This window comes from Brachyhypopomus gauderio, chromosome 9 (genome assembly GCF_052324685.1).
Source record: "Brachyhypopomus gauderio isolate BG-103 chromosome 9, BGAUD_0.2, whole genome shotgun sequence".
Lineage (NCBI taxonomy): Eukaryota > Metazoa > Chordata > Actinopteri > Gymnotiformes > Hypopomidae > Brachyhypopomus > Brachyhypopomus gauderio.
In genome coordinates, this window is record NC_135219.1 from 18061971 (window position 1) to 18134059 (window position 72089).

The window sequence follows — 72089 nt, forward strand, 5'->3', positions numbered from 1 at the left end:
GTCCGTGCTGCTACAGTGTTGATATCAGCGGTACATATTTTCAAAACAAGCATGGACCCTGTGTCCCAATTATCTCTCCCATTCCAGTTCTGATCAGAAGCAGAAAGAACAAGGAGTTTAGGTCAGATACTGTGAATACATCCAACCTACAGTATGTTGGAAGTATCTCAGTCTCTGAACCAAAATGTACAGGTTATTAAGTTAGCTCTACTAAATATCAGATCTATTACAAACAAGTCTTATCTAATTAATGATTTAACTACATCTTATGGGCTTGATTTCATGCTTTTAACAGAGACATAGTTAAATTCATATAGTGCTGATATTGTGCTAACTGAGTCGGCTCCACCAAACTTTAACTTTTTAAATGTTTCTCACAATGGCAAGAAAGGGGGAGGTGTAGCAATGCTGTTTAATGATACTTTCCAATGCAAGCAGTTACCACTTGGCGATTTCACATCTTTTGAATATTTGAGTGCAATTTTAAAAGGGGTACAAAGAATATTACTAGTAACTGTCTACAGGCCTCCTGGGTACAATGCTAATTTTATTGATGATTTCACAGATATGTTATCTTTTATTTCTACTGAATTTGATCATTTTGTTATTGCTGGTGATTTTAACATTCATATTGATAATCCCAATGATAGTTATGCCAAAGAATTCTATGATGTACTTGAATCTTTTGAACTTTCTCAGCATGTGTCTGGAAGCACGCAGTGCCATGGTCACACTTTGGATGTGGTTATCTCAAAGGGTCTTAAGATTTCAGCCTGTATTAAGGATGTTGCATTGTCTGATCACTACTGTGTATTTTTTGAAATGTGGATTTCAATCCATAGCAATGCCAGGCAGGTTAGGTTAAAGAAAAGACAGATAAATGAAAGGACAGCTGCACTTTATGTTACCCAAATGTGCTCTGCACCTTGCCAACTATCAGGCTCTGTTGATACTCTGCTGGATAGTTTCAACTCAAAAACTGCCAGTATTTTGGATCAGATTGCACCAGTTAGAGTTAAAACCATGCAATGTAAGCAGAAAGCTCCATGGAGAAATTATCCTGCAGTTCAGCACCAAAAAAAGAGAATGCAGAAAGGCTGAGCTCAGATGGCGTAAAACCAACCTTCACGTACAGAGATTTTCAAAGATAGGCTGCGTGATTACAATAAAATAATGTGCAAAGCTAGACAATCCTTCTTCTCTAGCATTATTAACAATAGCAAAGTGCTTTTCACTATGGTTGACAGACTAACAAACCCACCTACATATATGACCCCTGAGCTAGTTTCAATTGAGAGATGTAATGAGTTTGCAAAATTCTTTAATACTAAAATCCACAATATCAGACAAGCCATCTGTACGCCTACATCCACCAACGAGCCAATTTTCTCTCCAAAACCGGAGTTGTATAATCCAGGTTCAGAAAGTAAAAGTCCTCACCAGGATTTTGCTCAGGCTTCCTGGATTGTGTTGATTGTAATGATGTAAATGTAAATGTAAATGTAAATTCCACTAATTTTACATGGATTGCACTAATTAAAAAAATCTATCAAGCTTGAGCAAAATCCTGGTGAGGATTTTTACTTTCTGAACCTGGATTATACAACTCTGTCCAAAACCACGCAAAATGTTCAACATGTCCCAGTTTAGTACTATTAATGAAGAAGGTTTAATTGATACAGTGAGTCATCTCAAATCATCCACTTGCAGCCTTGATAATGGTAATGACCAACCAAGTTTTTAAAGAATGTCTTTTCCGCAATATCAATGAACATTCTTCAAATAGTGTGACAGAAATGATTGATTATTGACTAATCATCATTGATTAGATCATGTTTAGTTATTATAAGAGATCATTATGAACTTTATGATTTAGGACATGTCCATTCTGACTAAGCAGAAGGACTACAATAATGAAGTAGTGTGTTTCAGTGTAATCATGTACTTATGTTCAGTTCATATTATGCATGTGTGCTATACTGTGACCCAGGTCAGGGAGAGTGCTGAGGGTAAGAGCACTCTGTTAACTGGTAGTCACTAGGCTACTAGTCTTGGGTCATTTAGCTTTCTCTGTGTTCAACTGATACATCAGTTGCTTCCGCTAACTCTAGGGAAGTCCATATTAGGAGATACACACATGTGAGACAAAGTAGCCTGCTGGACGCTTATGTTTTGGAACATGCTGTGCTAAAGATAACCTGCTGTTAGAACTGCTGAATTGTGTTTAAGATTGTATATAAGCAGGGGGACTGCCCCCCTGCCTTCAGAGTTGTCATGCTTGAATGAGACTCTCGTGTCTGTGTCTGTCTTTGTCCTATTTATATATATTTATATTTTTGTAATAAATTAATCATTTAACCACGTCTGAGTCCTCATCCATTTCCAGAAAATTTCTACGACAATAGTAAATTCTTCACTCATGTCAGGTGTATTTCCGAGTGCATTAAAAACTGCAGTTGTGAAGCCTATCTTGAAAAAGAAAACTCTAGATGCAAACTTGTTGAATAATTATAGACCAATTTTTAATCTACCCTTCAAGCTAATTATGCACTTTCTGTCCACAAATAGCTGTCTAGACCAATTTCAGTCTGGCTTCCGACCTAATCATAGTACTGAGACTGCACTCATTAGGGTTATCAATGACATTCGGGTAAATACAGACTCAGGAAACATGTCTGTTCTACTACTGCTCGATCTCAGCGCTGCCTTTGACACCATTGACCACAAAATTCTCATAGATAGACTTGAGAACTGGGTTGGACTCTCAGGAACTGTCCTAAAATGGTTCATACCTTATGGGGTAGTCTGTGAGATTAAGCACTAGATCTGGAATTTTCTGTCTTGAGGCCTTAGGGCCCAGGAGGAGAACTTCTGTCTTGTTCTCATTAAGTTGGAGGAAGTTTAGAGACATCCAGCTTTTAATATCTCTTACACAGGCCTCAATTTTTCCTAAATTGAGCTTGTCGTCATGTGGGAGTAGCGTTTCAGGCAAGCCTGCTGGTTCTCGTTTCCGAGAGTAAATATGCACTATTTACTGAAATTCATACTATTTTATTATTTAGAACATTCCTTTATTGTTAGAATTAATATTAATTATACATTTTTATATATTAGATATTATATTTTTATATATTATATATAAATTAGACTTGCCTTTATTTATAAATTCTGTATATTTACATATTTCAGTATAAGAATGTCTAGAAATCCAGTTTGCAATCTGCAATCTTGAAATAAACTGTACCAAAATCATACCATTGCAAGCACTGTTTTTATTATACAATAAAAAAAGAACAATAATAAAAAGACAATTCTGGCGTCCACATCTGAAGCTGTGGAATTGATGTGGACGGTGCTCACGGCTTGAGAGCGGGCAGTTTGAGAGCGGCCAGTTTGAGGGCGGGCAGTTTGGTGCTAGGCGACAGGGCCGGGAGGGGCGGAGAAAGGCCTTGGCCACGAAGCTTCAGCCTCTCGATCTTGGGTCGCCGTAACTGGATCTTCTGCTCGGTCTTGTCCTCCGAGGTCAGCTGCGTAACTGCCCTCTCTGCCATTGCTGTGGTCACAGGGTGACAACAAATCAAAAAGTAAGATACTGGAAGGGGGGAGTTTTTATATAAGCAGCCTTTGACTGTTACGCTGCTAATAATACAGCCATATAAATAGCACCTTCCAGTGTTGAAAAGACATCCTTGAATTATGCTGCTAATACAAAGTATGAGAAAGTCTTAGTATGTGTAGGATGAGAGAAATGTTAGTTGTAAGAACTACATTGGTCATAACAAAGCAGCTGTCTGCCCCCATTTTTTTCCACTTACTCTTGCGTATAGAAGGTGAAGTCACTCCTGGAGTTACTGATTCCTGGTCTTTAGGCCCATGCGGTTCATGAAGCCCATTAAAGACCAGTCATCTCTGGTAGGGGAGGTGTTGTGCTGCAGGCTCTTAAGGGGGACCCCGTTGGCTTCATTCTGCTGCAATGTGGTCAACCTCGTGGTCTCTGTCTCCTCCACCTTCTGCTGCAGTGTGGTGGACTTTGTGGTCTCTTTCTCCTCCACCTTCTGCTGCAGTGTGGTGGACTTTGTGGTGTCTTTCTCTTCTCCCTGATTGGGAACAACAATGATGGAGCAGTCAGTGGCTGAAGTGGTCTTGCTGTGTGACTTTGGAAAGGGCCGCGTCCTGATGCGTCGGACCAACTGATTCTGGAGATTTTTTCTCAGTCTGTTCTTCAATTTTCTTGTGAAGGCCACGATCTTGGAAATATTTGGCCTACCCCGAACAGCTCGGTTTGAGAGATGCAGTTGCTTCGAGCATATTGGAAGCTCTCCTGCCGGAGAGGGTGTAGCTCTCTCCTGTGCTGTGTTTTTTTGAGTGCTCTCCTCATGCATGCCTCCCAGTCCAGGTGAGTCCTTTACCGCACAAGTTCTCCATGATGTTGGTGTCTGCAGGTTCTTGCCTTTTTTGTCACCTGAGTCACCTTTACTTGGTTTGGGTCCAAGCTCATGGAAAACCTGGATGGACTGCGCCAATTGTTGAACAAGTTTCTTTCTACTTGTCTGGCTCACCTCAGTGGGCCCAGCGTTTGTGGCAGCGGATGTTCCTGAGGTGACCTGTTTCCTGTTTTTTCCCTTTCCCTGGATGGTCCTGGCAACAGCCTGTTCAGCATCTGCCCTCTTTTTTTTACTCTCATTCTTATTATTGGCACCTTTCTCTTTCTTTCTCTTACTAATCTGCCTCTTCCCTGCATCTTTCCTCTCATGTTCTACTGGACTCTTACTCTCACATCTCAAATCTTCTCTGTTGTTCTCTTGGCTGCTGGCCTTCCTCTTCCTCTTGCTGTGTGCATGTGATGATTCAGGGTCTCCCACCATCACTGACGTCTTAGGGACTCCGAGTTCTGTGACGTCCTTTCCTGTGGTCCAGTCATTGTCTTTATGACCTAATCTCTTATGTTGAGGTGAATTGCAGGACCCTTCTTCCTCTATCATCTTTCTGAGTCTGGCTTCAAAGTTCCCAGGATCATACACATCAAAACTTATTTTACGCTTTGCCTGGTCTGTCCTGCTCTCCTCCTGTTTCCTGAGTGGGACAAAAGTGCTCTGTGGGCTGGGCATGGTCTGGAGCTGCTGACTCTGGCCAAAGGCTGAGTGGGGGAGTCCTCCTAGAACCATCAGGTTTGGTTGTGGGTAATTCCCATAATACGTCCACTGAGACACCAGTGGGGGAACCACACCTCCAAATGTTGGGATGTGTCCTATCCAACAGAAATACTGGCATTGTAATATTGTGTTTTCACAAATTTAAGGTGGATGCATTGTTGAATACAAACGTATATACTTTAAAACATTTACATTGAAAGTTAGCATCTTAGGATATGTGTTTCTTAGTCAGTTTTGATCTTTGTAATGCTATTATTAAGGCTTCGTAAGAAATGTTAACCTACCAGCAGCTCTGACAGGATGGACTGGAATGTTCTGGACAGGGTTACCCATGAATAGTCCATTTCCTGTTCACAAATTATATTGATTCTTAAATTATATCCAGTCATCTTACAACAGTTCTCAGGACACTTATTTTTTTTAATAGATAAGAATTACTATTTGCAGGGTTGCCAACTCTCACGCATTGAGCGTGAGACACACGCATTTAACCGTCTTCACACGCTCTCACGCCACACATCCGATTTCTCACGCTGAAAAAAAATCTAGTTTATTTACCTCTGAACAGTCCTGCACGGATCCGTTTTTTGAGACCCGCACCCACCCATATCCGCAGAGTACAGCACCCACCCACCCGCGAACCCGTGGTTCAAAGTTAAATCTGTACCCGCCCGGACCCGTTAATATTTTACCCATTACCCACCCGTACCCGTGAAAAATCACACAAATCGAAAGTATTGCTATAGAGCACTTTATTTTACAATGCGCCTCTGAAAAAACGTCAGTACAACACAAAATAAAATCTAATGTTGCGGTGCAGGAACAGTAGGCTATTCCTATCTAAAAGTAGCAACTGGTAAAACGCAAGAAAATGTATGTAGCCAACCGGTGCCATAACACAATGCAAAACGAGAGGGAACAAATGCCAGTATAACAACTAAATAAAATCGCATAGGTTCACAGTGGTAGTAGTTTCCTATCTGCTGTGGTGGGAGCAGCACGCTAAGTTCTCTCTCCTCATTTTTCTTTGTTCTAGCACGGCCACCCATTTAGCTTTGAAACCACCAAGCAAGCTACAATAAATGCCCGGTACTGCGTTATAACCAGCCTCTGCTCATGTTTCCGCTGGAAAAGAACCGAAGTTTGGGTATTACCCCAGAACGGGTGAAGAGTAAAGTTCAGCCCGCTCTGGCCAACGGAGCTACGGTATAAGTAAGCTCCCCTGAGCTTCGCCACCACCATCGGGAGGCGCTAATCAGGCAAAAGGTAACACTATGTTCATTACGTAGCAAATAAAAGCCTACTAAAAATGACCACATATTCATGTGCTACCCACCCGTATTTAACTTACCCGCCCGCATACCCACCCGTAAAATTGCGGTATGTGTAAAACCCACCCGTTTCAGCATATTACCCGACCCGGTGCAGGACTCTACCTCTGATCCATATGATTCAATGAGTTACTAGTTCGCTCTGGCGCCAACCACTGGCGATCGATCGATCGCGATATAATACTTAATTTGTATCCGTTTTACACCCCGCCCGGTGACAATTTAACCCGCCACCCGTCAACAACTTACGTTCGCAACCCCGTCAATAATTTACACTCGACCCCCCCTCCAAGTTCAAATCTCACTCCAAGTGAAGTTCAGAAGTTGGCAACCCTGTATTTGTCATTTTACAAAAGAAGAATACGTGAAATGGAGTCTCACTATACCTGTGTACAAAAGGTGGTTGTCATCAAAACTCATATCGAAAACACAATCTTAATCAAAAGTACAAACTTTTGAGGTGAGAAAGTTCTGTTTGTAGATATACACGTGTGAATAACATTTATATGGAGCGTTTTTGACGCAACAATTGATTTCGAACTAAATGTAGGCTTACTGTTGTCATAGTAATTTATCAACAGAACAGTGCTCAAGTGTTCTATTGATTAATTACCATGGCAACAGTAAGCCTACATTTAGTTCGAAATCATTTTTTGTTACAAAATAAATGAAGAAAATTCAAGACATTCATAATGAATATGCTTTAATACGGACTGTGTCTTCCGCCAAAAAGTAGTTCCACAACAAGTGAACTGAACAGTTCCCTGGCCTACCTAAAAAATAAAATAATGATTAACTACAAGACAGCTGCTGATACTGTAAAGCTCACCCTTTGTAGTGCAGATAGAGCCATATAACTGCCTAAGTATTAAGTTTAAGCTCAGCCTTTTCAAATGTTCCCAAATTGACCTTAAAGTCATTTTGTAAGAGCCAGTCCATGAAACACTTTGTAGCCCACTTTGTCAAATTCTATTTTGTTCATTTCGAGCCAGTTCCAGTGCGTTCAGTTGTTCTCACAAACGCTAGAACACTTAGAACACTTCTAAACCAATCAGATTGTGAGGTCGGAACTAATTTGTATAAAATCCCTATAGCGCACGGCCTCGAGTGGATTATTCTTTTTATAAAATACAAAATACAATATAACAAAATGCTCCAATGTTTAATGATATGAAGTTGATTTGTGTGTGCAGTAAATAATTCTTATAGTTCTTCTGTGAAGTAGTTAGGGTAGTTTGGTTATGGTTTCCATCTCACGACATTTAAAGAGTAAACAATTAACATTTCTACTGCGCGTGATTTAGAGACTCTGGTGCTCAACCGGTGTGACGCTCTTCTTTGCTGGTACGGCAGTGGTGCTTGACTCTGGGAACCTTATTCTGAGGGGGCGTTTCACTGGCCAATTCCCTATTAAACAAACTAAATAAATTATTCTATAAGAGGAACAGTGAGTAAGTGCACGAGTGAATTGTAAATAGTTTAATATTTGCCCATGTAGCTGGTGATTTTAGTAGACATGGCTGTGTCATTTCTGTTAGCTTGTAGCATCAATATTTTGATAGCTAGCTAACTAGCAAAAATAATTTCAAAGTTACCAACATTGTCAGCTCAAACTGAAAAATGTTTGTAAATTGTTCTTAGACAATATATTAAAACATTGCTTAGCATAATACAATTTTTTTAGCACCCCGTTTAACAAAAATATCCCCTCAATTGTATTTTCATGTTTCACTATGCTTTCGACAAGGACTTACAACCAGAAATTGCAATGCTTTGTTTCAGTGTGTTAGTGTATTAGACTGGAGAGACTACCATTAACTTCTGTTGTGACTTCATCATTCCATCTGTAACTAGGAGTTACGTTTATTCTGGCAGCACTTCACGCCACATGTCCCTGCTGTCCATGGTGCTGAAACCTCAATCTCCACAAACAATCTGGCTCTAGTCAGTCATCTTACATCTTACAGTCATCACCACACATTGCACTTCTCCCTGAGATTCTTCTCTCAATACAGCTTGCTTTTGTCCATATCACAGTATGACAATAACACAATCCCTCTCAGGACTTCTCACACCCTCAGGTGTTCTTGAGTCTTTGCATTCTGCCTTTAATGCCCAAGGCTCACAGACATTGGAAAACTACATTTTACATCACATCACAGATGTAATTAACAGCATTTACATGATCACCTTTAGGTTGACTCTCTGTTGAGGGCCTATATACCAACAAATTTTTATCTTCGAGAGGGACCTCAGCAGTTAGTCTTACTGATCAATGTTGTCAAAACATCACAAAATGTAGCAATTGCTGAATGTACAATGTGTAGAATCATTTTATTCTTGTTATATGAACACGTAGGCTAAACGATTGCATCAGATCAAAGACATACATACCCAGAGATCTTGTCATTATCAACCTCTTCTCCAAATTATGAATATAAAAACATTTATGTTTTAAGTTGAATCAGTCAGCTGATCTAAGGCTGGCTTAATTGGGTAGTGTATGGGGCCTAGGATGTGGTTGTTATGAAAATATTTTTTTCTTCATTATAGCTCTGAACTCTGGAATATTGGTGTGCTGCAGGAAGTAATTCAAGGCTGGTGTCCCTTGTTTTGGAATGTGGTTTTCCTTCTGCAAGTGGTTCGTCATCTGTTCAGGAATTCATGCAGCAAACTGTGGTTGTAGTGGACTGATGCATGTGTGCATTTTCCTGGTGCTTGAAAACAGAACAAATCACACCACCACCACTCCAGACCCAATCAGGGAGGGGTTCAACTCATATATGGGTTTAGCTCATTCAACACATAGATGTTAACATGACAACACTCTGACAACAATATTAGAGAATTAGAGACATACATAAAAGAAGAAGTGATGTGAATGATAAATAATTCTAATCTTATTCTTAAGAGCCCTACACTTCTTGATGGTCAATAATAGTAGTCCAGGACTGTGGAAATACAGCCATAGCAGGGGGGAATTCGGGGTGGTGAGAGGAGCCAGGGCAGTGGGTTGATCCTTCCTCATAACTGGGTAGGCAGGAGGTGGCTGGCTTAGGGGGGATAGCAGGAAAGGCTTGTCTCTCCGCGTCTCAATATTTCTCAAGGGCAGCCAATTGGAAAAGAAACAGGGGCGATTAGCTGTGCATGGGACTATATGTGGGACAGAGGACATTTAAACATTTCTAGAGTGTGACAGCAACTCCAGCATTAAATTATTACAGCCCAGCTAAAAGGGCAGAACCAGAAATTAACACAGACGTGGGAGCATCCTGAGACATTGGCATCCATCCACTACACTGTCAACCAACTGCTAAACTAAATAAGTAAATGTTAAACCTAGACTTAAAGATTGAGACTGTGTCACAGTCCAGTTAGTTGGGGGATCTTATTAGAAAAGGCTCTTCTACTTGCTGTTACCTTATTAATTATTGGAACTAATAAGAAGCCAGCATGTGATCATAGTAGATGTGGGGGTTCATAGTCCAGTAGGATGCCAAGATTTTGGGCTACTGAGCCAGGTGTAATGGGGTAGTCTGCCAGATTTAGCATTAGATCTGGTATTTTCTGTCTTGCGGCCTTTGGGCTCAGAAGGAGAACCTCAGTTTTGTCACTATTAAGTTGGAGGAAGTTTAGCGACATCCAGCAGTTAACATCTCTTACGCAGGCCTCAATTTTTCCTAATGTGGATTTGTCCTCATGTTTGGCTGAAATGCAAAGTTGGGTGTCATCTGCATAGCAGTGAAAATTGACACCATGTTTGCTTATAACTATGCCCAATGGTAGCATATATAACGTAAATAATAGTGGATAATAGAGATGTGAGTTGCCAGGTTATTTTTTTTACTTGAGTTGAAGGTTGCTTTTTTTCTAATTTTTTCAGAGTGAGGTTATGCTTTTGCAAATAATAAAATAATAATTTAAAGGCTTTTAACATATTTTACCCAGGGGTGCCAATATTTCTGGAGGGCGATGTATCAAATATGGGATATTGTCACAATTTGTGACAAAATCATCCTTCAAAAGTTATTCATGTAGATTATTTTCAAAAACCTTTGCTTATGCACATTACATGACTGACTGGTTGGCCCATGAATAATTGTTTACAAGGAAAATAGTGAATCCCTCAAATTATATACTGGATACATTCAACCTAAGACATGTTAACCTGTAACTCACTAATAATGGTTACATGAGTAACACTGAAAGTAAACCAGAAGACAATATGACTCCCTTGCAATTAAAAAACAAAACGATGTTCCTGATTCACTTCTTGTTAAGGCTCCTTATTCTGTCCAGCTGTCTGTGGTCTCTACTCCAGGGAGAAGCACTGGAGACCTACATGATGGAGAGTAAGAAAGAGGCAGAAAAGCAAAATAAAGACCAAACACGGTTCAGTGTTTTTCTGAGAAATGAGTGATGTGTTAGGGTTACACAAATCTCAAAAGATGAAACATCAGATGACCTGAAAACGCCATCCGTATTGATGGAAATACCCTTAAACTCTCTGCTTACCCCTGTTTGCTGCAAAACACACACAGAGTAAAAATAAGTAAAAATGCCTTTAGAATTAATTTTACAAAAAACTCACGAATAAGTCTAAATGCAATCAGGCAGGAGGAAGCACTAATATATAATAATAAGCACTAATATAATAATAAGAGGAAGCAAAAATATTCTGTACTGATGACGCTGTGCTGAATTACCAGAGGACATGATGATGAGTCTGATTAATGAGACAAGCTAGTTAAAACCATTTATAGTCCAGACTCTTAGTTACCTTAATGGCATTTGATATAGAAGAGATGATGTTGCACCACGTGACCAGCGTGAATGGTCCATGTAAGGTTCTCTTTATGTCAAGGAACTTGAAGGTGCAGATCTTCTCTACTGAGAACCCCACAGGTTCATCAGGTCCCTCGTCACACAGCAATATTTCCCTGAGGCATATTAAGTAGCAGTTCTTCATCTTACATCTCATGAGACCTGCCTCATCATTTTATGAAGTTTGTTGTCTAAAGAGGTACATTCACAAGCACTACACTGGCTAGTGGGGAGCAGTGGATGCACCATTTTTTTCTTGCGTGAGACACAGTAACATTTTGTCAAAGCTACGAGCTAAACAGAAGAACTGCTTTGCTGTTGGCTGGTCAGAGGTCCAACATGCTACTGCACTGGTGTCTTTATACTTTGTTTTCCAAATAGTTGTAAGTAAGTGTGTCATACAGTGGGGAAAATAAGTATTTAGTCAGTCACCAATTGTGCAAGTTCTCCCACTTAAAAAGATGAGAGAGGCCTGTAATTGACATCATAGGTAGACCTCAACTATGAGAGACAAAATGTGAAAAAAAATTGAGAAAATCATTTTGTCTGACTTTTAAAGAATTTATTTGCAAATATATTTGCAAACTGTATTTATTGTGTATGTAATGTGTAACAGTGTCCTGTGTCATAACCAGAGGTGGGACCAAGTCAGTGTTTTGCAAGTCTCAAGTAAGTCCAAGTCTTTATACCTCAAGTCCCGAGTCAAGTCTCAAGCAAAGACACTCAAGTCAAGTCAAGTCTCGAGTCAAGACAGACAACAGTCAAGTCAAGTCCCAAGTCTGAAACTTGGAATTTCAAGTCCTTTCGAGTCTTTTTTTTTTTTTTTTTACCAATGTTGCAGGTATATTTTAAATGTAAATAAATTTAAATTGTAAATTCTTTTTTAAATCTAAATTCTCCTCAAATCTTGATAAAACATGTGCAACTGAAAACACGAAGTATTAAAAAAATTAAAATTACACCTCTTTATTGCACAGTTCAATTTGTTAAACTTAGCTGCAAAAATATTCATACTTTAAACTACAATTTTCCAGAAATAAATATTCTGTGAAAAAGTCATAAGTAGAACTCCATGTTCAAATAAAAAGTGCTGATATTTTCACAGTACAATACAAAGAACCATAACAGCATTTTCCCTCTCTTCTCTTATCTGGTTTCTTGGAGAACATGTGTGTCCATGTGTGAGTGACACAAGACAAACAAATATAAGAACTGAACAATTAACAGGAATCTGCAACTTTAGACATTTCAGTAAACTATTCTGCATTGCATTTGCTGGCCAAAAGTCTGTATGTCATTTGTGCACGATGAATGATGTCCCCATAGCTGAAAACTCGCTCCACTTTTGTCAATATATTTTTTTCTCGATGTAGATGTCTTCAAATACACAATCCATGCTGAGATAGAACTGGATATTATGATGGTGACAGAGAGAGGCTCTCTTCCCCGAGTTCAGATACAGAACCCAGGGTTGCCAACCCTCACGCATTGAGCGTGAGACACACGCATTTGACCGACTTCACACGCTCTCACGCCACACATCCGATTTCTCACGCCGGAAAAAAATCTAGTTTATTTACCTCTGATCCACATCTATGATTCAATGAGTTACTAGTTCGCTCTGGCACCAACCACTGGCGATCGATCGATCGCGATATAATACTTAATTTGTGTCCATTTTACACCCCGCCCGGTAAAAATTTACGTTCGCCAATCCCCCATTTGATTGGTTGTGCTGCAGCTCATGCACACACACACGTACAGAGTGTGGAAAAGCAGAGGACCGGTCTGCGTCAGAAGGACGGAAATGAAATTAATGGGGCGCACTTTATAAATATTAATATGCGTTTTAAAATTTAGATTTGGGGTTAAAAAATCAAGTCTTTGCAAGTAAACAGGTTCAAGTCCAATTCAAGTCCCAAGTTATTGGTGTAAAAGTCCAAGTCAAGTCTAAGTCTCTGAATATTTTTTCAAGTCAAGTCAAAAGTCTTAATATTAATGACTCGAGTCTGACTCGAGTCCAAGTCATGTGACTCGAGTCCCCACCTCTGGTCATAACTACATCTCTGCTGTTTGTAACAAACCAAACTGTGAAAATCGGGTAAAGATTCGCAGAGTTGTGATTATTATAGTTATATTATACTCAGGGCTCTCAAGTTTTGAATTCTTTTCAGAGTGTGAGAGTGGGTGGCGAACGTAAGTTGTTGAGCGGGGCGGGGGGGGGGGGGGGGGGTGGTGAACATTGTTGTTGTATTTCGCGATCGATCGCCAGTGGAGGGCGACATATATATATGGATCAGAGGTAAATAAACTAGATTTTTTTTTTCGCCGTGTGAAATCTGAAGTGTGGCGTGAGAGCGTGTGAAGACGGTAAGATGCGTATGTCACACGCTCAATGCGTGAGACTTGAGAACACTGTTATACTCCTTTTTCAGTACAAATATATGTACTTGGAGCGCAAGGGAGACCCATCCAATATGGCGGCCACCTGTTACGTCAGCGCCAATAGGCGGTGTCAGTCCGTGAAGCGTCTATGTATATTATGTCTATGGCACCATCCACCACTGGACATACAAGCACACACACATTCATGCACACACACTCACACAACTCTTTTTTTGAACATCAAGAGACACACACAGTCACACATGTACAAATGTATTGGCCTTCAAATGTACTTAAGTACTGAAAGTAAAAGTAAAGGCTCTAATATTTAGCACTATGAACTGCATGAAAAACGATGGTAAAACTAATCAGCTCTTAGGGCGCACTCACACGGGTCATTCACAGTAAAAAAAAAAGTGTCTCTTGGTCTCTGATGGGTTGGCCACCCCTTTTCATCATTTACCTCTTGCCCCTTGGCAATATATTTGGCTCATATAATATTGATTTACACTGCTACGCAGATGATACCAGCTCTACTTATCTGGTAAACCAGGCACCTGTTCCCACGCTCATCCCTTTCAAACTGTCTATCTGAAATAAAAACCTGTTTTGCATCTAATTTCCTAAAACTTATATAGTGATAAAACTGAAATGTTGCTCTGTGGTTCAAAATCTACAATATCTAAAGTTCACAGTTTCTCCATGCCAATTGAGTCTGGGTGTCATCCTAGATAGCACTTTATACTTTCACTCGCACATCAGTAATATAACCCAGTCTGCATATTTTCATCTGTGTAACATCAACCGTCTATGCCCCTCCCTCACCCCCCATACTGCATCTATACTTGTTCATAACCTTGTTACCTCCCGTATTGACTACTGCAATTCTCTCCTGTTTGGCCTTCTGTATAAGTCCCTCCATAAGATTCAGCTGGTTCAGAATACAGCTGCTCGTATTATTTCTAAAACTCCTTCATTCCAACACATTACAACAACTCCACTTCAACAACTCCACTGGCTTCCTGTTAAATATAGAATACATTTCAAAATCTGTCTCTTTACATTCAAGGCCATCCATAATCTTGTCCCCCCATATCTGTCAAATCTTCTCAATATCGCATCTTCCTCCCTCTCGCTCAGATCCTCCTCTTCCACTCATCTCTCTGTGCCTCCTGCTCGTATGAGTACCATGGGAAGCAGCTTTCAGTCGCTCTGCTCCCAAACCCTGGAACTCCCTCCCACCTGACATCCATAAAAATTGATTCTCTTCCTCTTTTTAAATCTAGACTCAAAACTCACCTGTTCAAAATAGCCTATTCCCTGTGATTTACTTTATTGTCTATTGAGTGTTGTGAAAGGCGCTTTTAAATAAAATGTATTATTATTATTATGATGTATACAATGCTAATATCGGAATTATTTTAATATACACAAAGAAGCGGTTTGCTGCGAGATATTGTTAGGTTTCTCATTAAATGGCTTCAATAATATCTAAGTATAATCATGCTCTGGAGCTCTGTTCACTGAATTCCAAACACATGTTCCCATGAAGCTCAGCCAATCAGAATGAGCGCTCCAGGTCCTTCACTAACTCCGCCCCTCACTGTCTCTGCTCTTTGCAGGAGCTGGAGGAGAGCTTCCACATTAGCAGGATGGAGCAGATCGCCTTTGAATTCAATGTGCTGGTGTCTCTAGAGATGGTCCTCTACCTGCCCGAGAGCAGGTCACAACCCACTACCACCTGAGCCTTCCAGTCCCAGCCAGCCCAGCCAGAACTGACGCCCCCTTTGAGTGGGTGTGGTTTTGCAGACCGGCCTCAGGGAGGACTTCAGCACAACACTAAGTGCTTGTGGGTTAAATTGAACATTTGTTCTTGCTTTTTGTGTTTGTTTTTGGGTCTTATGCGAGGGTAATTAAATGACAGTAATATTAGCTAAAGCACTTAAATCAACTCCAAACACTCAAATAATAAGAGAGATTTCCTTAAACCTCTCTTTAAACATTATCTGTAGAACCAGCCTGCGCACCACGGACTTGTGCTAACGGGCCACCCAATGGAGGATGGGTTCCCTTTTGAGTCTTGGTCCTCCCAAGGTTTCTTCCTAATCCCCACCACCATAGGGAGTTTTTCCTTGCCACTGTCGCCTTGGCTTGCTCATTAGGGATCTGGACCCATACGATTGTAAAGCTGCTTTGTGACGTGTTGTGAAAGCTATATAAATAAATTTGACTTTGACTATACAACAAAAATAACTTCTATGTTTAATTTACAGTAGAACTATAATCCACACACTGAAACAGCATATATAATTTACTATAGCTATAAATTATTATACATCTAAGCATTCCTGCTTTTAACCTATTAATGGTGATTATGTGTATAATTTTATGCAATGTATGTTTTTTTTTTTAATAGTTTGTCACTTGTACTACATCACTGTCCCACTAGTGGGCAGTATTTGACAGGGAGCTGTGTTGAGACCAGAGACCGTATGTATATATATATATATATATATATACATATACTCTCAGAGGGCCTAAAAATATTCTTAAAACATAAATATATATAATATAATTTATCCAATTTTATTTAATCCACTTACAGTTTGACAATCGACATCTAAACAATTAGAAAAATATAAGCAAATACATTATTCACCCGTGTCAATCCAGAATTAGACAGATGATGTAATGTGAATTATGGTGATTTATTTATTTATTTTTTCTCTAACCTTAAAATGATCCCTTTAAGGTCACGGGTCGGCAACCCGCGGCTCCGGAGCCGCATGCAGCTCTTTATCCCTCTGATGCGGCTCAGCTTTTGAATAGAATTAATGAGTATTTAATTAACGTATATTATTTTTGAGACTTTAAAAAATGTTCGGGTGGAATTTCACAAATGTCCGGTATTTACTTTCGCTTTGCTTGAGTGACATGTCATCGTCACTGAAATAAATTTCCAATTATTTTGCTTTTGTGGCTCAGAGTCAAAAAGGTTGCCGACCCCTGCTTTAGGTCATGCTAGTCTGTAAATATTGGCTGCAATGTTAAGGTACAGTGCAATATGATTAATTGTATAAAATGCTTTCACTTTTATATGTAAAATTGACACAACACAATACAACATTATGTATTTCTTAACTTTTACTGTATTTGTAAAAAAAATTAATGAATACAATAGTAATACAATTGACAGAATAAATTGAAATTGTTTTAATTGTTCATGAGTTCATGTCTTCATTATGATTTTCTATTGCTTGGTCATAGAGAGGTATTTTGGCATGTAAGTGTTAAAGAAAAACATGTCACACCTCCTTTTCACCTCTTCTAATACACTGCTATCTCTCTAAACTCACTGCACAAAGATATCATCATGGGCACAGATAACTAAATCACACCACTGCATACCAGTAATCAATAACTGGAATTGGATTTGCCAATAATAACAATGGCTCTCCTTCAATTTGTGTAGGCCTTGTGCCACTTTGAGGAATTTGCAGTCTACATAGCTTTGTGCATTTGGGCACTTAATTTCAACAAGCCCAAATGATGGACGCTCAAGTGTGTCATATACAAGTCCATCAGGTGATGCACCCAGCCAAGATGCATCTGGATGAATCACTAGCCCACACTTGGTCAAGTTCAAGTTTTTCAGAACTGCATAGTCCTTTAAGGCCCGTTTCCATTTCAAGTCCTCTCTTCATGTGTGCTGTTTGTCGTGTCCCTCGGATTATCCTTTCTGCCAGGCTTTCTGCAGCACCTGGACCTCTAACGTGGCTCACCTCTCTGAAATGTGAGGCAGTCACTGTTTCTCTCCTAAGTGAATTCCACTCAGGTGTAGCACTTTGGGATCTTGTTGCCTCCTCAATAAGGTGTGACTGTGACAAGGTCACAGAAAGTGAGCTTAGGTGTAGCTGTTCTTGGTGTGTTGGCACAAATGAATATTCAGGTGGGCTTAGATGGTAACATTCTAGTGGCAGACTCGGGAATGGGGGTGCATCCTCATGTATGACAACACTGTCAGATGGAGGTGGTGGTTGTTGATAGGACAGTACACTGCCAACTTGTACCTTCCCAAAGATGGAGTCCACAAGTGGCTTGTCAGGCGAGATGTTCATTGTGCAGATGAGTGGAAGAGAATCTGCTTTCATTCCAGCGTAGACTGGTCCAGGATTGAGGGTGGCCGGGTGTGGGAGCTCACCGCTGTAGCCCTTGAAAAGTGTACTTCTGAAATAAAAGAAGAGTGAATAACATTTATTTTTACACATTGTAATCTGTTCACCAGCACAACTGATTGTGAATCACATATCACATGTCATCTGAAGTACAACGAGGCTAAATTAAATCTTGAAGAGAACAGGGTCTTATCAGATGATCAAAAGCATTCATTTTTTTTACCACACACTGTAATCTGCCTATTAAATTTGGTACTACATACCTAACTCCACTGGCTGTAGTAGCACCTGGTTTTGGCTTTAGGACAACCATGGCATCCACGGGTCCAGGCTTCACCCCCTATTAATTTAAAAGATGGTGTTAGTAAAGTGACTGTGATACATTAACTAACATTAAATAATGAAATAAGACAAACCATTGTTGGTGGTTTATGCCACTTCTGTTCTGTCTGTGTGCATGAAAGGACAGGAGGGATCGACAGACATGCCAGATTCAGAATAATGAGCAGTCTGGAAAAGCAATGCAACCAAGTGTTTGCAGATTCCGCAACTAGCAACACAAGAGCAGTTGCTCTTAATGAGCACAACTGGCATTGAATCACGTAATGTCATCTGAAATACACAAGAGGCAATATTTAATATCTTGAAAAGAAGACTTCAGCAATGTCAATAGGCGCAATATCTGTCCCATCATGTTGGTAGTGGTGAATGTCACTTGTCTATTGTCTCATGTAACATTTGTGCTGTTTTGCATCACTCTTAAAACACTTGGCTATACTGTCTTTCTATTCTACAGTGTTGTGCATGGTTCAATTTACTAGTTCACTGAGCAACTATAAACTAAATATATTTTAGATTTAAACTTCATTTTCACTCCAGATGAAATGCTTACACATAGGAGTGAAACAGGCCTACTTATATTTATATTATTTTGTTGTTTCCACCACCAACAACAGAACAGTGCAGGTTTTACTTCAACTGCTTCTTGAAGAGTGTTATCAGAATATGTTAATAGGTGTAAGTGTTGCAGCCATATGTTAATAAAGAAGTTAAGATGAAAGATTTGAAAGACAGATTGACAGATTTTAGAAAATGCAGTTTGAAGAATAGCTGAGGTGGACTATATTCTGCTTTTGAGTCATAGAGGTAGATAACAATAGCTCGAACTGTAAAATAAACTCCCATTTGTTTACTATAGGCAAAATAGACTGCTAATGATTCCCACTCAGCTACTCTGCATTTGGCTACCATTGTAAGCTTTGAAAACCAATGCCTATGGTTATCACAGCTTACGTGAAGTAAGAGCAAGGATAAAAGATTGAACTTGTGTTGAACTCACTTTTGAACTTGTTCAACAGAACTTTGAACGTGACACTGAACAGAACTCGTGTCATTTTAACCAGTCCTACTCTCAGCTGGTGTGGCGTATCTGTTTTCTTCATAGATCTGTAGCAGTGAGCCCTCACTGTTATCTCGTTAGCCTTACTTTTGCCTGATACTTCCATCAGAAATACAAACATGTTTTAAAAAGGCATTTCTAGTACTAGGACAGGTTGGTTCGTTACTAAAAACAACATCACTTCATTAGACTGCCACCTCAGGCTAGCTAGCTAACTAGCGTCGGCCACTTACCTTCAAAATTGCAGAGGTAGGATGAAACGTAGAACTTGAAACCCTTTTCAAGTTGACTCTGTGTCGTTGTACTTGATGCTCTGACAATACGACGCACATCGTTGACGGTAAATTTCGGGAACTCCAACAGGCACCTTGTGAATTTAGACTCGGCCATGACATCGACACTTCCGCATACCAACCGGAAATACGGTACCATCCTGACACCAACGAGGAAGTGGTGCGTGCACCTAGGCCAATCAGGGCAAAACCAGTTTCAAATGACAGCAAAATTGACCAATCATATCTTCCCTCTTAGTGGGCGGGCTTAACTGTATGATAATTTCTGCCCGCTGTGGCGACGCTAGCTGTCGTTAGCGTTATTATTTATTTATTATTTACTTTTTTGTACATATGCTACTCAACTTGTTTAACTCTGATTCCTTGTATTACCACTTGTGCCTTGTTTTTGTTTGTAAGCGATTATTGTAAATAAAGGTAAAAAAACAAAAAGGGTTATTGTAGCAGCCTGGCTGAGTTGGTGTTTTGGTTAGAATAACAGGAAATTGTGATATCACGTGATACTCAACTTTGGAACGTTTGGTTTAGAATGTTTGGTTGGGAAGGTGGAATGTTTGGATTCAGTTTTGATGCTGAAAAGCTCAAAACAAGTCGCACGACATTTTGCTGAGAATTACAAACCTAAATAATCTAACAAATCTTTCTATTTTTTCTAGATCTTTCTCTCTTTCTATTCTTTCTATTTTTCAGGTGGAGAATGAGTTTTTACCCCAGGACAACTGACCAGCCAAGGCCTGGACAGGAACAGAACCACTTCAAAGACACACCAGGTTTTACCACTCATGGTGAGAAAAATACATTTTCATATACTGTACATCATTTTATACTTCTATGTAAGACAGTATATTAATTCTTATGAGTATGGATTTCCATAGGCTTATTCATAATAATAAAAAGTTAAATATACCCATTTATATAGTAGGTTTCTAAGGTTCAGAAAAATAACATGTATATTTATTCTACTGATGACTGTCAAGCTCTTTATTTCATGTGTACAGGATAATATAATTAATGGAGCATGGGTTATTTCTTTGATTTCTTTGACTCAGCACAATTTTCATAAATCCCACCATGTTAAAATTGTCCATGTGGCTATGGAAAAAGCAAATAAAAATATTTTTTTTTAAAAAGAAACAGATTTCTAACATGACATCACATTCTTAAGCATTCTCCCCACATTCTAATGACATCACATGGCACCATAGCCCTTGTTATAATCACTTGTTCATTGGGAAACACTTACAAGGCATTTGAGCCTCACTGGGAGGTGTGCTGGGTTTCACTTTACCTGCTGTGGGATTTTCAGGTGTGCCCTACAACCCCCAAGCGACAGTGATCCACACGGATCCCTGTGGACCAGCACCCTTCCCTCACAGAAGGACGGCGGGACCCTCAGATGTCGGCCATGTTAACATCCCTGTAGAAGGACCACTCCACACTGGTACTGTGTAACACTGAAGATTACATGCGTATTCAACAAACCAAATAATCGTGCATGATGAAGTAGAAAAAAACATTTATTACATTTGTTTGTAAGGACTGGCAGAGGTGCAGAACCATCAGCTTTCTGCACATGACCTGACCAGTAAAACATCAGTTTTATCAGAAAATATGACATCACATATTCTTCAACATTGTAATGAATTCACATGGCACTGTAGCCCTGTGATATGTTTGGTGTAGAGTAGAGCACTTTAGAGTGGGCACCTTGACCACCCACATACAGTGTGGGTGTACTGTGACACTCTTTATCTGCTAGGCGGTTGTGTTTAGTCTAAGGTGATAATGCTTCGAATCATTGTTATACCAGCATAGTATAATACTGATAATACATGTATATGGATTACAGATGTCATTTTTCACTATTTTAGTACACCCCCAAACAATATAAACAAAACATTGTCATGCTGCTTTGCTGGCTTCTGATACCTCATCTGGACTGCTGCCAAAGCATATATCTATTAATCTTTGTAATCTATGTAACATGGCTTCTTTAAGTATTGTGTATCACCTGGCCAGCATTAAGCAGTGGCATGCAGCAGCAATCTTTGTGATATAAGGAGTTTGTGCTTTGTACCTACTTCTGTTGGCAAGGACAATGTGAGCTTACAAGCAAGACTAGACTTGAATGTTTTATTGCAGTCAGTTGATTGTGCCAGCACCCCACTCCCCAGAATGCCAATCCCACATGCCAAAATATCGATTATCATAATCTATTATTATTTAAAATGCAGTATGATCTGCAGGTCTTAATTTCATATGCAAAACATTGTCATGCTGCTTTGCTGGTTTCTGATACCTCATCTGGACTGTCTAGCAGTGTCTAGCAGAGGCGAGATGTGCTAGCCATGAGCAGAGCTAGGAGGTACTGTAGTTTGGCTCTTCAGTATCTACCAGTATCAGAATAAAAATAATTCTGAATTGTGCCAAAATAATTAAATTGAATCAAATTGTATTGAAATGTAAGATTTCATGATGCAATGAACTAAAAGAATCATAACTAAGCTAAACTAAAACTGGGTCACACATATACTGAAGCTCTGATAAATGTCTTCCTGCTTCTGGGCTCACGGATGCCCTGCTTTCAGTTATTCAGTACTACTTCATTGTGCTGCCATTACATGAATTGTAGCAAGATGCATATGAGAAGTTGCCGTTCTCGGTCCATCTTGCTTGAATCATATTTCAGTGGCACTTTCAGATAAAGAAACATGCAACGTAGTACTAAGGCACTGAGAAATGTTATGGTGAGGTAATTTCTGCTAATGTCCTTATTCGCCCATGCAGGTGAAGTTGGCTCCAGCAGGTTTTCCAAACTGCCTGTGCTCACTTCACGCACGAGAGTGACCAGGTCAGGACTGATGAGGCCTTCTCCGCCCACCATCACAATGTTGCCTCCACTCACCAAACCTGCTGGCCGAGAGCCACTCCGTGCCTTCAGGCCTGCCAAAGGTGAGCTCACTCTTTTGCTCTCCTGGAAATGGCATCCAAACCATTTGTTGCAGCAACTACAACAAAAAAAGAAAAAAAAAAAAAAGTATTAAAAAAGCAAAAACTGCTTTGAAAGCCCTATAGGGGAGACCGGGTATGGTTGTAACATGGGGAGAGTTGTAACACCATCAGTTCCACTGATCACGGATAAGATAGGAGTCATATGATCATTTCAGTATTTACCCAATTCCTCCCTGATCCCACATGGTGAATATCAAGGCTGTAAACAGGCACATGCCGATTCCATCGAGAAAAAACTGAATGTATTTCATGTTCCATTCTTTACTTTAGCTGTGATATGTTTGGTGTAGAGTAGAGCACTTTAGAGTGGGCACCTTGACAGCCCACATACAGTGTGGGTGTACTGTGACACTCGTTATCTGCTAGGCGGTTGTGTTTAGTCTAAGGCAGGGATGGGCAACTGGCGGGCCGCGGGCCGCACAAGGCCCTCGTCCTCACTCAGTGCGGCCTGCAAATAGATCAATAATAATTTATTAATTAAAAGAAAAAAACCGATAGAGCAGGACTTTTTTGTTCTTGTCACGTAGGGCTACGCCCCCCTCTCCCGTGTCGGTGTTGTTCCTTGCCCGGTTATCCCACCCTGCGTGTCTGTTGCACTGGTTTCCCTCTGTCTGCCACGCACGTCATTGTGTTCAGTTGTGTCTAGTTTTGTCCTGTGTACTTGTATCTCTGTGTTTCCCCCGTTGTCGGTTATTTGTGGTTTGTTCGGTTTTGTGGATTATCTCTGTCATCGCTGTTCTGGTATTTTCCATCTCCGTTGTGTTTCTGTTACGGTTCCTGCCTGTCCTGTTGACCTCTTGGACGGCTCTCCCGTTTTGACCTGTGCCTGTACAAACGACTTCGCCTATGGAATTCCCCTTATTAAATCTCGCTCTTCTCAGCGTTTGTGTTCGCCTCCTAGCTCCGCAGCGCGCTACGCGTTACACTTCTTTGATATGAAGTTCAAATTCAGTTCAAATTCCTTTTTGCACTTTTTTATTAAGCAAATGTTTTGTCTTTGTTGCTTATTAAGGACATGTTAATGCATATATATGCAGAAAATAGATGTATGTTGGTGCAATAAACATACAGATCTGAATTCATTTAAAATGTGTTCTTATTGACAATAATTTGTAGTGTCTTTCATATCCAATTATTTGAAGTGCGTGGTCATGTGGCCCTCCAATAATAGTGCTGAAAAAATTTTGGCCCTCTTTGTCATGGAAGTTGCCCATCCCTGGTCTAAGGTTATAATGCTTCGAATCATTGTTATACCAGCATAGTATAATACTGATAATACATGTATATGGATTACAGATGTCATTTATCACTATTTTAGTACACCCCCAAACAATCTAAACAAAACATTGTCATGCTGCTTTGCTGGCTTCTGATACCTCATCTGGACTGCTGCCAAAGCATATATCTATTAATCTTTGTAATCTATGTAACATGGCTTCTTTAAGTATTGGGTATCACCTGGCCAGCGTTAAGCAGTGGCATGCAGCAGCAATCTTTGTGATATAAGGAGTTTGTGCTTTGTACCTACTTCTGTTGGCAAGAACAATGTGAGCTTACAAGCAAGACTAGACTTGAATGTTTTATTGCAGTCAGTTGATTGTGCCAGCACCCCACTCCCCAGAATGCCAATCCCACATGCCAAAATATCCATTATCATAATCTATTATTATTTAAAATGCAGTATGATCTGCAGGTCTTAATTTCATATGCTGGTCTGAAGATTGAACGTGTCCTCTACAGTTCTGTCTGTGTTTCATGTCCAGGTTCAGTGGAGCCTCCCCAGCTCCACTCTCCAGGGTGGAGGAGAGAGAGAGTGGGGAGACTTCACGGGAGCAGCAGACATCTTCAACCCTTGCTCCCAGACATCTTCGAAGCAGCTAACCCCAGTGATGCTGGTAGAGGTGACTTATTGATGTTGGCTTTACTTTATATGTCATTGAAATACCTGTACAAAATGTAGAATTTATAATGTTGCATCATTTGTTTTGTGTTAAAATATTGCTAAATACGATATTTGGGAACAAGGAGATCAGTTAGTCAGAAACTTCACTCGGGTGTCAAGTGAGCGGAGCTAAACTCATGAGCATGGATGCCCTTTCCCACGCAGGTTTGCCCAAATCCAGCCGCTTGCTACCTGGGAACCCCCCCGGGTATTTCCTACTGCCCTCCTACCCTCTGGCCACTCTTCCGGGAGTGCAGCGAGATACAAGCCCTCGGCGCAGAGACCCGGGCCCGTGGAGGGACAGTACTGGTGAGTGCATGGCTACGTTGCTAAGAACGTGCTAGGCACACACAGTGAGGCATGGCTGGTTATTTGGGTGCCCGCTTAAGTTAAGTTGGTCTTGCACTAAGCTTGTCTTGCACTTGTTCCCACGTCAGTGGTAAATTGATGAGCAGATCTAATTTTGTGGTCATATATTCTATATGAATTTAATTTTAACCAACAAATGTGCATATACGTAGATCATTTATAGTCACCACTTGTCAAATGTACAAAATACTTAAATTCAAATTTGATGATCTTCATCTGACATGGTTTCACTCAGTAATGGAACAGTGTCTAGCAGAGGCGAGATGTGCTAGCCATTAGCAGAGCTAGGCTAATGTATCTACCAGTATCAGAATTAAAATAATTCTGAATTGTGCCAAAATAATTAAATTGAATCAAATTGTATTGAAATGTAAGATTTCATGATGCAGTAAACTAAAAGAATCACAACTAAGCTAAACTAAAACTGGGTCACACATATACTGAAGCTCTGATAAATGTTTTCCTGCTTCTGGGCTCACGGATGCCCTGCTTTCAGATATTCAGTACTACTTCATTGTGCTGCCATTACATGAATTGTAGCAAGATGCATATGAGAAGTTGCCGTTCTCGGTCCATCTTGCTTGAATCATATTTCAGTGGCACTTTCAGATAAAGAAACATATGCAACGTAGTACTAAGGCACTGAGAAATGTTATGGTGAGGTAATTTCTGCTAATGTCCTTATTCACCCATGCAGGTGAAGTTGGCTCCAGCAGGTGTTCCAAACTGCCTGTGCTCACTTCACGCACGAGAGGGACCTCGTCAGGACTGATGAGACCTTCTCCGCCCACCTCCCCAGTGGAAGCCCTGCAGGAGGAGAAGCCTGGCAGGAACCTCCACCTGGACCTCGCCCTCATACATGACCCAGATGAGGAGCCAGTGGACAAGGAGGAGGTCAGTAGGAACATATATCATGTTGTACATAGTTGGAGTATCTCAGTCTCAGATGCATTAGTTTAACTAGTAAGTAAGTAAGTAAGTAAGTTTATTTATAAAGCACATTTTATATGACGGAGTCAACCAGAGTGCTGTATAAAGGCTAAAAAGTACAATATATGCCCAACTCATAAAAAAAACATGTAGAATTTTACATAGCATAAAACATTTAAAATACATACAAATACACCAACTGATTACACCAACTGATACAACATAACTGATAGATTTCTTTGGTTGCTGCCTGCAAATGTTACTCAAGTGTTGTACTTTCTGGATTTTAATGCATAAACACAGCATTGGTCCTAATATAAGCTGACAAACCTAACGTCTGTGTCTACATAATAAAGGCCCTGTAGCATCCCAGTATTAAATCTGACCATGCATGCGATATGCTTTGCTTAGGTGTCCAAATATGATGAGATGATGTTTCCTTCTGCTGATGCTACATTTGCGTTTATCTCAGTTGTTAAGGATATCAAGATAGTCCTAGCACTATGAGAGGGAGCATTGTCTGGTTGAGAGTATCCATCTCCCTATGGGTATATGGTGGCTGTGAATTAATAAATTAACCTAGTTAAGATATGAAGAGTTTGGTTCCAAAATGCTATATCCATTTTGATCAATTTGAGTAAAAATGTGTTTTCTTTAAGTGGTAGGCTGAAAACCACAGTTTTTTGTTTCAAACTATCAAATACCATACTAAGGTTAAAAAAACACAAACGAATTAAATCAAGATTTTAATATTTAAAGATTTATTTTTAAAAAACAATTCATTTTTTCACAAAACGCAATAAATCCATGCCATGTTTTTTTCAAAATGTCTTATATATCCTTTGTCATTAATAGAAATTTTTTTTGACTGAAAATGTGCAAAATACAATAATAAATAACTGTAAATTATACATCTTAATATAATAGTTTGACCATTGGGCCTAAAAACACAAATTCATATAATATATAAATTTATATTATTATAATAACCCCGCTCCTAGCTTGGTTATGAACAACCCCCAGCAAACAGTGTTTGTACATGAGTCACAGAGCTAAATCTTTTCCACGTTTGATAATTTTGCGAGCTAAACGTGCGCACTTTAGCCAGTGCATTTCGCGGCGATGTAACGATTCTCGGTTAGGGGCTGGATAGTCTGCTGCTGATTGATATCCAGCCGACAGTGGGACTGGTCAGAATCTGGGCATTGATAAAATAAAATAAATATATCTCTTTTTCCAATAACTGCTATACGAACAGGCTCCTCTATATCATCAAAACCGTTCATTTTTGCGGACTTTGAGAGTGAAAAACGAGACATATTTTAACAAAGTAAGCTACAAGAAATGCCGGGCGGCTCAACAGGTCGCGTGCTATGATGTTTACATTCCGTATCTGGTGGTGCACTGTGATTGGATGAGTGGAGATGTGGCGTACTGCGGGAAATCAGGATTGGCGATTGTTGCATTTTGGAAGGAAAGAGAGAAAGCAGGGCAGTATTACACGGCGGATGTGGCGTTTTGATAAAAATTGAATATTGGCTTTTCAAGAGTGGTCACATACCATTCTGATTCTAACTCATTTTTTTTTTAAACTGCATTTATCGCGTTTCGGAACCAAACTCTTCATATATTCTGGCATCAAGGCATTGATATGTAGTTAATAATAATAGACCCAGTAAATGTCATTTACCTAACATACAGGGAGGATCCAGCTTTAAACTGGGCAAAATTTTTGTGTTTCTTTGGTCATTCAATACTTGTATAGTATTGTTGTATGTACTTGTACTTGACGGATATAGTGGGTATGGGCAGTTGCACTTGGGCTGACAGACTCTTTATTTTTCAGATGATGAACTCCCTGCGCCTCTTGCGTAAAAGAGTGGCTAAGAAGCGGGCTAAGGTGAATGCGAGTGGCAGAGAAGCAATGTTGCCTCCACTCACCAAACCTGCTGGCCGAGAGCCACTCCGTGCCTTCAGGCCTGCCAAAGGTGAGCTCACTCTTTTGCTCTCCTGGAAATGGCATCCAAACCATTTGTTGCAGCAACAACAACAAAAAAAGTAAAAGAAAAAAGTATTTAAAAAGTAAAAACTGCTTTGAAAGCCCTATACTACAAACAAAAAGCCCCTGCTGATCCTCTTGTACATTGCTATACCTGCACCCATGAACATTGTTTTTCTGCACCATGAAGAAACCACTATGAAACCAGAAGTTATATTTGAGATTTTTGATAGAGTATGTGTTAATATGTATTGTGCTTTTCAGGATCTCAAGTGCAAAGCACCAGGGCGTCCCCTGCTGACGACATGTCTGAAGGAGTAATTGGCAGAGGTTGGAATTGGTTTGCTGTTAACACTGCATTACACAACACAATGTTTTAAATCTAGTTCTCCATGTTGAATAATGTTTTGCTGTCTTCAGGCTGATTTGAACCAAAGTTGAGCTGATAGCCCTAAAAGTCCTAGTCAGTTTGTTTGGGTACTTCTGGTAAAGTGTGAGTGTCTTTTGTTTTATGGTGTCTGGTAGTTGAGTGCCTGTCATGCATTTATAGCAGTTAACACTTATTGGGACACTTGTAAAGCTGCTTTGTGACAACAACTGTTGTAAAAAGCGCTATATAAATACATTTTGATTGATTGGTATTCCTCTCTAGATGAACTCAAACCAGGAACTCCCCGGAAGGATCCCTACTCGCAGCAGACTTTACGGCCCTTCTCCAAACCAGACCTCGCTCTCGCTCAGAGCTTCAGTCTGCTTAGCTCTGATGACTGGTAAGTCACACCTGCAAAATTCTGAAGCATTTGGCTAGGGCAGGTTAAACAGCAAGTCATTTATGGTGTTCTGCATATATGGTAAGTATGCATGTATTTAGTGAAGTTTTTTCCTCTTTGTCCCTTTTCTTGTAGCATTTTTTCTTGCAGTAGCCGATGGTTACAGTGTGTGTCTATGTCCAATATCTTTATACAGGGAGAAGAAAATTGAAGGGTTGATGTTAATCCGTAGATTGGCTCAGCATCACTCTGATGTGCTTGGCAGCAGGCTTCATGAGGTCTGCATTGTTCTTATTCAAGAGGTAAGCCACTAGATTTGCTGACTGTGTATCGGTCTGAATTCTAAAATTGGCAGACACCATGAGCATGTACATATTACAGGTGATGTTGCTGACAAAGTCAAGTCAGAGTTAGCATAGCACTTTGAAATTCCTTTTTTATAAAAACATTTCTCATCTAATTGAAATTCAGATGGCATAGCTAACTGTAATTAGTGATTAAGGTATTTCCGCCTACATAACACATTGCAGTGGTGGATTATACTTATTACGATGGCGGTGGCAGTGTTGGATGTGGCTGAAACGAGCTGGAACGTCGTCTTTCCTGCAGGTGCTGCACCTGCGCTCTGCCGTGTCCCGCATGGCGGTGGTGTCCTTGAGGGAGTTGTACTCCAGCCTGCAGAAAGGGATGGACCAGGAAGTGGAGGCTACAGCTAAGGTCCTCCTCCACAAAGCAGCGGAGTCCAATGCCTTCATCAGGCAGGACGTGGACACAGCTCTGGACAGCATGGTGCAGAACTGCACCCCCATTCGGAGCATGAACGCCCTTCTCGCTGGAGGACTCTGGTCAGTTAGCCTGCAGTGAGCTTTAAACTGAGGCTTTCAGATAATTTTTACTTCTCCATTGTTCTTTCAAAATATTGCCCTGGCCTATATCAATCAGGGTGGCCGCGGGTCCTTAAAAAGTCTTAAATGGTATTAAGTTTAATTTTTGTCAAATAAGGCCTTGAAAAGTCTTATTTTGTCTTAAATTTTCAACCAAAATATCTTAAATTTGCGGAGCTAAATTTAGGGAGGAATAATTCCGTCAGCCATGTGTTGAAATTCGGGGGCGGATATCGGTAGATTCCAAATAAAATTAAATAAAATTCCAAATAAAATTAAAGCCAACTCGCAAGATCATACACGTTAAAATAAAGCACAAAAACTAATAATCAGTTAGTTTTTGTGCTTTATTTTAACGTGTATGTTCTTGCGAGTTGGTTTTAATTTTATTTGGAAAACAGTATTAAAAAGTCTTAAAATGTCTAAATTTTCACTTGGTCAAACCTGTAGACACCCTGTCAATATTTGTAGTTATTTATCCTCTTGTTTATTCTTTTTATTGTGTTCCATCTCCGCTCTGCTGATCTAAACTGCCCTTCACACCACTTAAAGAATAGGCTAGTTAGCTAGCTCACAGAGGACATGCAAACATTTTCTGTTTAAAAATTACAGATGTACAATAACTGGTGCAAACTAAGCCATCAAATAGAATATGATCATTTGGTTGTGCACTTAGATCATACATAAGGGTATTAAGTTTCTTTTTAGAAGCTAAAAGTTGCACTGTATACATTGATTGGATGGATTAATAGTTATTACCTTCTTTTTTTTGAATGCCCTAATTTTTTTCCTTCTGTTTTCCTCAAAAGTCATCTGAATGCTGCAGTAAGAAAGTGTACTGCTCGGCACTTGGCTACTTTGGTAGAGAAGATTGGTGCAGAGCGAATTATTCCTGCAGTCTCCAAGTTGGCACAGGACTCTTCCCAAGAAACCAGGTTAGTACTGGGATCAGAACGAGGATTCTACAAGGCTTATTCAGTTTCCCAGATAGTAATAAATGGTCGGTGTGCTGTGAGTTACGGGTCTCTCACTCACGGTTCTCTCCTGTTTTGGGGTCTGTTCTTTGTCTCAGGCGCTTGGGCCGGCGTATGCTGCTGTTCCTGTCCTCCCACCATGACTTTGATAAGATGGTGGAAAAGTGCATCCCTGCCAAAGACCTGGCAACCATCAGGGACACTGTCCTCACTCTGAAATCCAAGGTAGCGATTCATGTTTGGATACATGATGAGGATTTTTTATCCCATTCAGCCACTATGCCCCATGTTTACTCACTAAACAAAGCTTATTCACAAAACTTTTAGGTGAAACAAACTCCAATAAAAAAACCATCTAAACTGTGATGGTAGACATATATTGTAAACAAATAATAAAGTACAGGGCAGTGTGTGGCACCACACATTGTATTTACAGTAAGGCATGCACAGTGTAGTCCCAGGACCCAGTAGTTAAAGGACAGAGCATAGTTCAAAATGAACCGGCTTGAAACCTTTGGGATAGAATCAAAGTATGAAGCAATATGTGGACTTCAATATCATCACTCCATGTTTTGTGGTGATTTGTACGTGTGTATTCCCAGGAGAGGACAAAGTTGTCTAGGATTCCAAGATATAAGATGTGTCTCCCTCGTCTGGAGCAGCAAGAAGCTCCAGCCGCACAGGTGGAGCATCAGAACACGCAGCGAATGAAGCGTAGCCTTAGACACACGGTGAGGGACGTGAGCCCAGACGACGCGGCACCTCTGAAAGGTAATGGCTGACTTCGGCGAACGCTCCCCTCCTGTTTCCTGAGAACCTTACATTACCGCTTACCCGTGAACCTCTTTCCCATCAGACCTGCAGCTGAACAGTAGTCTTCCAGCACAGACTAAGACCGGTGTCATCCTGGATGATTTGCCCTCAAGCTCCAGAAACGCACGCACCCCCAGAAGTCCCGTCAAAAGTTTGAGTCCTCCGCTTCATCCCAGCCCCCCCACGGCTGTCCCTACTAAAAACATGCTGCCACGACGCAGACGAGGTACCAGACTGATCAGAGCACGTCCGTCCCTTTCAAACAGTTCTGATGAGTGTTGCCTGCTCTTCAGCACTTCATGTGTGATCACTGCACTTGCATGTAAATTGCTTTGCTGTTAACACTGCATTACACAACAATGTTTTAAATCTAGTTCACCACATTGAATAATGTTTTGCTGTCAGCCTTCAAGCTAATTTGACCAAAGTTGAGCTGGTAGCCCTAAAAGTCCTAGTCAGTTTGTTTGGGTTCTGGTATTCCTCTCTAGATGAACTCAAACCAGGACCTCCCAGGAAGGATCCCCACGAGCAGCAGACTTTACGGACCTTCTCCAATCCAGACCTCGCTCTCGCTCAGAGCTTCAGTCTGCTTAGCTCTGATGACTGGTAAGTCACGCCTGCAAAATTCTGAAGCATTTGGCTAGGGCAGGTTAAACAGCAAGTCATTTATGGTGTTCTGCATATATGGTAAGTATGCATGTATTTAGTGAAGTTTTTTCCTCTTTGTCCATTTTCTTGTAGCATTTTTTTCTTTCAGTAGCCGATGGTTACAGTGTGTGTCTATGTTCAATATCTTCATACAGGGAGAAGAAAATTGAAGGGTTGATGTTCATCCGTAGATTGGCTCAGCATCACTCTGATGTGCTTGGCAGCAGGCGTCATGATGTCTGCATTGTTCTTATTCAAGAGGTAAGCCACTAGATTTGCTGACTGTGTATCGGTCTGAATTCTAAAATTGGCAGACACCATGAGCATGTACATATTACAGGTGATGTTGCTGACAAAGTCAAGTCAGCGATAGCAAAGTACTTTGAAATTCCTTTTTTATAAAAACATTTCTCATCTAATTGAAATTCAGATGGCATAGCTAACTGTAATTAGTGATTAAGGTATTTCCGCCTACATAACACATTGCAGTGGAGGATTATACTTATTACGATGGCGGTGGCAGTGTTGGATGTGACTGAAACGAGCTGGAACGTCGTCTTTCCTGCAGGTGCAGAACCTGCGCTCTGCCGTGTCTCGCATGGCGGTGGTGTCCTTGAGGGAGTTGTACTCCAGCCTGCAGAAAGGGATGGACCAGGAAGTGGAGGCTACAGCTAAGGTCCTCCTTCACAAAGCAGCGGAGTCCAATGCCTTCATCAGGCAGGACGTGGACACAGCTCTGGACAGCATGGTGCAGAACTGCACCCCCATTCGGAGCATGAACGCCCTTCTCGCTGGAGGACTCTGGTCAGTTAGCCTGCAGTGAGCTTTAAACTGTGGCTTTCAGATAGCAACAACAGTCACAAGAAGCTAACAAAGCACTGATTTTGTCTGCGGTTTTTACTTTTCCATTGTTATTTCAAAATAGTGCCCTGGCCTATATCAATATTTTTAGTTATTTATCCTGTTAAATATTATTTTTATTGCGTTCCACCTCCTCTCTGCTGATCCAAACTGCCCTTCACACCGCTTAAAGAATAGGCTAGTTAGCTAGCTTACAGAGGACATGCAAACATTTTCTGTTTAAAAAATACAGATGTACACTAACTGGTGCAAACTAAGCCATCAAATAGAATATGATAATTTGATTGTGCACTTAGATCATACATATGGGTATTAAGTTTCTTTATAGAAGCTAAAAGTTGTACTGTATACATTGATTGGATGGATTAATAGTTATTACCTTCTTTTTTTGAATGCCCTAATTTTTTTCCTTCTGTTTTCCTCAAAAGTCATCTGAATGCTGCAGTAAGAAAGTGTACTGCTCTGCACTTGGCTACTTTGGTAGAGAAGATTGGCGCTGGCCGCTTATTGTCTGGGGCAAAAGACGTCATAGCGAGAATTATCCCTGCAGTCTCCAAGTTGGCACAGGACGCTTCCCAAGAAACCAGGTTAGTACTGGGATCAGAACGAGGATTCTACAAAGCTTATTCAGTTTCCCAGATAGTAATCTTTTGCTGATTCTTTTAGTCTCCTAGTCTGATACTCTGAAGTCAGCAAATGCTGTTAAATTGTAGAGTAATAGAAGCACTATCGTGTTTTCTACACACAGACGGCCTTGTAAAATTGTACCCTGGTAAATAAATGGTCGGTGTGCTGTGAATTACGGGTCCCTCACTCACGGTTCTCTCCTGTTTTGGGGTCTGTTCTTTGTCTCAGGCGCTTGGGCCGGCGTATGCTGCTGTTCCTGTCCTCCCACCATGACTTTGATAAGATGGTGGAAAAGTGCATCCCTGCCAAAGACCTGGCAACCATCAGGAACACTGTCCTCACTCTGAAATCCAAGGTAGCGATTCATGTTTGGATACATGATGAGGATTTTTTTATCCCATTCAGCCACTATGCCCCATGTTTACTCACTAAACAAAGCTTATTCACAAAACTTTTAGGTGAAACAGACTGCAATAAAAAAACCATCTAAACTGTGATGGTAGACATATATTGTAAACAAATAATAAAGTACAGGGCAGTGCGTGGCACCACACATTGTATTTACAGTAAGGCATGCACAGTGTAGTCCCAGACCCAGTAGTTAAAGGACAGAGCATAGTTCAAAATGAACCGGCTTGAAACCTTTGGGATAGAATCAAAGTATGAAGCAATATGTGGACTTCAATATCATCACTCCATGTTTTGTGGTGATTCGTACGTGTGTATTCCCAGGAGAGGACAAAGGTGTCTAGGAATGCGAAGATATAAGATGCGTCAGCCTCGTCTGGAGCAGCAAGAAGCTCCAGCCGCACAGGTGGAGCGTCAGAACACGCAACGAATGAAGCGTAGCCTTAGACACACGGTCAGGGACGTGAGCCCAGACGACGCGGCACCTCTGAAAGGTAACGGCTGATTTCGGCGAACGCTCCCCTCCTGTATCTTGAGAACCTTACCTTACCGCTTACCCGTGAACTCTATCCCAGCTGTGGAGTCATGCGTACCTCCTCCTCAGTTTGCCAGCAGGTGAATATTTAAACAGTTAATCAAAACAAACAAACAACAAAAAAGTGCATCCTGATTGGAACTGCTTTGATGTTTGCAATTTTTGATGGTGTTGATGTTGGTTTAATTTGATTGCAGCCTTGTTCATTTTCTGTTTGGACACTATAACCCAATCCTTGTGTTTTCTCTCTTGTGTATGTTCAGCAAAGACAGCAGCAGAGCACACATCCACAGCATTGCAGACAAGACAGAGTACGTCAAGCAGCTCAAGGCCCTGCTGGGTTCAAAAGACTTCAGCGAGCCCATCAAGGGCATTGATCAGCTGGTGGCCCACTGCGAGGACAACCCATATATGGTCGTGGGCAACATGTTCCTGGTAACACATTTGAACTGAATTGATTTTTAATGTTTTCAGCAGCTTTCAGAAGTGATCTGTATGGGGGGTCATACGTTGGAGAACATTAAATGCTGGCACATCTGAAGAAATGTCAAAAGCTCAGATGCTTCAGAGTAGAAAATATTACAACAATCAGTTTTAACTATTACAGTGGAGGGCAGTCGTGTCCATTGTTAGTGTGAGCTTGTTTTACAATGTATGTGAAGATTTCACCCAAGCGTATCCTTGAAATTGCATTAAACCAAAGAATCCAAGTGAATGACTTGGAAAAAATCAGTCGGTTGAAATGAAAGGGCTTGAAATCAAATCAGCTCCAGGGCTTAACGGCACTGATATGGTGAGTGCCTGATGAATGCATGGGCGGCTTGCTCTATACCTCTCTTCCTCTGCTACAGGTATTTGATGCTTTCAAAGCACGACTGCAAGGTTAACCTCTATGCCTTGGAGGCCTTACAGAAGATAATCACACTGCTCAGAGACAACCTGGTCCAAGTGGTCTACATCTTAGTCCCAGCTATAGTGGACAATCACCTCAACTCCAAGAATAACGCCATCTACATGGCGACAATAGGTGCCATTCAAGCTCTCATCAATAACCTTGGTGGGTTCTTTTCTCTCTTTACAAAACATCTTGAAGGACACATGCCACTGGGCTTTAGAAAAACAACAACATGTAACGGTCTGCGCTGGGCAGAACAGGGAGGCGGACACAAACGCTGAGGAGAGCGAGATTTATTCAAGGAAATTCCAAAAGCAGTGTTAAACGGACAGGCGTGGGTCAAACCGGGAGGGCAGCCAGAACAAGAAAGGACAACAGGCATATTCAGACAAGAAACTAACGACGAGGGGGAAAACACGGAACAGGCAGAAGTAGACGGATAACAAAACGCAAAGCTCAAACTTACAACAGCAGGTGACGGGATTAAACAAAAAGACCGATACGGACATGGGAGACACAGGGACTTTTATACACAGAACCAAACTAGAGACAGGTGATGACAATGACACAGGGGCGTGGTAACAAACGAGGAATCATCAAAATAAACGAGCAGGGCGGGACAAACAGGCAGGGAACACGGACATGAGGGAACCCAGAGTGACAGCTACGAGAGGGGGCGTTGCCCTACGTGACACAACAACAATGATTGTGTTCTGTTTTATCTTTGTATCTTTTGATGAAAGGTTGCTAGGTTGGGGAAAAGGTTCACACAAATCAGTAAAAGAATGTTCTTGCTCTTTGGCTAGATGTTTGTGGTGCAGATCAAATGGAAATCTCCTTTCATATTAAGGCACAGTCCAATATAAAGAAAAAAATATTTATGTAAGACTGACAGGAGATCTTGCATTATCTGACAGCAGATAGTTAAATAATGGAGTTTACAGTGGATGTCCTTAGGCTCTTTTGTTCAATATACAGTGTCTAATCTTTTGTGGTTGTGTATACAGAAATATTCTACAAATTCAAATACATTATCAAAAAACAATTCTTTCAGAAAGTCATTCCACTGATATGCTAAGAGATGCCAGAGATAAAAAAAAAGATAAAAGATTTACCAGAAATACTATAATTCCTATATTAATTAATAATATTTATAATATTGATAATAATCATTCCAGAGAGTTACCAAATACTGTCACTTTAGTTTAATTAAATCTTTCTAGGTTAAAAAAATGCTTCTGTAATAACCCAGTGCTGTCCAGGGTTGATTTATTTATCTTTGTTCCTTTTAAATGTTCTTTTTATAGAGCTGGTTAGGGAACTCTACCCCTGCAAGCCACAACTGGTTGAGCAGAAGGTGCTTCCTCTGCTCTGGTACCTCCTGGGGACCTCCAGCAACAGTGGTACGGTCCACGGGAGGGGTGGAAGCGTGAGAGGGGCCACTGTCCACCTATGCCAAGCCCTTCATGCCCACATGGGTCCGGCGCTGCTGGACTGCGCTGCTTCCCAACCTTCCAATATCCGCAAGAGCCTAAGAGAGTTTGTGAAGAACCTCCCGATCAACTGAGAGCTGCAAGCCAGACCTCCAGACCAAAATAAAGCCCAACATGGATTCTACTTGAAGATGGAGATGTTTGTGTATTTCTTACTGTGCCTGCACTTTAAATGAAAGAGAGAGGAAGAAAGTCAAACGTTTTTAACATTTTGAATTAGCAGAAAGCTAAATCCTTAAACTCAGAAGGCCTTTTAAATAAGGAGCACAGATTTTAGCGAATCACATCAGGTTTAACATGCCTAGGAGCTCTGCTCTTTTTGCACTTTGAAATACTAACACTTATCATGATAACTGTTGTCATGGTGACTATAGATATATATTGTTCTATGATTGTTATTTTCTGTTGACATGTCCTGAGGTAACTGTGCAGAATGTAATTTATCACATGCACAAGGAACAAGGATCTATAGTCTTTTTGTTGTTTGGTATGTGTAATGTGACTTTTCAATGAGGAGTCTTAAAAAATGAAAAAGCTACGACTCACAAAATTACTTTTGTATTCTATAGCCAGGGCTTAATTTGAGCCGGATCCTGCCGGAACAGGATCCAGGAACTCTCATTTTGAAGGGTGTGTTCCGGGAACTGTCTGCCTCGATCCAGTAACTTTCAAGCCTACTAATTATAAGTTATGAAGAAATCTGTATGCACTTCTGCACTTAAACACTTATAAAACACATGTAAATAATTTAAAAGTAATTTATATATACAAATTGGCTTGTTATTTTAACATTTGTGTGCCTAAGCGTTTTGTGATCCGGTGACATTGTGATTTTGTTTTGCGATCCGGTGACATTGTTGGCCTCTGACCCCTTGTCTCATGCCGCTGTTTGCGTTCTGGCATCGTTTGATTTTCAAAGTAAGCACTGTGTATAGCTAATACAGTTGTGATCAAATTTATTCAACCCCCAATGCTGCGAAGGGTTTTATGGAATTCAGTGCACATTTGTAATTGTGTTCATAATGAAATCTTACAAGGACTTGTTAAAGAACTAAATGCAACTAAGATAGCATCAATTTTTTTTGTCATAAAGTATTAAATGGCCTTTTTGTGATTTCTTCATTGACACAATTATTCAACCCCTTTACGACTACCACTCCTAAGAACAGAGGTTCATTCCAGTGTTTTCCATCAGGTATTGAAAACATCTGTGGATGTCAACGAGCAGCAATCAAGCATGATAAGCACCAATTAGGCAGATTTAAAAGGACTGTGATACTCAGCTCCTTCTAGACATCTACTGGTGTGTTTCCAAGCATGGTGAAGGCAAGAGAATGGTCCCAGAAGACAAGAGAAGAGGTTATTGCTCTTCACAAGAATGGCAATGGATATAAAAAGATTGCGAAGTTGTTAAATATTCCAAGAGACACTATCGGAAGTATCATTCGCAAGTTCAAGTTAAAGGGCACAGTGGAAACGTTACCTGGTCGTGGCAGAAAGAAGATCCTGACCGCGACTGCTGTGCGCTACCTGAAGCGTAATGTGGAGAAAAATCCCCGCGTGACTGCTAAGGAACTGAAAAAAGACCTGTCAGATGTGGGCACTGAAGTTTCAGCTCAGACAATAAGGCGCGTACTGCATAACGAAGACCTCCATGCCAGAACGCCCAGACGCACCCCCTTGCTGACTCCAAAGAACAAGAAAAGTCGACTGCAGTATGCCAAAAGTCATGTGGACAAGCCACAAAGGTTTTGGAACAGTGTACTGTGGTCAGATGAAACTAAATTAGAACTGTTTGGGACAATGGACCAGCGCTATGTTTGGAGAAGGAAGAACCAGGCTTATGAACAAAAGAACACCTTGCCTACTGTGAAGCATGGCTGGGGGGTCAATTATGCTTTGGGGCTGTTTTGCTTCTAATGGTACAGGAAAGCTTCAACGTGTGCAGGGTACCATGAATTCCCTTCAGTACCAGGAGATCTTGGAGGAAAATGTGATGGAGTCAGTCACAAACCTGCGGCTTGGGAGACGTTGGACCTTCCAACAGGACAATGATCCGAAGCACACATCCAAGTCCACTAGAGCATGGTTGAACATGAAAGGCTGGAACATTCTAGAGTGGCCATCGCAATCACCAGACTTAAATCCAATTGAGAACCTCTGGTGGGACCTAAAGAAGGCAGTTGCAGTGCGCAAGCCTAAGAATGTGACTGAACTGGAGGCTTTTGCCCATGAAGAATGGGCTAAGATACCCATAGGTCGCTGCAAGACACTTGTGTCAAGCTATGCTTCACGCTTGAAAGCTGTCATAACTGGAAAAGGATGTTGTACTAAGTACTAAAAAATAATGTCACTAGGGGGTTGAATAAAACTGATAATGATGTGAGCACAGTAAAGACATTTGTGGTTATTCCATCATAAATATTATGTTATGTTTGTCTAATTTATAAGTGCCTCTTTGATATAATTGTAAATAAGATGACTGAAATGATCAAAATCAATGTCAAACTGGCCAAAACACTTTATTTCAGTGGGGGTTGAATAAATTTGATCACAACTGTAAGTGTAATGGCACAGTATTAACTTAACTCATTCTAACTGTCAATAAAAGCTTGTTACTCATATGATTGCAATTATATTTCTGTATGTGCTAAAAACAATTGACAAACACATATAAAAACCAGAGGGCAGCAGATCATGTGAAAATATAATAATTGTGTCATGCTCAAAAGTTTTGGCCATGAGTGTAGACCAGGATAATGACACTACAGAATTTCTTCACAGAGCCTCAGCCATGGGAGTCAAGAGCACACCACCTGAAACAAAATTCAAGACAAAATTAGTCCCACCTGTATATTTACAAAGTACGGTGATAAAGCTATTGAATCAGTTTCTTTAACACCCCCCCCCCCCCCCCCCCCCATCAGACTCCACCATGTCAAGAGTAGAGGTGCATTTTTCTCGCCACAGACATTCAGAGCCCAGTGCAAAATCATCACAGGAGGAAACCTTCAGACTCCAGATTCAAGACTTAGTCAATCACGTACCTCATCCCCAGGATGCATGGACGATGTCCCCTGAAAGAGAAAACAATTGTCTTAGATTAACAGTCATGGCCTTTTATTCTGAATTCGTCTTATGCTTGTTTCCCGTGTTAGACATCTGTGACCACTGAATTCTGTAACCAGAGACCACCATGCATGTGTCGTCAAGAAATAAGGTAGGGTCAAATCCTGTTAACTGCACATGGGTACTCAATCGTTGATTGTAGTTTATAAGGAAATTAAAGCTCATTTCAAAATGAATTATTTATTTAGTGTGTATTTCTTGATTAAGATATGTGCTTGTATATACTTAGATATTTGTTAATGACATATTTGGCATTCTTAGCGAGGAGCAAAGTAAAATTTTCATTGTATCTAAGGAAACCTGTTCCCTCTGTGCATATGACAAACTCTGAATTTGAAAAGATTAGGTAGGCCTAAATGACGTTTTCACACATGCAGACAATTATGTTTTACGTTGCATGAAAAAAATCTGTTGATTCTAAAGCTTTTGGTTAAACGTCAGCTTATTCATTTCTTATTTTCTACTAACAAATGCCTAGGGTGGTTCGTACGATTGATAAACATTTCTTTTCTGACGAGAAGCAGCACTATCCAGAACACTTGAACAGAAGTTGATGGTCACCAATACCGGTGCATCACCGGTTAAGGATGCCCTCGCCGGAATACCGAAAGGGTTCGCCCTGAAATACCCTCTGACGCATAGTGGTCACTACAGTGGACAGCTATTTAAACGTCATTTTCTCCTAAATATAAAGGTTTCTATGGTGAAACTGCGTATCAGCATGTAGAATGCTCTCTGCTGCCACCCTCCATTTAGGTGTATTCAGTGGTTAGTTGTTGTAACTACAAGTAAATCTCCTCTGAATCCAAGATGGCCGACAGACAGCCACACGTGTTCAACACTGCTGGAATATCCTGTCAATCCTTCTATTCTAGGAGACCCATAGAGGTAAAAAAAATATGGTGACATACAGGAGTATCTAAGTAACAATATTATTCTTTTAGTTTTGAAAAAAATATTTTAAATAAGTAGGAAATTGTGATTAACCATGTGTCCACTGAAGTGGACGTCATGCATTACTAGGTATATTTCCAACATAAGTCATGTAGATGATTCATCTTTCAATTATGACTATTTTGGTTGCAATTCAGTTTATTTTGGGTATACCTACAAGTTAGTTTTTAAAAATATAAATTTTTGTCAAGATTAGTTTGTTAGTGAAATTATAATTTTGTCATTTTTAGACCACAAGTGCAGAAAAAAATAGGGAAACCTATAGAATAGTGCAGGAAATTCCCTCCGACTCCAGTGATGAGTGTAGTGACAACAGCGATGATGAGTGGCTGCCAGAGAACACCAGAGATGAGGATGAGGGACAAGATGATGAGGGACAGGATGCAGAGAGACAGGATGATGAGGGACAGGATGCAGAGAGACAGGATGATGAGGGACAGGATGATGAGGGACAGGATGCAGAGGGACAGGATGCAGAGAGACAGGATGCAGAGAGACAGGATGATGAGGGACAGGATGATGAGGGACAGGATGATGAGGGACAGGATGATGAGGGACAGGATGCAGAGGGACAGGATGCAGAGGGACAGGATGCAGAGAGACAGGATGATGAGGGACAGGATGATGAGGGACAGGATGATGAGGGACAGGATGCAGAGGGACAGGATGCAGAGGGACAGGATGCAGAGGGACAGGATGCAGAGAGACAGGATGCAGAGAGACAGGATGATGATGGAGGTCAGCGTGATGAGGGAGCTGTGGGAAATGTCCAGAGAAATCTTCGCAAAGTACCTGCCGGCACTCAAACCCGCAAATATGTCTGGAAACTCAAAGACATCGACTATGATAGAGATGTGCTCCCTTTTCAAGGAGTATGGAGAGTGAATGTTGAGGGAAGAGAACACGGAAAACGAAATACATCTGCATGCAGTGTGATGTGGCACTGTGCCCTGGATGCTTTGCCAATTTTCATGTAGCTTAGGACAGTTGCCTATAATAATAGTTTTAGAGACATTTTGAAACATTCATTTATGTTACATGTAGCTTTATAGTGTTTTTTCTTATTTAGCTCTAAACAGTAAGGCTATAGAATGTTAAAGAATGTTAACAATGCTCATGAATTTATGATCAAATTAAATTTTATTCATTTTTCCATTACGTTTTTACAGTTGTATGTTGAGTGCTTAAGTGCATGTAGTCCACTGTAGTGGACATTTCTGTAACTTCCTGAAAAAATGAAATTTTTGGAAAAACTTTTATATTTGATTTTTTCATGCCCTATAAAGTATAAAAACACATTAAAAAAAAATCTTGACTCAGTATTTCATAATGCATGCATCAGAGTCTCTGCCATGTCATTAGTACAGGGTGTCTACAGGTTTGACCAAGGGAAAATTAAGACATTTTAAGACTTTTTAATACCGTTTTCCAAATAAAATTAAGACCAACTCGCAAGATCATACACGTTAAAATAAAGCACAAAAACCAACTGATTATTTACATTAATTAATCTAGCTGCTTGAAAACTTCAAATGTTAATGCACAAGACGGACAATACAAGACACAAACGTTACATTTTTTTTCACTGTACAGTATACACAATGAAACTTTATACAAAACAAAATTCAAACACTGACAACAGCATCATACCATACACACACACACACACACACAAGGCCATTTTCCTGTTTTTCTGATCCACACTCCAGCTCATGCTCAACCCCTTTCAGTTCTGCTACTTTTTCTCTGAAACTCTTTCTAAGGATGTTTGATTTTGTGATCACTTTGGCCATCAGGGTTCCTGCTTTCCCTTCGGCTTGTTCAGCAAGTAAATTATTATAACTGGTTTATACTTAACCTTGAAAGTGACGTACAAATGATTTAATTCCATCTTGTTAAGGTGTATGAACCCTGCAAACATGACTTGGTTAATTGCGCTGAAGCGCGGCGCGCGCGAAGTTTTTACAAATTTCGAGAGGTGTACGACAGCGCGCGAGCCGCTCGTCAGCCGCTGCGTCGAAAATGACGTAATCGCGGTGGTTTCGCCCATGCGCGAGCGGCTTGCAATTAACCAAGTCATGTTTGCAGGGTTCATACACCGTAACAAGATGGAATTAAATAATTTGTACGTCACTTTCATGGTCCATTTCTATATATCCCAGCACATTAAACTTAAATAAGTAAAATATTTATACATATACTCGAAATAATTCGCTTTTTTATCACATTATTTAATGGTTGTTTATTTTCAAAACGCCCAATCTTAACGTATTCACGTTCTCTCATGTTTCGTCCTGGAATTACAAGAGGCGTAAAGAGAACTGTTCAGTCAGACAGATATTTGTTGTGAAATGAAGCAGTTACAATTTCAAGCATTTTTAAGTACTTTAGCCTAAATTTCAGCACTTGTCAAACTTGGAACACAAAGTAACATTAAATTGGTCAGGTAAATGTTCCTTCCCCTGTTTTGAGGAGTGTTTCTTTATACTAACACATATATCGTTTCGGACAACACTGCAACGGTCCCGCCGTTCGCGGAGGTTCACGCGCTACGGTCACTCGCGAAAGTATAAACCAGACTTGAAGGCGGCATCAGGGAACATGGTTTTAAACAATGAGTCAATTCCTTCGTTGGATCTGTATGACTGGTGACTCTTAACTGTTTTTAGCGCCCATATTACCTAAGCCTTCAAAGTATTGGTAGAGCCGCATAGCCTACAGCGTGAATGCGACGTTGAGCAGAGCTCGACTGAATGGTTCTCTTGTTGGGCAAAACGTAGATATTGCAGGCTGCTGCTGACGAGCCTCGCTGGTATCTGTGACAGCTCTGAGCCACCAAGAATATGTCGGGTCTTCCAACCATTTCTGGCTAAGTTTGCATTTCCCCATCTCTCCGAACAGACGTTAACGTACATACAGCCCGCATGAAATTATGATCCCGCCAGTCCAACAACTACCGGTGCTCGTTAAGCCCGAAATACTTGCGAGCAATATTTAAGTTCAACACACCGCTAACGGAATTATTCATCCCTAAATTTAGCTCCGCAAATTTAAGACATTGTGGTTGAAAATTTAAGACAAAATAAGACTTTTCAAGGCCTTATTTGACAAAAATGAAATTTAATACCATTTAAGACTTTTTAAGGACCCGCGGCCACCCTGTAGTAGAGACGCACTTTTGTCACAATGTACTTTTGGAGCCCAGTGCAAAACATCACGAGAAACTTTATTGGTATATGCACAGTAAAGAAACGTGTTGCTCTGTACAACGAAATAGTAATCAAGGATAAAATAAGCATGCAACATTATGATAAGTATTCATAAATGGAAATGTAAACGAAACAGAAATATAAACTGCTAAGAAGTTTATGTACATACAGTCATTGTGCAGTAGCGAGCTACATTGCTTGTTGTCAGACTGGTATGAAAACCCAATAGACTCAGCACACTTACAAATTGTCTAAACACACTTGGCACTGCCACATAATCTCCTTTCTGCATTTGCCACATGTGAACCTTTTACAAAAACCACAACGCTTAGTGGCACGGTTACTCTTGCAGCCACACTTAACCTGGCACAATGCCCTTTTCCCTGTGTCAGGTGTGGGTTGTTGCTGCTGAAACTCTACCTTGGACACCTCCTTGGCTTCCATATGAGACTGTGCAAGTTCTGTTGCAAGCTTCACCAAGAACTCGGACCGTCTCTCTTTTACCCCAGTGCATGCTTGAAAAAGCACATGTGCATTCAGGCATGAAATGTCAATCATGTTATAAAACACAGCGACTGGCCAACGCCGTGTTCCTGAACGTACACTGTACTTTCGCACCATCTGGTCCATGACATCCACACCACATTTTAGGCTGTTGTAGTCTGTGATTGTGTTTGGCTTTTTTTTTCGGGTGTCTCCAATCTCCACCGTACTGTGCATGCTACTGAGGATGCAGACAGTCTTTTTCCGTCTGGGCGCGTAAACGGTCAGCGTGGCACCAGAGGTTGAAAACACCTGTGTACTAAATTCCTCACGGCCCAAATTCTTTTTGACAGAGTCTGGAAGCTCACGACGAATCTTGTTTACTGTGCCAAGGAGGGTGGTCTTCCGGCCCAGCAACTGCCTTGCTAGTGACAGTGAGGTGAAAAAATTGTCTGTGGTAACAGTTCTTCCTTGGTCCATAAATGGTTCCATAAGCTTCATCACCACATTTTCCGATAGTCTTTCCCCCACGGGACGACTGGAGTCTTTGCCAAGATATGGGATGATGTTGCATACATACTTGGATTTCAGGTCACATGCCACCCAGAACTTTATCCCAAACTTGTCGGGTTTTGTTGCAATGTACTGAAGAAAAGAGCAACGGGTCTTAGTTGGAAAAAGTTGCTCATCTATGGTGATATGCCTTCCTGGGTTGTAACAAGTGATGCAATTGGCAGCGAAAGACCCCCAAACATTAGAGATTGCAGCAAACCGGTCAGTTGCAGCTCGTTCACTGCGTGTGTACTTGTCGTCAAAGTGAAGGTGCTGCATGATGTCCTGGAAGCGGTTTCGCGACATAATCTTGGTGATTAAGGGCACTCCCAGTGTTGTAGACCATGAGTCATGCACCGCTGGAAGGCGCACAACACCTCGCAGGATGAGGATTGCAATGAACGCCTTTAGCTCAGCGAGGGACATGAACCAGTTTTCTTGCTGTGTCTGGCGTGCATGCTGGACAGTCCACCCCTGTATGATCCGAAGCATTTCAATAGAAATGAAACAGAGGAAACTCTCTAAGCGACTCGATACTTTCCGTAGGGCAAAAGCAGTTGGCTCTCCATTCGTGGTATTGCATTTACTTGGGCTTGGATGCACTCCGTCATGTCTTCCGATCTGTTCTTCATGCCACACTGTGCCGTCTTTTGCAGTCTCTGTCAGCCGCCCGTGTGTCTCCACGCGACCCCTCTTTACTGGTGATGAAGTCTCCTCATCTACAGAACCATATGTTTGAGATTTGATTAGTGAAAGGTTGAAATAATGTGAAATTGACAAACATAATATTTGAAATATAGCCAGCGATTGGCGGGTTCACACACAAATAGGCATTTTGGCCTTAATGGGGGGGTGTGCATAAATAAATTAATGTGCACAAAAAGATTCAATTGAGGCACTAAAGGCCCAAAACGATCAAAATGTGTATTGGGAAATTGAGTCAGATCAAAGAACTAAATCACATGCCGAGATCAGCAGTGTGTGTGTGGGGTCTTATGTATGTACTATTCAGTCAGTTCCAGTATTTGGCCAGTAAATGGAGCCCATGTAATACCATACTGATATTACAGTAATGAAATAAGACATTTTAGTGAAATAAAAGGTTCATTTCTGGTCAAGCAGTGCACCTTTTGTTATGAGATCTAATTGCAGTTATTTATCTCATTGATCTGACTCATACAAGACCCTTTATTTGTCTGTATTCTGCATAACAGGATTGCAGCATGAGTTTTTATGATTTCTTAGGTTTTTGGACAATGTAGCGACAGGCCAATTTGAACCAAACTTGGCATACCTGAAGGACCTCAGTCTATAAAAGGCTTTGAAATTGGGAGTTGATCAACATGTTTATATGAATTATAGCAATATAGGTCATATATGGCCTCAATGATATAATGGGAAAATGGACCCACCTGAAAATAAAAAAAAAAAATCCAACAATTTTTAAAAATAGTTTACCTACAGTGTCTACAGATTATGCCCATGCCACTCTTGCCTTCATTGGATCAAATTCCTAGGACTAGTTCGAAAAGTGCTATTTTCAAACAATTGATGAATGTGACAAAACTACGCCTTTTTTAATAGGACTTGTAATTGCAAAGTTGTCAGGTGGACTGCAAGGAATCAAAAGAATCAAGTTTCATTTTCCTAAGCAAAGATTTGGAAAAGTTATGCATGATTCACAAATAGTGCCACCTAGTGGCCAAATGTTTCAAAACTGCACAGTGTGACAGTCCTGAGATGTGTGTGAACCCTAAATTGCAAAAATAGGTTTCCCCACACTACGTGTGTGAACCCTAATTATAATTCCAAAACATCTCAAGTATGCCACCTTGGAAGTAATGTAGGATTGTTTTCACACAGCAATACGTGGCGCATATATATATATATATATTTAAATAGTTTATCTTTTGAAAAAATGTCAATAGGTAAAGATATTTCTACATAAATTTATACAATAAACCCTCAACTACTTGAAATAGAATAATATTCGAGTAATTTTAACTTATCCAGATGGTACTTTTTGCAGTGTCTCTTCCAAAAACACAACACCCATAACTGACAAACAAAAATAGGACATCTTACCAGAAGAGATTTCAGAGTCACTACTCGGATCAAGAGTTATTTCTCCTCCATCAGAGTCACAAGGGTCGACATGGTTGAGGACCACGTCCAAAGCCTGCTGTGTTCTGCAAACCTTTGCCATCTTTGCTTCTAAGTCGAGAGTAAGTGAAATATAGCAACATGGATTTTTATCCACATGTAGGTGGATACATACATAATAGTCATAATAGTTCACACTACCACCCATCACACCCATACCTGTTCACTGTTACCTGGTACCGGCATATTTCGATCTAATGGCTGCAACAACATTAAAAAATATATATAGAACCCATCTCAGTTACCTCCATTGTGTATATTTATAATATTGTAATATAGTACTAGAGTGAGAAACCTTTATTCTATTTTATTTCACTATTTCTTCTCCATCAGAGTCAATGGATCAACACAGTTCACACAATCACCCATCCCCCCCGTTTAGCATTACCAAGTAGTGGCTGCATGTACATAAAGGATGGCTTTTATTAGACCTTTATTCTATTTTATTTCACTTAGCATGTAGCCAGATAGGCCATTTACTTTGGTGCAGTTTATTAAAGTCTATGCACTTTATTAACAAGTTTCCTATGTCTGCAATCATCTCTCTCCATTATTAAACTGACAACGACATTTGAACTATAATTCTAAAACATCTCAAGTCTGCCTCCTTTGTACTAATTTTGGATTGTTCTCACTGCAAAAGGAGACATGCTGATTGGTCAAAAATAGCTAAAGTTCTGATTTTTTCTTAAAGGGTTTTTTTCTTCTCCATCTGAGTCAATGTATCAACATAGTTCCCACAATCACCCATCCCCCCGTTTAGCATTACCAAGTAGTGGCTGCATGTACATAACAAAGGATGGCCTAAACATTTGGCCTGCGGGCCGGAGTTTGGACACCTCTGCATTAGGCCATCATGTCCATTAGTGCAGTTTTCATTAGCCTGCAGCAAATTCTGAAAATACTATTGAATATGGCCTGCATAAGGAGCATGAGCTCAACTCTGCCTGGCCTAATGGGATGCAAATGACCCCAGCACTGCCATTTGGCACTCTCTGCTAGAAGGAGTCGTATGAAAATGCTGGTAGTTGCAGTGTTAAAAGATTACAGTACCTTTAACAGTCACTACTACGACAAATTAACAGAATTGTTGTGCATTTGTCAACGTACCAGAGGTGTCACACGTCGAAAAGGCTCTGACAATACGGCTTTTAGCAACGGCAAACATCAACTACGGAATAGAATAGAAAAACCGGTAACGTCTAAACAAATGCTTACCAATTGCTGCAGCGCTTCAACAGCTACTTGCAAGGAGCACCGTTACTGCTCAGAAGAAAGATTGAAATGTGGCCAAGACAGGCCAAGATGGTGGTTTTATATTGTGAGTTCTCGAGGACCCTTAGGTATCCTGATGAGGCGCCTATTCAAAACATCAACGAGTGTATCAAAATAAGAGTTCACTGTCACGTCAAACGTTTGTTTGTTTTTGTTTCTGTTGCATGTTTTGTGTGTTGTAGTGTGATCACTGTTTTCAGAGTGTTTGTCTGTATATCTTACCTTGTAGGGACTTCTGCAAGTAAGGGCCTGAATAAATGGCATGTAGACATTTGTAATTAAACATTACATGCATCATACAAGTGATTCAAATAAAATAAGTATATATTATATACATATAATATATACATATACAAATGATATATACTATATAATATATATTATATACATATATACAAGGCAAGGCAAAGTTTTTGCAGATGTTGGATGGGAGGACTTGGCAGTTTGGAAGGGTAAGTCCAGTGTGGATTAATACATATTTAGGTGTTCTTTAGGACTTTTAATTTTAACTTATTAAATTGTAACCTTGCTAATTGGGAAGATACATGGAGACATGTTCCAGAGAAGCTCCATGGAGTACTCATTGTGCAAGTTTCAGTGTGACAAAACTTCACATGCTTCACTCTGCTTGTACCCCGAACATGACTGCCGTTTGTGCAGATGGCAACAGAAAACTCTATAGGTTTTGACAGTCAGCAGGGTAAAACTGCTTTATGCATAATAAATGTATGTAAAATGTATGCAACTGTAGGTATCGGGGGTGGACTGGCATACATTACTACCGGGGATTTCCCCGGTGGGCCAAGGGGAAGTATTGTTTCCATTCTAATGGGAGGTAAAAGTTAATATGTTTTACAAAACCCCTTAACCTGGGGGGTATTCCACGAAGCGAGCTAACTCAGTAAGCCGGGCTTTTTAAGACAAGCCTGGCTCATTTTGCTCAAATTCGGTTCCACGAAAGAGGCTAGACTTGAGCCTCGCTCAGTTACTACAGCAACATATACGTTTGAACTAACCTGCTCCGTACCAGGCTAGAGTTGAAGCTTAGCTTAGCGGGACCGCTTCTATTGGCTCAGCAGCATGATGTCAGTCTCGCCATCCGGGAAACAAAATTGAGGAACAAGGTTCCGCTGCAATTCTATCCATTAAATTGCTGTGGATGTAGCATATCATATCATATTTTTATACATTTAATGGAGTACTGTAATTATTAGTTTGGAATGATTGCAGGTCATTATTATCAAAATTTAATAATTATATTTCCAAATGCAATTTATATTTCGATCTTCAGAGTACATATTCATTGTTAATCAGCGAGGTTTTTGCACATTTTAATGTATTGGTTTAATCTTAACAAATTCAGGTCAGTGTAAAATGGAATACAGTGTCTAATCGCAGTTATGGTCAACAAACATACATTAGCATAAACACTATATCACAAAAATACAATTCTTTGTACCTGAGTATTAATAATAACTGAGTAATTTAGGTGAAGATACTTTTAGGTATATATTTATCCCCACACTTCCTCTTTTGTGTTCAAATTACAAGCAAATCATATCACTCCGCAATTCACATATGTTCAGTATAAATAATGTAAATGTGTGGTTAACTTAATGGTGCAAAAAGGAAATGGATACAGACAACTACCTTACCAAGATTTTCATACAGGTGATACAAATAATCCAAAATGTATGCTATAAAAGAACAGCTAACAGTGAAGGCTGAAGGCTGATTGACCATGGCATGCCCATTTGTAGAAAATCCAGTAGATGAGGGAGCGTGTATAGTGCGCAGAGCATTCATGCTACCAGCTCCAAGGTCATTCCAGGACAGGACAGATCCACTGGGCTTTCCAGATGACTACTTATTTGAGCACTACAGGTTCAGAAGACACAGTATTATATATCTTTGTAAATTACTGGGGCCATATATTGAGAAGAACACTAGACGTAGTAGAGCTCTTACCAAACCCCAAACGGTCTGTATCGCTTTGCACTTCTTTGCCAGCGGGGGATGCAGAACATCTTAGTAAGGCGACGGTCTGCCACGAAATTCGATAGGTTTGTCTTGCGCTTAAGCGTTTCCTTAATATATTCATTAAATTCCCTGGTCACAGAGGCATCCTTCCCATAAAAGAAGCTTTTTCAGAACAGCAGTAACTTGGAGTTAAATTTATATGACTTTAAAAGAGACTCTTATCCAGAGCACTTACCAAAGTGCTCTGTATTCATCTTGATCAACTATTTCATGCTAAAATTCATTCAATTCAAAACAAATTGAATTCTCCAGGATTTCCAAATGTCATTGGTGCTATAGACTGCACTCACATCAGGATAAAGGCTCCATCTGGACCCATGGAGGCAGACTATGTGAACTGAAAATCATTTCACAGCATCAATGTACAGGTACATGCAAGTTTTGCCCACCCAACAGAAATTGTAAAGCATGTCGCTCCATGGGTTTGAACAACTTTCACCCTTTGTCACTTTTGCCATTGTTCTAGATGGTTTGCACCAGCCAATTTCTATTCTCCAACATTGAAGCAAAATGGCCCGGCTCGGTGCACAATATTTCGTGCCTCCTCACTGGCACAGAGGTTTGCCGAAGGTAAGAATACTCCAACCACACAAAATAGTGCAGATTTGGCCTCAGTGTTTAACTCTTCTCCTTATAATCGTAGGTGCTTTTCCTGGCTTACTGCTTGGGGATAGGGGTTACCCCTGCCAACCTTTTCTCCTTACCCCATATGCAGACTCTACAACAGATGCAGAGAGGAGGTTCAATCGTGCACATTCAAAGACAAGGGCATGCATTGAGATGGCATTTGGACAGTTAAAGAGCAGATTTAACTGCTTGCGCCATCTCAGAGTGACCCCTGAGAGAGCCTGTGACATTATAGCAGCCTGTGCAGTTTTGCACAATGTGGCAATACTGCAAAAAGGAGTAATGCCAAGAGTGCTGTTGGAGCAATGGGAAGACGACATTTTAATTGCAGACCACATGGATGGTAGAGCTGTGAGGGACATGTATGCAAACACTTACTTTAGTTAAGGGAATATTTTGTTTGCATTTGTTCATTAACACAAAACAAGACACCTTTTTTTTGGAAAGAGAAATTTATTGATTGTCTTGCTGAGCCTGTGGACAGAAGAAACTTTGATTTACTTGGCTTGCAAAAACAAGCATATTAAAGTGAGACATTTTTGCAAATACATCTTTTTAAGTACCTTTTGTAGATCTCACTAATCTCAGATTCCTTCAAGACAGAAGTATAGTCAAGATTGAGAAGTATTTATTCATGTTGAACTGCATAACTACTACTCACTTGTTCTCTTGTAGAGGTGTGAGCTCTGGACATGGAGGTCTGAGGGTCTTCTCTCTGTTCTTCCATTTCCTTTAAACAACACAAATCATGAGATCACACAGCACATTAACAGACAGATACATAGACACACACGACTTACAGCTGGCCTTTCTGAACAGGCAGAACTTTCTTTCTGGTTGCTAAAATATTTTATGCAGTTATTTAAAATGGTGTTTTACCTTTTCCTGCACATTGGACTAATCAACTGTACTTACCATTCTGGAGTATATTTTTATATTTCACCTTGACCTGCTGCCACGTTCTCTTAACCCCGCTCATGTTACTTCTAAATCAGGAAATTATTAAATAACATTATTAATTTACTATAACACTTTTAAAATGCCAATGAATGGATTAAATTATATGCTCACGCATTTAGTCTGTCTGCAATATTTTGCCAGACAGCTTCTCTGACTTTATGAAAACAGGACGTGTTGCCATTCTTCGTAATAATGTATTTAGATTCCTCATACAGACGTATAAGTAGCTCATGTTCAGCAGAAGAAGCAAAAAAGCTGCTTGTTCCTTCAGCTCTTTCGACATTTTCTTGCCTTTTCGAATATCGATTAGTGAGGCTGTGTAAATACTGTGTGCACGCGCATGATCGCCGATTACAAAAGCCTGGCTTGAATTAGCGGGAACAGGTTGCGTCTGGATTTCGTTAGTGGAACGGAACTAGACGGAAGTGAACTGTTTGGTTAACTCAAGCGAGGCTCACTCTAATAAGCGCCGCTTTCATAAGCTCGCTTCGTGGAACAGCCCCCTGTTCATTGACCATCATGTGTGTTTATTTTTTCTGGTGAGGGAATGTGGGATTTACTGTTGAGGTTCAAAGATACCTGACTGACCCAATAGTTCCACGGTTTATCTCCACCTCTATCAGCTTGCACTGGAATTTTTATGTACACCAGTCTCCTCAGTGCTGTGTGAGGCTTGAAAAATTGTGTCCCAGCACAGTGGAACAAATCCTCTTTTTGAATAAAAACTGAAAACAAAGATGCTAATGTCCACAATCACTAAAATCACTAATAAATCAAACTTGTTTTTCCACAAGCACTTTTGTTATTTTTACATCCATACATAAACATTCACGATATACGTATACATATTAAAATATGTGATTAATTTTAAAAAGTGTAAAAATAAGAACCCAAACCAGCTAGATATATAAGAAACAACAAATCACAACAAACCAAACAGATTTCCTTTATTGACTTATTGACAAAACGTGAAAAACTTTAATGAAACAATATGGAGTTAAAGGCTAAAAATGAATAAATAAAAGACGCTGCTTTCACTGTCCACCAGATGGCGATAATGTCCACTGCTTCATGAAGTTAACCTTTTTCCGGTACAATGGCCTAGGTGCACACTTCCTCGTTGGTGTCAGGATGGTACCGTATTTCCGGTTGGTATGCGGAAGTGTCGATGTCATGGCCGAGTCTAAATTCACAAGGTGCCTGTTGGAGTTCCCGAAATTTACCGTCAACGATGTGCGTCGTATTGTCAGAGCATCAAGTACAACGACACAGAGTCAACTTGAAAAGGGTTTCAAGTTCTACGTTTCATCCTACCTCTGCAATTTTGAAGGTAAGTGGCTGACGCTAGTTAGCTAGCTAGCCTGAGGTGGCAGTCTAATGAAGTGATGTTGTTTTTAGTAACGAACCAACCTGTCCTAGTACTAGAAATGCCTTTTTAAAACATGTTTGTATTTCTGATGGAAGTATCAGGCAAAAGTAAGGCTAACGAGATAACAGTGAGGGCTCACTGCTACAGATCTATGAAGAAAACAGATACGCCACACCAGCTGAGAGTAGGACTGGTTAAAATGACACGAGTTCTGTTCAGTGTCACGTTCAAAGTTCTGTTGAACAAGTTCAAAAGTGAGTTCAACACAAGTTCAATCTTTTATCCTTGCTCTTACTTCACGTAAGCTGTGATAACCATAGGCATTGGTTTTCAAAGCTTACAATGGTAGCCAAATGCAGAGTAGCTGAGTGGGAATCATTAGCAGTCTATTTTGCCTATAGTAAACAAATGGGAGTTTATTTTACAGTTCGAGCTATTGTTATCTACCTCTATGACTCAAAAGCAGAATATAGTCCACCTCAGCTATTCTTCAAACTGCATTTTCTAAAATCTGTCAATCTGTCTTTCAAATCTTTCATCTTAACTTCTTTATTAACATATGGCTGCAACACTTATACCTATTAACATATTCTGATAACACTCTTCAAGAAGCAGTTGAAGTAAAACCTGCACTGTTCTGTTGTTGGTGGTGGAAACAACAAAATAGTATAAATATAAGTAGGCCTGTTTCACTCCTATGTGTAAGCATTTCATCTGGAGTGAAAATGAAGTTTAAATCTGAACTATATTTAGTTTATAGTTGCTCAGTGAACTAGTAGATTGAACCATGCACAACACTGTAGAATAGAAAGACAGTATAGCCAAGTGTTTTAAGAGTGATGCAAAACAGCACAAACATTACATGAGACAATAGACAAGTGACATTCACCACTAACAACATGATGGGACAGATATTGCGCCTATTGACATTGCTGTCTTCTTTTCAAGATACTAAATTTTGCCTCTTGTGTATTTCAGATGACATTACATGATTCAATGCCAGTTGTGCTCATTAACAGCAACTGTGTTGCTCTTGTGTTGCTGGTTGCGGAATCTGCAAACACTTGGTTGCATTGCTTTTCCAGACTGCTCATTATTCTGAATCTGGCATGTCTGTCGATCCCTCCTGTCCTTTCATGCACACAGACAGAACAGAAGTGGCATAAACCACCAACAATGGTTTGTCTTATTTCATTATTTAATGTTAGTTAATGTATCACAGTCACTTTACTAACACCATCTTTTAAATTAATAGGGGGTGAAGCCTGGACCCGTGGATGCCATGGTTGTCCTAAAGCCAAAACCAGGTGCTACTACAGCCAGTGGAGTTAGGTATGTAGTACCAAATTTAATAGGCAGATTACAGTGTGTGGTTAAAAAAATATATGCTTTTGATCATCTGATAAGACGATCTGATCTGTTCTCTTCAAAATTTAATTTAGCCTTGTTGTACTTCAGATTAGTGTTGTCAAAAAAATTGATATATCGATACGTATCGATACTGAACATTCTGAAACGGTACAATACTCGTTTCCCTTAAGTATCGATTCTTTTTACATAAAATGCGCTTTCGTTTGACCCACCCAAGCTGCCGTAATGCACAGGACAGTTTGTAATGCTAATATGGCAGCTTAAGCAAACGCAGTGCTGTTGGATTCGAAGCAGATACAGATGGAAAACTGAAGGACTTGAACAAGCCCGTTTGCAAGCGGTGCTTTTGGAACATTTCAACGAAGGGCGCTAAAGCCTGGTTGAGTGACCATAGCGCTCGACTCCGCGCGCACCTCGTGCGAACCTCCGCGAGCGGTGGAGGCTTTATACTTTCCGCTTTGCAGTGTTGTCCGAAACTATATGTGGTAGTATAAAAGAAACACCCCTCAAAACACGGGAATGAACACTTACCTGACGAATTTTAATGCTGCTTTGTGTTTCAGGTTTGAAAAGTGCTGCAATTTAGGCTAAAGTACTTGAAAATGTTGAAATTGTAACTACTTCGTTTCACAACAAATATCTGTCTGACTGAACAGTTTTCATGTATTACATTAACAAATACGAGCCTCTTGTAATTCCAGGATGAAACATGAGAGAACGTGAAGACGTTAAGATTGGGCGTTTTGAAAATAAACAACCATTAAATAATGTGATTAAAAGCGCAATATTTCGAATCATTTCGAGTATATGTATAAATATTTAACTTAATTAAGTTTAACGTGCTGGGAAATATTGGTACAAGCGCTTGAATTGAACCCTGCAAACATGATTTTGTTCATTGCGCTGAGGCGCGGCGCGTGCGAAGTTACAAAATTCGAGAGGTGCACGACCTCGCGTGCGCCGCGCTTCAGCGCGATGAACAAAGTCATGTTTGCAGGGTTCATACACCTTGTGGAATTCAAACACTTGTATGTCACTTTCAAGGTCCATTTCAATATTTCCCAGCACGAGCAAAGGCACTTTGTCAGATGTTCAAAAGACGTCCACTGAAAAGCCAGAATGAAAGTTTTAGCGACGTCTTTTTTAAACGTCTATTACTGCCGTTCAGTTGCAGTTTTTGCACGTCCTGACATCCAATAAAGGTCCTAGTCAAACGTTCAGATAGAAAACTCGTCATAGACGTTCATGTTAAGTTAAAAGGTTAAGGTCCTAGTCACACTGTCAGATTTTGAACGTCCACCAGACATGCAAAAAAGGGTCTGGACTGACCGACGTGATACAGACTTGATTTTAACGTCTTTCTGACGTCGCATGTTTGTTGGGATAAGTTAAATATTTATACATGTACTTAAAATTATTCGCTTTATCATCACATTATTTAATGGTTGTTTATTTTCAAAACACCCAATCGTAACGTCTTCACGTTCTCTCATGTTTCATCCTGGAATTGCAAGATGCTCGTATTTGTTAACACAAAATAACTGTTCAGTCAGACAGATATTTGTTGTGAAATGAAGTTACAATTTCAAGCATTTTCCAACACCTTTTGTGGCCTTGTCACAGTCACACCTTATTGAAGAGGCACCAAGATCCAAAAGTGCTACACCTGAGTGGCATTCACTTAGGAGAGAAAGAGTAACTGCCTCACATTTCAGAGAGGTGAGCCACGTTAGAGGTCCAGGTGCTGCAGAAAGGATAATCCGAGGGACACGACAAACAGCACATGTGAAGAGGGGACTTGAAATGGAAACAGAGGCCTTAAAGGACTGTGCAGTTCTGAAAAACTTGAACTTAACCAAGTGTGGGCTAGTGATTCATCCAGATGCCTCTTGGCTGGGTGCATCACCTGATGGACTTGTATATGACCCACTTGAGCGTCCATCATTTGGGCTTGTTGAAATCAAGTGCCCAAATGCACAAAGCTATGTAGACTGCAAATTCCTCAAAGTGGCACAAGGCCTACACAAATTGAAGGAGAGCCATTGTTATTATTGGCAAATCCAGTTCCAGTTATTGATTACTGGTATGCAGTGGTGTGATTTAGTTATCTGTGCCCATGATGATATCTTTATGCAGCGAGTTTACAGAGATAGCAGTGTATTAGAAGAGGTGAAAAGGAGGTGTGACATGTTTTTCTTTAACACTTACATGCCAAAATACCTCTCTATGCCCAAGCAATAGAAAATCATAATGAAGACATGAACTCATGAACAATTAAAACAATTTCAATTTATTCTGTCAATTGTATTACTATTGTATTTGTTTCATTTTTTACAAATACAGTAAAAGTTAATACATAATGTTGTATTGTGTTGTCAATTTTACATATAAAAGGGAAAGCATTTTATACAATTAATCATATTGCACTGTACCTTAACATTGCAGCCAATATTTACAGACTAGCATGACCTAAAGCAGGGGTCGGCAACCTTTTTGACTCGGAGCCACAAAAGCAAAAATAATTGGAAATTTATTTCAGTGACGATGACATGTCACTCAAGCGAACCGAAACTAAATACCGGACATTTGTGAAATTCCACCCGAACATTTTTTTAAGTCTCAAAAATAATATACGGTAATTAAATACTCATTAATTTTATTCAAAAGCTGAGCCGCATCAGAGGGATCAAAGAGCTGCATGCGGCTCCGGAGCCGCGGGTTGCCGACCCCTGACCTTAAAGGGATCATTTTAAGGTTAGAGAAAAAAATAAATAAATAAATCGCCGTAATTCACATTACATCATCTGTCTAATTCTGGATTGAGATTAGCCATTGTTTGCCCAGGCTTTTACCAAGGGGCCATTTTGATAATTCACCAAAAGACAGGCAACAGTAAAAATTTGGTTTATGCTCCCTGTGATTGAAAGGGGGATCACTGTGCTGAATATTTTATGTTCTTTGACTCTGCGAATCACACGCTCAACATGGACTCTCAGTCTTGCAATGGACTGTGACGTTCTGATCTCTGACCTAGACAGTTGAGCTCTCTTTGACAGAAACGTGGGTATGTGGACTTTGCATGGAACGCAGTCTTCAACAAGGAAACCCTTGTCCACCATGATGGCCATAGATGGGTCAAGGAGGGCCACAATGCCAGACTGCTTTAAGATCTCTTTATCACTGATAGCACCTTGATAAAGAGAAGACACAAAGGTCACTGCGCCATGAGGGGCTATCCCAAGCAACCATTTGAATGTACAGTGTGATTTATAAGTGGAAAACACTTCACTCTGAAGGAGAAGGGAATTTGGAGTTTGACATCTCAGTTCTGTGGAATCTAAAATTATTTGAGTGTCAGCGTAGTCCTGAAACACATCTGGGAGGTGAGTTTTCACAGTGTCCACATCTAACCAAACATAAACAGCTCCCAATACAGTATAAAGGAAGTTGGCCCAGGTGTTAATACGACTAACAGTTGACCGATGGATTCTAAATCTATGGGCCAAATCCTTTTGCATCAGTCCCAATGACGGGTAGTACATGAAGAGAAAAATCTCATCAATTGCTTGAAGAACCTGGGGAAAAAATACATTATCCTATTGTCATATTACATTATGACTATCAAAACTTCTTTTGATGTAAAGATTAATTTGAAAATGATGACATAACATGCTTTGTATGGACAACAGGAAAACATTTACCGTTGTACTGGCAGAGTGAGGGACCTGATCAGTCTTCTCAACAGTCCGTGCGCTTGTAACCCGTATGATGATGTGGGTGGCTGGCTCTATTTGCTTCCAAAAGCCCATCAGGTGGGCATGGTTTGCAAATCTGTGGAATATAAAAGTTATATATAAAGTTATATAATCGCTATTTCATTCACAATGTATTTCAGACACCAGAGAAGGCCCATCCGTATACTGTGTCCTGCCATATTTTGTATTTACCTGGTAAAGAATCGTATGTCGTCATCAGAGGCAGAAAACCGCTCCAAACAGAACTTGCTGCGGACAGTTAAGTCTTCGATTTGTTTTCGGAGCCTTGATATCTCCTCGCGTAGCTCTTCATTTTCATTGAGGGAGAGATCAAGCGCAGCAGGCTCATTACTGACGCAGTAGTCATGTTCATGACACGGTAAGGGGTCATCATCATCATGGTCAGTCTGCATCTCTGTTAGATCAGTGTTGGGTGGATGCTCTGTTCTTTCCCATACTCCAGATCATGGAGTTGGAATAGTATAGTTATTCCATTGAAATAGCACAGGAAAAGCTCCAGGTCGCAGTCGTCGTCGTCCAGCAGGAGTGGGAGGTTCGAGCAGATCAGCAGCGATAAAATGTCGCAAACACACTCGGGAAGTACTCGTGACGATAAAATGATCTCTCCTGATCTTAACCACCCATTGTTTCTGCAGTTCTGAGTCCTTTGGAAAGGTGTGGAAGCTCAGGTAGGAATTACACCTTGTCGATGCTGTGCAGAATGGCACACAGCAGTGGTGGTTGGACCTGCTGTCTGTACGTTGTTGAAACGATACTTTTTTTTGTTTACCCGTCATGTTTAGGACACATAAACGGACAGGAGATGAAGCAAACATCATCATCAAGGTTGGCAAGCTATCAAAACATACCAACTCAAAGGGTTAACATGATATCAGGCTCATGGGACAAAAATGATGGGAAACAAACACAAGTTGTAATATCCACAACATTAACATTTTCTTAATCCAAAATCGGCGCTCTGAACCAAACCTCGTCTTTATCAAGTCTAAACTAAACTTATAAAGGAGCAGCAGCAATAACTAAGCATTATATACCAGCCAAAGATAGAAGCTGTAGGTGGTTAGCGCCTAAGGCCAAGAAGCTACAGGGGCTAGCTAAGCAAACTAAAAGGCACAGGTGGTTAGAGAGCAAAGCTAAAGGTTGCACTCCAGTTATGTAGCTTAACTAAATCCCCAACCCATAAAACTCCGTATACAAGTGAAACATACCTGCTTTAACCCCGTCAAAACTACTAATGGCTCAGTTCTGCTCCCACAATAGTACTGCACCAGGAGGCGCCTCGTCTGGGCCTCTCCCTCGATATAAGAGCAGGACTAAACACTTAGTACTGGACACTAGTCTCACATTTAAAAGCAGAATACATGAGTAAAAATGCACCGTACCTTACAACAGCGAACACTCCGTAAAGTCGAGCTCACGCTCCAACCCTGTCGTCCCGTTGTGCTGCTTAGCTTAGCCACGCTATTGCTGCAAGGACCCCATGGTGCCCTTATCACATGCCTGATTACAGGCACACTGCAGCCTGTAACTACTCACTCCTCCCATACCAACAAATCTGTGGAGGGAGCTAAAGATCAGGGTGATGGCAAGGAGACCCTCCAACCTCCAAAGAGTTGGAGCTCATCACTAAAGATGAATGGACAAAAATACCAGTGGAGATATGCAAAAAGCTGGTCAGCAATTACAGGAAGCGTTTGATTGCTGTAAATAAAGGCTTTTCTATTAATTATTGAGAAGGGTCTGAATAATTTTGGACATGCTACTTTTTGTTCAAATGTGAATAAAAGCTGAGAATTTTTTTTCCCCACAATGATGCCTCTTGTACATCATCGTATTATCTCCTGGGAGATTTCCAGTCAAAAATATAATCTCTGGTTAAATAAAAGTAAATTTAAGTCAAAATTTGACAGGGGTATGACTGTATATATATATATATATATATATATATATATATATATATATATATATATATATATATACATATATACATATATATATACACACACACACACACACACACACACACACACATCATGAAAGCACGTATTTGTAATGCACTTAGATGTATTTATGATACATATGTGAAACAAAAGTTAATATCATACTTTGCTAAAAGGTAAAAACATGTTTTTACTTTTTGTTCTTTCTGCATGTTTAGGGGTTAGTGATGTATTCTGTATTACAATACAATGTGGTATACTAATTCAAATGTTTTATGGAAGTTGTTTTAAGTTTCTTATATTTTAGCCTGTAGCAACAAGGAACACAAAAAATTCCAAGTCCAGCATTATGTCTGCACATACCGCTTCAGTCAGGATCACTTGGAACTTGGAAGATTGGTACCATCTGGGTGGGCATTCTAGTAGAGAATATACATCACTTGTTTACAATATTATAGACCTCTTCAGACACCTATGCATTTGTTTTTATAGCCTACCTGTGGAAGAAACATGGTTATACAGTTATTACCATACTTACATTTCATAGCCTGTGAGGAAACATGGTTATACATTTTCCATACTTACCCTCAGAAGATGTGTCTTTGATGACTATGAGTGTCCTCATTAAATATCTCTGTAATCTAAGTGTGCAAATGTTTTAGATTTTTTTAGGAGGCTGGAATAACAGTCCCACTGCAGGGCAGTTCCAGGGCATTTTCCATCGTCTGATGGTGCGCTGTGGTGTCTCACCAAGTACGTCGGGCAACGTGGCAGCACAAGATGAGACTGTATCACTATCGGCTGCAGACATGCACTCTGCTTTAATGGTAGAAGAAGAGCTCCCGTCCCCATCTGCAAACATTTCTGCAGTCATATGTGACCACAGTTACCTGCCCACCTGCTTTGGTGGTCTTGTGGACAATGCCCTGGTCTACATTTCAGGGTTTGTTGTCCGAAAAATTCTGAAAAAACTGTCCTGTGAGGTGTGCCGTGCAAGCCTTGTCAAAGGTGCTGTACCCTCATCCTTTGACCAGAGCTACCACCTGCCTCAACTTAAAAACAATGGTGGTCTGATGATCCCCTCAGATGGAACAGTGAAGGTGGTCAGAGCAGCAGAGCGTGTGATACGCCAAAAATCAACAGGTGTCAGTGTGTCCTTTGTCAACCAGTTCGTTCGGGCTGAGATTGGTTCTGAAGATGTGTTTTTACTCGGGGAGCACATTGCAGAAACATGTTCCTGTCATTTGTTGTCTCTGTATTTCACAATTTAAGGCTGCACCACATCGCAAAATTAACTACCCTGGAGATAATGAGTGCCAGCACATGCAAGAAATTGTGCAAAAACAGTTATTTTTTCAAATAATGTATGATGAATGGAATGTTCTTGGGGAGGGGCTTATAGAATATAATGGGGTGTAACTAGGCAGAGGGGGGACGAGCCTGGGAGAGCAGGCTCGTAATGTATGTGATGACGGGATCTATGTGACTTTGCAGTCACCGATCTTTAAACTCTGATTAAGAGGACTCAATTTAAGACTGTTTTATTTCTTTCCATGAACGCGCGTTGTAAATATGTATATAGCTGTAGGTGTCTCAAATAAATGTGCAAAGGAAAATTGCACAGTAGGGGGCGAGAACGAGTCCAGAGATAGTTTGTGAGGTAGAAATCAGCTCAGCTGTTCCAGAGTCTGATGCACAGTCTATCAGAGCTACAATCCCAGCAGCAGACTCATCTGGATTCTCCATGAAATCAAACATTTTGTTGGTGATCCCACATTCTGGACTGAAATATTGAACAGCGAGGGGAAACATCTTCCTGTTGCTTTTATTTGATGCATCTGTGTGTAATGAGAATGGTCAGGATTTATCTGATGTTAGGGCCTTCACAACGTCACTCACTGCCTTTGGAGCAAGGACATCTTTAACCACTGCCTCTGCCTTTGTTCTCCCTAAATTTTGAATCTGAAAGAATATTTTGAAAGAATATTTTGATGCAGTTTATGTGCACAGTCAGCACTGTTGTAACTGAGGTTGTGACTGTGTGGTGCTGCGGTAACCTGGAGAGAATGAGTGAGATGACAAATTCTTAATTAAATTGAATCAGACCATTCAAACAGTTAAACAGAGGTTTAGATTTAATCTATTGACATGATTTGTTCTTTCAATAGTAGTTTCAATAGGAAACTGAATCAGTAATAACAATGTTCTGTACCATATCAGTGTCAATATTTTACAAACCTTTCAATTTGCCTTAAATTCATCTTAATTTGCCTTAAATGATGCTATTCAGTCATCAATGTGCCTCTTCCCACTCACATTTGCATCTCTACATAAGCTTTCGTTTCTGGGGACATGGTGGAGTGTGTAGCAGAAGACATTTTTTCGTGGGACGGGTGTGTGGCGTGACGTCTGTTGCTAGGAAACGGTGATGGCAGCGCCAGCAGGTCCGTAGCAGGCCGGGGGTCCTAAGAGGATCCACCACCATTTTGCTGGCCTTAGTATTTCCTGTTTTTTTATTTCATGCTGAATTGTTACATTTATTGGTGATGTGTGTGTGACAGAGATGAGTATTGGACACTTGAAAATACTCCTATGGGCTGACGCCGGTCACCATGCCAATGACAACAATTTACACAGAAGAACAATTTAGACCTGTAAGGGATAATGTCCATTTTGGTGTAGGCATATCCGGTTAGGCAGGAGGTGGCTGGCCCAGGATGGATCTCTGGAAAAGGCTTGTCTCTCCTCATCTGTGTTCCTCGAGAAAATAAAACAGGGAAAATTAGCTCTGTATAAGGACATACACAGGACAGATGAGATTATAAACATTTCTGGAGTGTGGCAGCAACTCCGGCATTAAGTCAGGTATTCATCAGTGGCCCTGTGCCTGCAGGGGGCTGCAATATGTTCTCAAGGCTACTGGCATTAAATGTTTGGCTGCAGAAAACCTGCAGGTCAAATGGACTGAACTTCATTGACAACTTCAATCTGTTTTTTGGGAAGAGAGAATTCTTCAATCGGACTGCAAACTAACAAGAGGGGTGTCAATCTCCTGTCAGAAAACTTTATTTTCTCTCTGTGTAACTTCTCTGTTTCAACTGGTGAAGAAACGTCAGCGTTAACACCCAAGGACACCGTCGCCACTACAGAGACACAACATCCTCCCCCCACAGAGGATGCGAAGTTATCAGATGGGAGCCATGTGCTGTATCAGCTGCCAGAAACACCACAACCGAATAGACAATCCACACCATCCTCCATCTCATCATCACCTCACCTGAACTTCCCAGAAACCATGGAGAAGCTTGTATCTGTAGGGACAAGACTGACACTTTCACTGTCAGCGAGTCCTCAGGTACAGCGGCAAATCACCTCAACTTCTCCCCCACAGTCCTTAATAAACAAATCTCCCCCACAACCTCAAAGTAAAAAACAAGCTCATAATCCACCAAATAGACAGCTCCGCTCGCGAGCTCATCACCAGCAGGAGCTCCACCCACCCTCCACCACCGTAAAGGAAAATTTACATCTTTTGGGTCCGTGCTGCTACAGTGTTGATATCAGCGGTACATATTTTCAAAACAAGCATGGACCCTGTGTCCCAATTATCTCTCCCATTCCAGTTCTGATCAGAAGCAGAAAGAACAAGGAGTTTAGGTCAGATACTGTGAATACATCCAACCTACAGTATGTTGGAAGTATCTCAGTCTCTGAAACAAAATGTACAGGTTATTAAGTTAGCTCTACTAAATATCAGATCTATTACAAACAAGTCTTATCTAATTAATGATTTAACTACATCTTATGGGCTTGATTTCATGCTTTTAACAGAGATATGGTTAAATTCATATAGTGCTGATATTGTGCTAACAGAGTCGGCTCCACCAAACTTTAACTTTTTTAATGTTTCTCACAATGGCAAGAAAGGGGGAGGTGTAGCAATGCTGTTTAATGATACTTTCCAATGCAAACAGTTACCACTTGGTGATTTCACATCTTTTGAATATTTGAGTAAAATATTAAAAGGGGTTTCACAGATATGTTATCTTTTATTTCTACTGAATTTGATCATTTTGTTATTGCTGGTGATTTTAACATTCATATTGATAATCCCAATGATAGTTATGCCAAAGAATTCTATGATGTACTTGAATCTTTTGAACTTTCTCAGCATGTGTCTGGAAGCACACACTGCCATGGTCACACTTTGGATGTGGTTATCTCAAAGGGTCTTAACATTTCAGCCTGTATTAAGGATGTTGCATTGTCTGATCACTACTGTGTATTTTTTGAAATGTGGATTTCAATCCATAGCAATGCCAGGTAGGTTAGGTTAAAGAAAAGACAGATAAATGAGAGGACAGCTGCACTTTTTGTTACCAAAGTGTGCTCTGCACCTTGCCAACTATCAGGCTCTGTTGATACTCTGCTGGATAGTTTCAACTCAAAAACTGCCAGTATTTTGGATCAGATTGCACCAGTTAAGAGTTAAAACCATGCAATGTAAGCAGAAAGCTCCATGGAGAAATGATCCTGCAGTTCAGCACCAAAAAAGAGAATGCAGAAAGGCTGAGCTCAGATGGCGTAAAACCAACCTTCACGTATATAGAGATTTTCAAAGATAGGCTGCGTGATTACAATAAAATAATGTGCAAAGTTAGACAATCCTTCTTCTCTAGCATTATTAACAATAGCAAAGTTCTTTTCACTATGGTTGACAGATTAACAAACCCACCTACATATATGACCCCTGAGCTAGTTTCAATTGAGAGATGTAATGAGTGTGCAAAATTCTTTAATACTAAAATCCACAATATCAGACATGCCATCTGTACGCCTACATCCACCAACGAGCCAATTGTCTCTCCACAACCACGCAAAATGTTCAACATATGCCAGTTTAGTACTATTAATGAAGAAGGTTTAATTGATACAGTGAGTCATCTCAAATCATCCACTTGCAGCCTTGATAATGGTAATGACCAACCAAGTTTTTAAAGAATGTCTTTTCCGCAATATCAATGAACATTCTTCAAATAGTAAATTCTTCACTCATGTCAGGTGTATTTCCGAGTGCATTAAAAACTGCAGTTGTGAAGCCTCTCTTGAAAAAGAAATCTCTAGACAAAGCTTGTTGAATAATTATAGACCAATTTTTAATCTACCGTTCATTGGAAAAATAATAGAAAAAATTGTCTTCAAGCTAATTATGCACTTTCTGTCCACAAATAGCTGTCTAGACCAATTTCAGTCTGGCTTCCAACCTAATCATAGTACTGAGACTGCACTCATTAGGGTTATCAATGACATTCGGCTAAATACAGACTCAGGAAACATGTCTGTTCTACTACTGCTCGATCTCAGCGCTGCCTTTGACACCATTGACCACAAAATTCTCATAGATAGACTTGAGAACTGGGTTGGACTCTCAGGAACTGTCCTAAAATGGTTCAGTTCATACCTTCAAGAAAGGAATTTCTTTGTGGAAAAGGAGGGTAATGTTTCTGAGATATCTTGATATATATAAGATATATAATTGGATATCTTGATATATATAAGATATATAATGAGATATCTTGATATATATAAGATATATAATGAGATATCTTGATATATAAAAGATATATAATGAGATATTGTGACCAGCGGGGTGAGCAACTGGAAAGGAAGCAATCACGCCAAGTCTCAGGGAAAAAGGATGGTTTAATAGAAAGTGTGCAAACCAAAACCCGTGCAAAAGATCCAAATTAAGGATATAATGACCAGCGGTCAACTGGTACAAAGACAAGACATATATAGGCAAACAAATATATATATATATATATATATATATAAGATATATAATGATTTTATATAAAGAATATAAAGATTTTAATGAGATATATTGATATGTATAAGATATATAATGAGATATATTGATATATATAAGATATATAATGAGATATCTTGATATATATATATATAAGATATATAATGAGATATCTTGATATATATAAGATATATAATGAGATATATTGATATATATATATATATATATGATATATAATATAAGATATATTATGGGATATCTTACCACAGCTATGCAGATGACACTCAGATCTACATGGCTCTCTGCCCAAACAACTACGGTCCCCTAGACTCACTGAGTACATAAACAAGTGGATGAAACACAACTTTCTGCAGTTAAATAAAGATCAAATGGAGATTATTTTATTTGGGAACAGCAAAGACACAGACTAGCTGCCTATCTAGATTCGAGAGCCCTAAAATCTAAAGAACTAGTACGTAACCTTGGTGTACTAACGGACTCTGATCTCACCTTTAGCAGTCATGTCAAAGCCGTCACCAAATCAGCTTTCTATCACCTCAAAAACATCAACAAATTCAGAGATTTTCTGGCTAAAGCAGACCTGGAGAAACTCATCCACGCTTTTGTTTCTAGTAGGATTGATTATTGTAATGGGCTCCTAACTGGACTCCCAAAAAAAAAAACAAGTAAACAGCTTCAGCTGATTCAAATCGCAGCTGCCAGAGTTCTCACTAGGAGTAAAAGAAGGGAGCACATCACTCCCATCCTTAAATCCTTACACTGGATACCCGTATGTTACAGGATAGACTTTAAGGTAATATTACTGGTTTATAAATGTCTTAATGGTGCAGGACCAGTATATTTATTGGATGTGCTCCAACAATATGAGCCGAGCAGAACTCTCAGATCATTAGGAACTGGTCAGTTAGTGCAGCCTAAGGTAAAGAGGCGGCGTTTAGCTACTACGCTGCTCAGAAATGGAACCGGTTGTCAGAGAGCATTAGAAGAACCCCAACACTAGATACTTTTAAATCCAGACTGAAAGCCTTCATGTTTGAGCAGGCCTTCAGCTCAGTTTAATTACCTTTACTCTGTAACGGCACTTTTATCTTCATTAATTTAACTTCCTTTAAATCTACTGTTTTAATCATGCTTGCTATTTTAGATTTTATTGTGTTTGTTTCCTTTTTGTTTAATATTAATTTTTTATTTTTATCTTCTTATCTTTGCTCCCTCTTTAGATCTGCTTTTAGTTAAACTAAACTTTGTCTCTCTCCTCAGCAGAAACTTATTGCAGAGGTTGTGATTTCTCTCCTGGTACGTGTATACACAGGAGACGCCAAGATCAGGGGGCGACGCCAGGATCAGGGGATCTCACTCTACAAGGGTCGAGAGGTTTGGCGGTCAAACTCCACGGGGGGTATACAGTGTCGTGGAAATTTTCTACTAAATGGATGAGGACTCAGACGTGGTTAAATGATTAATTTATTACAAAAATATAAATATATATATAGGACAAAGACAGACACAAGACAGACACAGACACGAGAGTCTCATTCAAGCATGACAACTCTGAAGGCAGGGGGGCAGTCCCCCTGCTTATATACAATCTTAAACACAATTCAGCAGTTCTAACAGCAGGTTATCTTTAGCACAGCATGTTCCAAAACATAAGCATCCAGCAGGCTACTTTGTCTCACATGTGTGTATCTCCTAATATGGACTTCCCTAGAGTTAGCGGAAGCAACTGATGTATCAGTTGAACACAGAGAAAGCTAAATGACCCAAGACTAGTAGCCTAGTGACTACCAGTTAACAGAGTGCTCTTACCCTCAGCACTCTCCCTGACCTGGGTCACAGTATAGCACACATGCATAATATGAACTGAACATAAGTACATGATTACACTGAAACACACTACTTCATTATTGTAGTCCTTCTGCTTAGTCAGAATGGACATGTCCTAAATCATAAAGTTCATAATGATCTCTTATAATAACTAAAAATGATCTAATCAATGATGATTAGTCAATAATCAATCATTTCTGTCACAACAGGTGGCACCATTGGTGGTTACCAGGCAGGGTAACTGAGTGATTGGGAGTTGCACCCTCGGCTGGGAGTCGAGCACCGGGTGGCCGCGCATAACTGTGGGCCGACGAGCACACAGTTCGCAGACAACCAGTGAGAGTGAAGGTCGCACTCTGTGTCAGTGTTTGTTGTATGAGAGAGCGTGGATCTTATTTACTTTTTTATTATCTTATTTACTTTACTTTTTTACATTTTATGTTATTTTATTCTATTTTTTTATGTGATTAATTTCTTTTAAATCTATTGTTTTTACATTTTTCTGTATATTCTTTTCATTTGTAAAGCACTTTGAATGACTGTTGTGTATGAAAGGTGCTATATAAATAAACTTGCCTTGCCTTGCCTTGCCTAAGTAAAATTATTACAGCCTAGATAAAAAGTCAGAACCAGAAGGTAACATAGACTTGGGAGCATTCTGAGACATTGGCATCCATCCACTGGACTGTCAACAAACTTGAGTGACCACGAGCAATGACAGGATGACAGCACCAGCGCCCCAGTCTACCATAAAACCCTTCGTCTAAGAACCCCTGGATCTACACCTTTATCTAAGGGGGGATATTAATTATCAAACGCTAAACTAAATAAGTGGGTTTTCAACCTAGACTTAAAGATTGTGACTGTGTCAGAGTCCCGGACGCATTTTGGATGGTTGTTCCAAAGCTGGGGGGCCTTATAAGAAAAGGCTCTTCCCCCTGCTGTTACCTTATTAATTTGTGGAACTAATAAAAGACCAGCACCCTGTGATCTTAGTGGACGTGAGGGTTCATAATAGGAAATAAGTTCCTGCAGGTATTCAGGAGCAAGCACGTGCAGTGCTTTATAAGTTAAAAGAATTTTAAATTCAATACGGAATTTAACTGGGAGCCAACGCAAGACTAATAGGACTGGTCTGATATGCTGAAATTTTCTAGTTCTGGTCAGAACTCTGGCTGCGGCATTTTGAACTATTTGAAGTTTATTTAGATTCCTATTTGAACATCCTGACAGTAGTGAGTTACAGTAGTCTAATCTGGAGCTAACAAAGGCGTGCACCAATTTTTCTGCATCATCCTGTGATAATGCATTTCTTAATTTGGCAATGTTGCGGAGATGTAGAAAAGCTATCCTAGTAGTATTATCTATGTATTTATCAAATGATAGGTCGGAGTCGAGTATGACGCCTAGGTTTTTGGCTACTGAGCCAGGTGTAATGGGATAGTCTGCGAGATTAAGCATTAGATTAGGAGGAGAACTTCTGTTTTGTCCTCATTAAGTTGGAGGAAGTTTAGAGTCCTCAATTTTTCCTAAACTGAGCTTGTCATCATGTGGGAGTAGCGTTTCAGGCAAGCCTGCTGGTTCTCGTTTCCGAGAGTAAATATGCACTATTTACTGAAATTCGTACTATTTTATTATTCAGAACATTCCTCTATTGTTAGAATTAATATTAGTTATACATTTTTATATATTAGATATTATATTTTTATAAATTATATATATATTAGACTTGCCTTTATTTAAAAATTCTGTATATTTACATATTTCAGTATAAGAATGTCTAGAAATCCAGTTTGCAATCTGCAATCTAGAAATAAACTGTACCAAAATCATACCATTGCAAGCACTGTTTTTATTATACAATAAAAAAAGAACAATAATAAAATGACAATTCTGGCGTCCACATCTGAAGCTGTGGAATTGATGTGGACGGTGCTCACGGCTTGAGGGCGGGCAGTTTGAGGGCGGGCAGTTTGGTGCTAGGCGACAGGGCCGGGAGGGGCGGAGAAAGGCCTTGGCCACGAAGCTTCAGCCTCTCGATCTTGGGTCGCCGTAACTGGATCTTCTGCTCGGTCTTGTCCTCCGAGGTCAGCTGCGTAACTGCCCTCTCTGCCATTGCTGTGGTCACAGGGTGACAACGAATCAAAAAGTAAGATACTGGAAGGGGGGAGTTTTTATATAAGCAGCCTTTGACTGTTACGCTGCTAATAATACAGCCATATAAATAGCACCTTCCAGTGTTGAAAAGACATCCTTGAATTATGCCGCTAATACAAAGTATGAGAAAGTCTTAGTATGTGTAGGATGAGAGAAATGTTAGTTGTAAGAACTACATTGGTCATAACAAAACAGCTGTCTGCCCCCATTTTTTTCCACTTACTCTTGTGGTGGGTGGAGCTCTTGGACAAGGTCCCTCTGGCTTGAGTCTGGATGGCACGCGTTTGCTTCTTGACGTGATCCTGGGCCAACCGCTGCTCATTGATCTCCCTGATCAGCAAGAAGTTCTCCTGCGTGGCGAGCAAAAGCAGACGGTCACTCCTACTCAGACACAGACTACCACGTGCAGTAACTAAAATACGTCTTAGAAAGTCGTTGGAGATCATCCCATTTAAGAAACAGGACTGGGAAGCCAACACTAAAGGAGAAGTCGGCGCTACCTCCGCGAGCTTGTCATAGCGTGATTTGTGCTTTTGTTCATTTTCAGCCAGCTTCCTGGTCAGGGATGCCACCTTCTTCTCGAGATAATCCCTCTGCCTGCGGAACTCAGACTGGACGTCTGCACTGACTTTCTCCTCCTGGCACTGTAAACAAAAACCAGACATGAATGGTCTGAGCTGTGTGTGTGTGTGTGTGTGTGTGTGTGTGTGTGTGTGTGTTGTGTGTTGTGTGTTGTGTGTTGTGTGTTGTGTGTTGTGTGTTGTGTGTTCATCTCACCACATCAGACCCTTGAACATGATGTTCATACAGCTTGCGGACAGTTTCCTTTAACTTCTTTGGTTCTTGTAATACCCTAATGCAGTTAATGATGTCCGTCTTTATCCTGCAGCCCAGGGTCTCGCCGTTCTTGACCTGGGAAATCAAAGCTATTATAGGCAGGGTTTGGTCTGCATGTGTGTGTGTATGTGTGTGTATGTGTGTGTGTGTGTGTGTGTGTGTGGTGGGGGGAATTGTGAAGTACTTTCTTGCATATATAACGTATTACATCAATAAAAATAACAAAGGCAAATCTCTAAGTCTGAATTAGGAAATTAACATGGAAACAAGGCCAAACACAGAAACAGAAGCACCACTCTAACTTATTGCCCTAGGTTACCCACACACACACACACACACACACATACACACACACACACACACACACACACACACACACACACACACACACACACACACACACACACACACACACACACACACACACACACACAAACACAAGCACACACACACACACATCCAGTATGGTCCAAATTAAGCCTGCAAAACATTTTTACAGCATGCAAGAGTCCCAAGCAAGATGAATGCAGGTGTGTGGCACCGGACACCTGGGTTTAACTGCGGTGTGACATCCTGGGAGGCGTGGCAGCACTCCCCCTGGGAGGCGTGGCTACACTCCCCCTGGGAGGCGTGGCTACACTCCCCCTGGGAGGCGTGGCTACACTCCCCCTGGGAGGCGTGGCTACACTCACCTTCTGCCTCTCTGTGTTCAATTCCTTTTCTTTAGCTTTCAGTATCCGCTTGAGTTCATCATTGCTCACATGTAGCTGGATGTTCTGCAACTTGTACTGCTTCAACGCAGCCGTCATCTAACAAAAACACCAAAAACAGCCTCATTAACACTTACTACTCATTAACACACCACGTCCC

At 40.4% G+C, this 72089-nt stretch overlaps 2 protein-coding genes and 1 non-coding gene across 4 annotated transcripts in view; 1 reads left to right on the top strand and 2 right to left on the bottom strand.

Annotated features, from left to right (window-relative positions):
• The first annotated feature begins 35190 nt into the window (after window positions 1-35190).
• Window positions 35191-36809, top strand: LOC143522522 (TOG array regulator of axonemal microtubules protein 2-like). Its single transcript, XM_077016232.1, has 2 exons — window positions 35191-35389; window positions 36535-36809. Exons 1-2 carry the CDS (start codon window positions 35191-35193, stop codon window positions 36792-36794), a joined length of 459 nt encoding a protein of 152 aa, XP_076872347.1. The 3' UTR covers window positions 36795-36809.
• Window positions 36810-39636: 2827 nt separating this feature from the next.
• On the bottom strand, window positions 39637-39727 carry LOC143523716 (small nucleolar RNA SNORD88). Its single transcript, XR_013133461.1, has one exon. It is a non-coding gene; the product is annotated as a small nucleolar RNA SNORD88 (small nucleolar RNA).
• A 30439-nt stretch (window positions 39728-70166) lies between these two features.
• The window catches only part of LOC143523317 (uncharacterized), a 5561-nt gene continuing 3638 nt past the window's right edge, over window positions 70167-72089 (bottom strand). For both annotated transcript variants that reach the window (XM_077017704.1, XM_077017705.1), the window contains exons 5-8: window positions 71912-72028; window positions 71160-71294; window positions 70883-71026; window positions 70167-70732 (exon numbers count right to left, since the gene is read on the bottom strand). In XM_077017704.1, the coding sequence (XP_076873819.1) occupies window positions 70493-70732; window positions 70883-71026; window positions 71160-71294; window positions 71912-72028 (636 nt within the window). In that variant the 3' untranslated portion in view covers window positions 70167-70492. The remainder of the gene's footprint in view (window positions 70733-70882; window positions 71027-71159; window positions 71295-71911; window positions 72029-72089) is intronic.

Coding starts and splice junctions, on each gene's coding strand:
- LOC143522522 (XM_077016232.1), top strand. CDS start 35,191: ATGCTTTCAAAGCACGACTGCAAGGTTAACCTCTATGCCTTGGAGGCC. Junction 35,390..36,534: donor AGCTCTCATCAATAACCTTG/GTGGGTTCTTTT, acceptor TTCTTTTTATAG/AGCTGGTTAGGGAACTCTAC.